At 43.0% G+C, this 60,948-nt stretch overlaps 1 protein-coding gene and 2 long non-coding RNA genes across 5 annotated transcripts; 1 reads left to right on the top strand and 2 right to left on the bottom strand.

Annotated features, from left to right (window-relative positions):
• Positions 1-6,283: 6,283 nt before the first annotated feature.
• LOC123770642 (DNA repair protein Rev1) lies at positions 6,284-31,277 on the bottom strand. Its single transcript, XM_069305767.1, is given in 19 exon segments — positions 6,284-9,889; positions 10,680-10,831; positions 12,620-12,889; positions 13,570-13,703; positions 14,151-14,280; positions 14,581-15,411; positions 16,588-16,654; positions 17,571-17,689; positions 18,633-18,782; positions 20,545-20,717; positions 22,031-22,184; positions 24,865-24,985; positions 26,083-26,595; positions 26,597-26,856; positions 26,858-26,873; positions 26,913-27,381; positions 28,560-28,686; positions 29,797-29,995; positions 30,861-31,277. Coding segments are annotated over 18 exon segments (3,987 nt in total). The 5' UTR covers positions 29,980-29,995; positions 30,861-31,277; the 3' UTR covers positions 6,284-9,771.
• Positions 31,278-31,862: 585 nt separating this feature from the next.
• LOC123770652 (uncharacterized) lies at positions 31,863-52,415 on the top strand. Its single transcript, XR_006774377.2, has 4 exons — positions 31,863-31,977; positions 45,591-45,699; positions 48,366-48,463; positions 50,722-52,415. It is a non-coding gene; the product is annotated as an uncharacterized lncRNA (long non-coding RNA).
• On the bottom strand, positions 45,438-60,569 carry LOC138353090 (uncharacterized). Of its 3 annotated transcripts, none has more exons than XR_011223032.1 (3): positions 60,362-60,569; positions 48,360-48,485; positions 45,438-48,058 (listed from the first exon to the last, which is right to left on the bottom strand). It is a non-coding gene; the product is annotated as an uncharacterized lncRNA (long non-coding RNA). The 3 variants fall into 3 exon arrangements; XR_011223034.1 differs by having other exon boundaries at positions 60,283-60,401; XR_011223033.1 differs by lacking the exon at positions 60,362-60,569 and adding an exon at positions 52,734-52,872.
• Between the last annotated feature and the right edge of the window lie 379 nt (positions 60,570-60,948).

Below are 60,948 nucleotides of genomic sequence, written 5' to 3' on the forward strand. Positions count from 1 at the left end.
GGGCGGCCTGACTCACGCTACCACACTATGTGGCCTGCCTGACCCACATACACTACAGCACTATGTGGGCGGCCTGACCCACATTACCGCACTATGTGGGCGGCCTGACTCACCCTACCGCACTATGTGGCCGGCCTGACTCACATACACTACCGCACTATGTGGGCGGCCTGACTCACCCTACCGCACTATGTGGCCGGCCTGACTCACATACACTACCGCACTATGTGGGCGGCCTGACTCACGCTACAACACTATGTGGCCTGCCTGACCCACATACACTACAGCACTATGTAGCCGGCCTGACCCACATACACTACCGCACTATGTGGGCGGCCTGACTCACGCTACCACACTATGTGGCCTGCCTGACCCACATACACTACAGCACTATGTGGGCGGCCTGACCCACATACACTATCACACTATGTGGGCGGCCTGACCCACACTACCGCACTATGTGGGCGGCCTGACTCACGCTACCACACTATGTGGCCGGCCTGACCCACATACACTACAGCACTATGTGGGCGGCCTGACCCACATACACTACCGCACTATGTGGGCGGCCTGACTCACGCTACCACACTATGTGGCCGGCCTGACCCACATACACTACAGCACTATGTGGGCGGCCTGACCCACATACACTATCACACTATGTGGGCGGCCTGACCCACACTACCGCACTATGTGGGCGGCCTGACTCACGCTACCACACTATGTGGCCGGCCTGACTCACGCTACCACACTATGTGGGCGGCCTGACCCACATACACTACCTACACTATGTGGCCGGCCTGACCCACATACACTACCACACTATGTGGCCGGCCTGACTCACGCTACCACACTATGTGGGCGGCCTGACCCACATACACTACCACACTATGTGGCCGGCCTGACCCACATACACTACCACACTATGTGGCCGGCCTGACCCACATACACTACCACACTATGTGGCCGGCCTGACCCACATACACTACCACACTATGTGGCCGGCCTGACCCACATACACTACCACACTGTCTTATGGGATAACAATTCTACCCACATATCATTGTCTATAAACCTAAGTATCCTATCCCAGGAACTAGCAATTCTTCACAGCATTTACCAGAAATTACCTGAGGCCATATTTCCCAAATTGCTTCGATGGGGACAGGAACTCGACGGCTTGTCAAGTGTCCCCAATTGTTCCCGAGGACTATACTATCTAGAAACTAAAAAGAAATGTCTAGGTATTTACAGCTTCAGATTTTGATAGCATTAGAGATTATAAAATTATGACCTTAAATATAAAATATTATATAACTGATGTATTACAGTCTTCCAAACCTCGTTAAGAGTTTAGAGACATAGCCTTGAACATGGTTAAGTGGACTATAAATTCAAATACCGACTTATGTAGTTTTTGTAATTAGTTCATCTTTGTGAACATCACAGCTCTTTGATTCGATGATAAGCTGGAGCAGAACATCTCTTATAGAAAACAACATAATATTTTCTTCCGCCCCTGATAAGCAAAATTAAAAACACTGATCAAAGATAATTACGTGACGTCAAGCGCTCATTGGTTATAATTACGTGACGTCAAGCGTTCATTGGTTATAATTACGTGACGTCAAGCGCTCATTAGTTATAATTACGTGACGTCAAGCGCTCATTGGTTATAATTACGTGACGTCAAGCGCTCATTAGTTATAATTACGTGACGTCAAGCGCTCATTGGTTATAATTACGTGACGTCAAGCGCTCATTGGTTATAATTACGTGACGTCAAGCGCTCATTGGTTATAATTACGTGACGTCAAGCGCTCATTGGTTATAATTACGTGACGTCAAGCGTTCATTGGTTATAATTACGTGACGTCAAGCGTTCATTGGACATAATTATAAGACGTTAGGTATTCTGATATAATTTTGTATTGCACATCTTCTTATTTGTTGATGTAGGTTCAGCCTAAAATGGTAAGATCATCATCAGTTTCTACGAACATTCTACAAAGAGCTTCATACGATAAGAATTTCAAAACATAGTAACTCACTCATCTCTATTATTAGAGAGCAAGACGCGTGTAGTATTAAGTCGATTCAATATCTCCAGAACATCTGTTATCAATGTTAAACATATCTGCATGGAGACGTGATAACGAGCCACTGATGACGGACGTGACGTCATAGGAGGCGCCTTGATGACTGGTGCCAAGAGGGACGATAGCGGGTACAACGCGATACATGGTTATCATACAACGTAGATGGACGAAAATTCATATTATTCAGAGGTTTTTTTCGAAAGTCTTATCTCTCTCTCATATCTTTTTGTGTAATCTTCTTCTCCGCCATTCACTAGCTTTTGTTATTGCCAAGTTCGTACTTGTTAGTTTCTCTCTCATTTCCTGTGTTTGGATGATTTTTGTTTATCTATTTCCTGTGTTTGGGTGTTTTAGTGTTTACGTGACCTCGTCTCTCACTCCATTTGTCCATTATTTTACAAAATACTAACATAAGAACATAAGAAAAACATAAGAACAAAGGCAACTGCAGAAGGCCTATTGGCCCAAACGAGGCAGCTCCTATCTATAACCACCCAATCCTACTCATATACATGTCCAACCCGCGCTTGAAACAATCGAGGGACCCCACCTCCACCACCACGTTACGCGGTAATTGGTTCCACAAATCAACAACCCTGTTACCGAACCAGTGTCTTGTTACTAACGCTTCGATTAATAAATCCCAGTGTCCTATTGAAATTGAAATTGAAATAAGTTTATTGAGGTAAAATACACACAAAGGGATGAGGTAGCTCAAGCTATTCTCACCCCGTTCAGTACATCGTGTTAATACATACATATACACGCATCACAAACAATAAACATATTACTAAACATTCTGAGAGATAAACATCTACATTTCCTAGTGTCCTATTTGCCTTATTACTCCCGTATAATCTCTTGGTGTTCGGTCCACTAATTAAGATATGATGACATGACTATACCACCTTGAAGCACACTCGAGGTATCTTTTATGTATGGTCACTACAGGTTTAATATGTATGTTAGTTTCCCCGTTAGAGACATGAATTATAATGACAATTAATAATACAAGTCACAGGAGGGAACGCAGCGAGTGAGCTTTCTACTATAGAGGTGTGGTACTTATTTTCCTCGTTAACAAGCTTAGGTACACAGCACTATGCTGCTACCCTTTTCTATATTAGGAATTACAGATCAAGAAACGCGATGCGTATTAGTGACTTTAAGCTAGTATATACTAGCTAGTATATACTAGCTCTGGGGAAGGGGGGGGGGGTTGAAATAGCCTAAGGTACTCTATCCCTTTGAGATGTATTTCTTTCTTGTTTCAATAAACATATTTGAACTTGAACTTGAACTAGCTTTATCTGCAAATCCAACATTCTGTTTGTAACTCATTTTGTATGTAATGTACTTTTACCTGAAGGGAACTATCGGGAGAAAGCGCCAAGCCATACTTTTACCTGAATAAACATTATTATTAATATTATTCTAAGAGTTATGAGTTCGTTTGATATACCCATCTTACAGGATGGTTAGTCATATATAGAATCAGAAGAATGCATGGGATGTGTGTGTCGATCGACTGTACCATCCTGCACTAGTAAACTTTGGATGGGGTATGAGAATATCTTCCAGTATTAACAAAAATACTAGTGAATAAAAATAGCTATTAAGCTCCAAAGTAACTCGGGCCGTTCCGTCCAGTCATTCACTAATGGTGTCAAGTATCCTAGCTATTGTTGGCACGTGCTGCTATGGCTGTATAGTATGTACACATGTCGTTCGTGAGTGTGTGTGTGTACTCACCTAGTTGTGCTTGCGGGGGTTGAGCTCTGGCTCTTTGGTCCCGCCTCTCAACCGTCAATCAACAGGTGTACAGGTTCCTGAGCCTATTGGGCTCTATCATATCTACACTTGAAACTTTGTATGGAGTCAGCCTCCACCACATTGCTTCCTAATGCATTCCATTAAGAGTTTGTGTACTCACCTAGTTGTGCCTGCGTGGGTTGAGGTTGAGTTGCGGGTCTTTGGTTCTGCCTCTCAACTGTCAATCGACTGGTATACAAGTTCCCAAGTTTCTTGAGCTCTATATTATCTATATTTGAAATTGTGCATAGTCAGCCTCCACTGGCCTGGTCGACGACCGGGCCGCGGGGACGCTAAGCCCCGGAAGCACCCCACCTCAAGGTAACCACATCACTTCTTGTGCATTCCATTTGTTAACTACTCTAACCCTGAAAAAGTTTTTTTCTAATGTCTGTGTGGCTCATTTGGGTACTCGGCTTCCACTTGTCCCCCTTGTGCGAGTACCACCTGTGTTAAATAATCCGTCCTTATCTACCGTCAATTTCCAGGAGAATTTTGTATGTGGTGACCATGTCGCCCCAAGCTCTTCTGTCTTCCAGCATCATGAGGTACAATTAACACAGCCCTTCCTAGTAACTCATGCCTCTTAGTTCTGGGACTAGTCTAGTGGCATAACGCTGAACTCTCTCCAGCTTCATCTTATGCTTCACAATGTATGAACATGCTGGGGCTGCATACTCCAGGATTGGTCTTACATGTGTGGTACTAAGGTTCTGAATGATTCCTTACACGGGTTTCTGAAGGATGTTCTGATGTTAGCCAGCCTTGCATACACTGCTGATGATATTCTTTTGATGTGGGCTTCTTGAGACAGGTTTTGCCAGATATCAACTCCTAGATCTTTCTCTGTCCGTTTCATGAACGACTTCATCCCCCCATTCGGTATCCTGTGTCTGGCCTCCTGTTCCCTATGCCTAGTTTCATTACTTTACATTTACTTGGGTTGAACTTTAGTAGCTATTTGTTGGATCATTTCTTCAGTTTGTCTAGGTAATCTTGTAGCTTCATACTATCTTCCTCGGTCTTAATCCTCCTCATAATTTTTGCATCAGCAGCAAACACTGAGAGGAACGAGTCTATTCCCTCTGGGAGATCATTTACATATATCAGAAACAGGACTGGTCCAAGGACTGAACCCTGTGGGACTCCACCAGTGATGCCTCACCACTCCGAGACCTCACCCCTCACAGTGACTTGCTGTCTTCTGTTGCTTAGGTCCTCCCTTATCCAGTGGAGTACCTTCCCTTTCACTCCTCCCTGCATCTCCAGGTTGTGCACTAGTCTCCTAAGGGGTACTGTGTCAATTTTCCTACAGAAATGTTGGCAATGAATGTAGAACACGAACGAACATAATTATACTTAGTTAGATGCTCATTTAATAACAAAATGCTACTTAAAACATACTAAACGTGTAGACTTACCCAAATCTACTGCTTCTGACATCCTCAAGCCCGGTGACAGAAATCATCCCTGATGGCTTCCTGAGAAAAGACAATGAAATCCTTAACCAGCCAACTATGCCTTCTTAGGGACACCAAACTTTGGTATATAATAATTCTATAATTCATTGCATCAGGGGACAGGCAGCCTGCAGTGTATTCATATACACTAGGCTTACATTGAGGGCCTCCCTTCCCCTAGAGGTCGAATTACTGACCCCACAACAAGCTGACTAACTCCCGAGTACCTACTTACTGCTAGGTGAACAGACCCATTAGGTGATAGGAAATGGGCCCTATCACTCCTGTACCGCCTGGGATTCAAATTCAGAATTCCCAATTGCAAGTTGAGAACGACCCCAACTGTACTACCGAGACCCTTGGGAGTACACATTGATGGCATCTTTAAAAGTGGTTAGGAGACTGTTAACTCAGCCATTACCAATTCATGCTCTTTCCACTCACAGGAGCATGTGAAACATGCACCCTTAATGTTTGCCTTCAAGTTAGCTTATACACTATATAAATATGTATGCCCTGGGAGGGGAACCGGTCGGCCGAGCGGACAGCACACTGGACTTGTGATCCTGTGGTCCCGGGTTCGATCCCAGGCGCCGGCGAGAAACAATGGGCTGAGTTTCTTTCACCCTATGCCCCTGTTACCTAGCAGTAAAATAGGTACCTGGGTGTTAGTCAGCTGTGACGGGCTGCTTCCTGGGGGTGGAGGCCTAGTCGAGGACCGGGCTGCGGGGACACTAAAGCCCCGAAATCATCTCAAGATAACCTATATAACCTATAACCTGGTGTTGGAGTAAAATTAAAGTGGCAAAATGTTTTATATTGCCTTATGGGTTGTACTGTATAAAATATGTGCTAGTGACTGATAATTATCTGATCAATTTATATTTTATGGGTGTAATTAAAACTAACTGGTCATAAAATATACAATATAAACTTTTAATCGTTTCTTATACCTGTTAATGGATGACAACTCATAAATGTGGGTTTTAAATCAATATCTAATAAAGTACAAATTTGAATTACCGTATATTTGAAATATATCACAGACTATAAATTTATTTAATTTTATTCCATCAACTAAAGACAAATAAAGACATTAAAGACAACTAAAGATCGTCAGCAGTATAAAATGCATGTTTGATTAACTTCCCTAAGAGAAGTGTTATAATTTCTGTCCATAACATAACATTTCACTTCATCCTTAACTATCACACCCTGAGTATACAAAATATTTTTTTAAATGGCTCACTGCTGTCTAATCATGGAGATACATACATACAGTACACAAAAACACAAACATACATATACATATTTACAAATTTATATACTCATATTTGCATGAAACCAAAAAACAAACATATGCAACAGATACTGCCTTAATTACTATTAAAATATTGATATATACATATGGAAATAACAACTACACACCATCATGACATACAATAAAATTAATTAATGCATCGGAATCTTGGAGGGCAAAGTGAGCAAGCATTTCAAAGGAGACTACAGTATAGGGAAATCTATAGTAATTCTAAAGGAAGTAACAAGTGTGGCCCACTCTGCAGTGCAGATAATATTCAAGCATGTGATGGTATCAAACTTACACATTCCTCAACTCCTCAGGTGTTCACACTACTGAATGAACCATGATGGACTTGAAAGTATCTCAACCAGATATACCATGTTCTTGTAATCTGAGAATGGGGGTTATTAGTCCAAGTATGAGGGCAGACCCTCCGCAAGACCGTTTATGATTACAGTTGGTACCTGCTCATCGGAAACGAATGGTTTCCGATGAGCCTTACAAAAAGACTCCTCCTATACACTTCTAATTTCACAGGGTAGGTAGAGAAATAGGATTATTACAATTTTAACACCGAAATGTACATTTCGTGTAGGAAACCATTATAAAACACACAAATAAGTTAACACATTTTTAATGATCATTGGAAGATCATTAATCATGATCACTATGATCACTGAAAGATCATGAAAGATCAGTAATTAAATCATGGTCACTGGAAACAGGAAAACTACCAGAAAGTCGGATGATAGTTAATGTAGTCTCTATATACAATAAAGGGGAGAGAGAGAGGTGGCACTGAACTACAGGCCAATGTTCCTAACTTGTACACCATGCAAGGTGATCAAGAAGATTATGTGAAAAACTTTTAGAACATCTGGAGAAGGAACGTTGTAAAATTACTAGCACGGGCTCAGGGATGATAAATCTTGCCTTACAAGTTTAATAGAATTCTACGACCAGACAACTAAAACTTAGACAAGATAGACATGGGCAGGGCAGATTGCATATTTTTTGAATGTCAGAAAGCCTTTGATACAGTACTCCATAGGTTGGAGAAGTAGATTGAAGTGACAGGGAAGGTACTCCAGTGGATAAGGGAGTATTTAAACAACATAAGATAGCAAGTTAATAAGAGATCTCAGAGTGGCGAGATATCGCTAACAGTCTCTTACAGGGTTCAGTTCTTGGAACTATCCTGTTTCCCATATGTAAATAATCATTCAGAGGGAAAAGACAGTCTTCTAATTGTTTACTGATGATGCAAACGTAATGAGGAGGATTAAAACAAAAGAAAATAGCAAGAAGTTACAAGATGACCTGGACAAACTGAAAGAATGGGCCAACGAATGGGCCAACAAATGGCTATTAAAGTTGAACTCAAGTAAATGTGAAATAATGAAACTAGGCGTCGGGAGTAGAAGGCCGGACCCAAGGTACCAAATGGGAGATGAAATTGTTCATGAAATGGAGTGAGAAGGACCTATGGGTTGATATCATCTCGTGCCTGTCACTCGAAGTCCACATCAAATAGATACAGTATCATTAGTGGCATATACGAGGTTGGCTAACATAAGAACTGCATAAGAAATCGGTTTATTGCTTAAGTCACACCAGTCCTGGAGTATGCAGTTCCAGCATAAAGTTCATATTTAGTCAAGCACAAGACAAAGATGGAGAAGGTTCAGAGGCCTGGGTTGTGAAGGTCATTGGTCTCCATGAAATTGGTGACCTGACTCCTAATCACTCTCTCAAATATTATTGTTATCATATCACTGTATTATTGTTATCACATTTACTGCAGATAGATACAGTATGATGGAGAGATAGTTAATAGCAGTGAGATGGTTATGAGTGAGCATTAAAACACACAGTTATGACATCACCGGAAAGACACGTGGTAGTACAGTTCTGTACATACTGAAAATCTTATAGTTTTCTAGTTGAATTATCATTGAAGAGTTTTTGTATTTTGGCTTTAATTAATAAAGTTTTTTAACATATTTGTAATAACTAGAATGATGTACAAAGCGAAACACGAAATGTTCACAGTACTCTACAAACAAATGATGGAAGCGGCCAGTAGCAAGTTTATTTAATGACACACTATACATATATATTGTAATTGTTTTGCTACTACAATATGTTATCATTAATTTGATTTAGAATAAAATATTAGAAATGACTAGGCTAACAGTTGATGTGAAACAAAAATAACAACTACTGGTCAGCAAGAGCAAGTGCATAATGCAACCTTTATTTTCCTTATCAAAATTTAAAGGCAATAGTAATTTTTTTTCCTTTTACATTAACTCGACAAGTCTTCCAATTTAATCATATATAAATATATTTAATGAAATAACCACAATTGGATTACAGTACAGTAATAAGTCAGAGGGAATGGATCAAGAATTGCAATTACCCGGTACTGGTACCTGTAGTTGTGTATTACAGTACGCGCATATTTCGACAGTGTTACAGTGTTCAAAATAATACTGTACTGCTTTTAGGCTGAAGGCTTCAGCATGCAAGTGTGACAAATACATATCACATGTTTCTACTGGCATATACTGTAGTGTGTCATTCATGACATGCAAGTTAAAACGGTTCATGCAACCTGTTCCCTAAATATGTCCATCAATATTGTACGGTCATCAGTAAATAAACCCAGTAACACTACATATTGATATTTTTAGGCGGAATTATACTGTCTTTCACGAGAATATTGGAAATAATTATATGAATATGCCACAATTACTGCAACGAAATATGTTTCTTATGATTTGTAACACAATGTACATTTAGGAAAGGGAATAACTTACCAAAATTAATTCTAAGGACTTATTTTATATCTCACATGAGTCTGACCAGAAGTGCAATTGGCTTCAGTAATGCTGTTCTACCGATACAACCTTACTATGTCAATACTGAGGCTCACTTTACTCTTGGATTAAATTAGTAACAGTGATTTGACTGGCAATACAAAATTTCTAATAGAATACAATTCCTAATACTGTATAAAAAGATATTTAAAATTACCTTATATATATATATCACTATAAAATTGTTAATCACATTGGAAATGCAGTGCAATGTGTCACAAATGAAGAACCTTGAGCTTGACATCGTGGTGTTCCAGCATGGCACCCTGAACTATTCCAACCACAGTTCTGTATGCCGACTCCCAAAATTCATTTTGTCGTCTAAGAACTTGCCTGAAATATGAATAATTACATGTCAATTCTTAATCTGAAAAATGCTCAATTTGTCAAAGATAATATAAAGCCTAAATGTATTCAGATTTACACCTGGCTATTTATAATAGAGGTAAGGTAGTTATCAGGAGAAAGTCCAAAGCCATTACAACTATATAGGACTTGATTGAGATGAGATGATAAGAATTTGGGATAGGATAGAAGAAAGGAATTGTGCCCAGCCACTTTAACGATTAGGGACTGAACGCCAACCTACCAAAAGCAAGACCGTTGCTCTACTGTACAGTTCAGGTGTACAGTAGAGCAGCAGTCGCCAACCTTTCGCAGCTCAAGGATCACGGCCCACCAAACAAAAAATGATGCTTATTAAAGTCAAACTATTTGATGTCATTAAATATAACAGTTAAAGAAAATACAGTTACATACAATATGTACACAAATAAAATTGTCTCGCAGAGCACCGGTTGGTAACCACTGCAGTAGAGTACCCTTGGACTGTAGCTGCTTAATTAAATGGCGTCACAAAGAACCAGTATACATCACATATTGTACAGTACTAGTCAAACATCCACACTAGAATTGCAGCCATTTTATAAGACTCATGAGATATTTTATAAGGTACTCCACATGAACTGTATAATAAAAATAATTATTCATTCCATCCAAACAAGCTGGTTTCACACATTCCTGATCACTGTTGCTCTTTGTACAGTGTTCACATACATGTAACATCCTCAACCATTTCTTCACTACAATAAAAGGTACCTACACTTCTACATGTCTTATTTACCTGTAAAGGTACTTCATAAGGACATCTAGCTTTTCAAGATCATGGTGACTGATGAGGCTAGTGTAGAAGCATGCCAATATTTCAGCATCCTCTTCCTCCGGATGTGAACATGATGATACCCACTCACGGATTAATGACTTCACTTCAGACATCTGCAATTATAGAAGCTGTGTAAGCAAGGAAATGGAAACCAATACAGGTACAGTATGTGTGTATCAATTACAAGTGGCAATGTTAGAAGACAAATTTACCAATATGTCAACAGCTCTTTCATAACACTTATCCCTTTTGTGTTTATTAAAAGCTAACAACACAGACAAACAAATAGAACCAGATCTAGTTTGCTCTGGTTTTCCTTGGGTAGAACCAGAGCAAACAAAGTTCTCAAGCATTGAAAATGAAGCACAGCTCAAGAACAATGAACAGACAGAACTCACTTCCTGCCACTCAAGCATCTGGGTTCAGCAGCAGCAGTGCCAAGCCCCAAAGGAAAGGAGAAGGTTGCCAGTAAGCCAAGATGAATCGGGGACTTTGCACCTAAGCCAAACAGCAGAAGCTGACCCAAGCTTCGAAAGAGGCTGAGCCCATAAGGGAAGCAGGGGTCCTGCTTCTGATCCTGAAGGAGGAACAGAAAGATTTCTGCCCGAGCCGAAGAAGGCAGGATGACAGAAACCTCTAGAAACAATACATTTCTGTGGAACCAAATGGCACAAGGCGAGTGATAGAAGGTTGGTAGATGGTAGACCCAGCAGGATCTGTCAGCACCAGACACTGAGGTTTGCTCTCACAACAGCATGTAACAGAGGACTCCAATGTTGACCTTAGATGTTTATGCAGTTGTTTTTACATTTATTAGTTCATTCACTATTGTATTTGTGTTGAATAACTAGATTTATATGGTTATATATATGTGTGTGTAAATCACGAAAATTAACACGTGATGAAAAATGTGACAATGTCGGACCACTGAGGAAGAATTGAAACAGGAATTTCCTTAAGTACTTTAGTATATTATTACATCTTCAGAAGGAAAGGTAGGTTATATATATATCTATATATATAGTAAGTAAAGATGTAACTTACAAAAGACAAGGATTGAGGGCATTACTAATTAAAAGGATAATGTATTAAGTCTACAATATGTATTTGTATCATGTTTCTTTGTTCCATGTTTCACATTTCAGGTTCCATGTTTTGTGTTTCGTGTTCCATGGTACATGTTTCATATATTAATTTTCACGATCCAAATTTCGTGATTCATGTTTCCATGTTCCATATTTCATGTTCCATGTATTGTATTTCATGTTTCCCATACCATATTTTAGGTTCCATGTTTTTTGTTCCATGTTCCATATTTCATGTTACAAATTTCATGTTCCATGTTTTGTTTACAAACTTTACAATGGACCTTCTGCAGTTGCCGCTGTTCCTATGTTGGGTGTAAATAGCTGCCTCGTATGGGCCAATAGGCCTTCTGTAGATCCTTTATTCTTATGGTATACCTCATTAGAACCATATATTATTGTGAAAACAATATAAACAATCAATAAACATATCACATTCCATATTATAATGGAATTTTATGCCATGACTATTACTGTATTGTAATAACATTTGCCATGATAAACACATTTGCACAGCAAGTAAATCCTGAAATACTAGGAATTTTTGTCACGGGTCAAAACAACTCCATTACATTTATTTAGATCAATTATATCCATATTAGCATCATTAGTATAAAAACCCAACAATAATAGTTAAAATATCAATATATTATACCTGTCTGCCAGTATGACGATAACCACACTTATAGGTTAAATCTCTACAAAATATATCATTAATAAAATAGTCAACTTTATTTTCCATGAAAAGTTAAGTAGAAAGTAAATATGAAAGCAGAACATTATGTTCATCACACTACCCATGTTGAATTTTCTTACCTCCTCAACTCCACAAAGGTTGGGAATATCCTTATCAGCATCAACCCTTGTTTCTTTTGAATTTCCTTCCCCTAACGTTGACAGCGTACTCGACGCAACAGACTCTTCGTTTACATTTGTGTTCTCTGGCGTTAGCTGGCTCCCTGATGTTCTCAGGAGAGGGTACCGTTTTCTTGGCGATGTGTTGACTCCTGGCATTTTGGCCTTGTTCAGTTTATTCCTCTTTTTACCAGGTGCCAAGGGAACTTTCCTTGTAGATGAATTTCCAGACTGAAAATAATTATGTATTAAATATTTATATGATCATTTAATGGATTATATATAATGATACAATGCAAAACCCCTAAACCTTAGCCAAAATTTTACTGTACTGTATATGATGTTCTGAACAGGGCTTCAGTCAACATATTATGCTTTAAAATGTAGCATTAGTGTTTGAATACTAAAGTGCCCATAGGCATAATGGCATTGCCTAGCATTCATGTGAGGCTGCTTGTGACTTTAGTATTGTACCACTAGTCACAAGTATATGGTCCTTCACTGTCCTGACTAATGATTACACCCTAACACAAGTGGACATGTAGTAATGATGAACATATATATGAAGTGAGCGATGGAATGAAGGTGAAGAATGTCGTACGAAAACATCATTAGAAATTGATCAACACCTTGTAGTGAACAATGACTGATCTCCACATTTCACCTAGCAAACAATAATGTACAAACTGTAAAGTTTGGCAAAAGTTGCTTAGTACTTGCTTAGCTTAGTACTTGCCTAGTACTGAACTAGCATAATAATACAGCTGCTTAGACCAAATAAGTATTAAAGCTGAAACAGAAACCATTCTGTTCAGACACCGTCATCAAAATATTACCAATCTATTTTTTAAATCCCTCTAAATGTCCAATACAAATAGTCTAACAAGCAGTCAAATATTCCAAATCTTTACATGACTGGCAGTGTGTGGATGAGCCGGCTGCTGTCGTGACCCGGGATGCATAAGGGTCATCAGTCCTCCTGCTCCTGCCTGGTGAGGATCTCTGCTCTCCCTCTTCCCAAGTGAACCTCCATCACCTGCTGGTCCTGCCAATAATATTATCTCATTAATGCATTGAATAAAATAACTAAGGAAACAATTACACTACTATTTATTATTATACAAGTCACCATGTTACTAGAGTGGGAGAATATAATCTGATATGATTTTTTTACTCTTACTTATTAAGAAGCAGAACAATGTTAGCATATTTATGAAATTCCATGTTATTTTTTGTTTTACACAAGTTGTTATATTAAGACTCGTCCATGACTGAACAACTTGTTCATGGGTGAAGACTTGCCTGAATTCATGTGTGTAACTCAGGGAATTTAAAAAAAATAAATCTTTAGTAGTCCTTGTATATTATTTTAACCACTATGTGTTTTAACAAATAATAATTGATTGGTTAATTGACTAAAATAATAAGTTTAGTCCTTAGCTTAAAATGATTACAACCGACTAATTACAGTTACAAAACAAGTAGAAAGTACCTGTCCTTTGAGGCCGCTGTTTATTTGGTGATAATGATGCCATTGCTCCAGCTTGCTTTTTGTGCTCAAAGTCCTGGCGGAGTTCTTCCCTCAGATCTTCAGGTATGGCTTCAAGGAAACTTGTATCCACCTACAGTACCCTCAATTTGGAATCATTAGTTTAATTCAAGGATTTTTTTTTTTAAACTACCTACAGCATTTATTAATGACCTCTAGGCTCTCTTTCTGTTTTAACACTTTTTATATCAAATTAGTATTTCACGAACGGTTTCAACCCATATTCACACGCCATGAAAGTGGGAATGAAGTACAGCCTGTAATGATATTGTATGGGTGAACGTGTTAACCAATAAAATACAGTATATTATGAATTTATAATACAGTACAAGGGTTTAGAGCCAAGTTCAGCTGTGCAGTATTATAGACCTACCTGAGAAAAGCTGGTAATTAATGCTTCATTTTGTGCATCTTCTGAAACTGTTGAAGAGTTACTTTTACCATCTGTATTCTCACCAGCTCTCTCTCTAGCAATTGTGTTATCACTGGAGACTGTGCCATTGAAGTTCTTGTTTCCTTGCTTTGTACTGCCTTCACTTTCCTTACTAATTTCAAAATCATTTCCTCCATTTAATTTACCAATATTTAATTTTGAAGTACCTTTCCCTTGATTCGTGGACATCTTTGCATAGCCGTGTGTGCTAGTTTCGGATTCTCGTTTCCCAGATTTTTTAACCGGAGCCACATAGCCCGATGTGCTTGGTTTAGGTTCACCATCCATTACCTCAGGTTTATGTTCAACACTATCACCGACTGACGGGATGATGTAGCCTTGCTGGCGATACTCGGCTATTACTTGCTCTCTCATGTCATCAGGGAGAGCCATGAGAACTTCTAGGTCTATGTTGTTTTTCTGTGCAGACACACTTTTGCTTGTTGACGATGCTGGTACAGGCTGATCCATACTTGGTCCTGGTTGTGCCGTACCATTTTTTGAGTAGCATTTTTCTTTCGTAAATTGAAACATGGAGCTCTGTGCAACTGAGCACACATTATTATTTGTGTTCATATTGATATGTGAAAGCCCATTTTCTTCTAAAGATGGTGATTGATTAGTTTCTAAAGAATTAAGTGGATTGGTATTGGGGTTAATGGCCTTTTTCTTGATACAGTTCTTGCCTGCTAACAAAAAGCTTTTAATAGAAGATCCACCACAAGATCCAGAGCCACCTGACTGTCCTTGGTGTCCCTCCAGACGTGACACCTATATGGCAAAAATAAAAACCCAATTTATTATTTCAGTTGTTTGAAGATTATTACCTAGCACAGTGCAAATATATTGATGCATTGCATATATTTTTTAAATAATTTTACAAATAGCTTAATATCCATTAATGGCATTAGCATTATATTAATATATAATGTATTGCTAATATAATTATATTAGCATTATATTAGCATTAGCACTATTACCAATGGCATTACAGTTAAGCAACATTTAGGAATAAAATTATTATTCAGCCATTCCATTATCATCATTTACCTGTTGCCAACTTTCATGTGGTGGGGAGGCAGCAGCCTGAAGAAAACAGGTGAATAATACAGTCATAAGTGATAGATATTATAAATAAAAATATTACTTGTCCATTTGCTATACGATTCACGCTTTAGTGTACAGCAACCGTGATACTATATATTTTGACATCGTTGACACTTGAGTACTGTATAAAGCATGACAGATAAATATAGCACCCATCATCCTATATGTTGACCCACATTATGAATGACTTAGTGAACGGACTAGGAATATGTTGAAATGTTTAATTATTTAATATCTATAAACTTTTATTGTGTTACTTGTATTTATCTCAAGTTGATGCCTCACCACACTTCACACGCATTCCAGCTAATAGGAACAACCTCACAGCATAGGGAAAGAGGGATAGTTAGGAAAAGTTCACAAGTTGCAGAAAGCTACACTTATCGAGGAACATTTCACTAATTCAAAAGTTTGATTTTGAGTGTGTTCTTCTGTCGCTCTCAAAAGGCCTATACAGGTATATGCATAAGATGGAAGCAATCCTGCATAAACATGACAGTGGAACTTACATGTGTTGCAGAGTCTAATTTACCAGAACACTGCTCCTAGAAGCAAGTTTAAAGAAATAAGGGTGTCTAAAAGGCTTAGTTAAGAACCATCTTCTTGCAGTTGTGCCCTACCACTTGGGCTGGACGGTAGAGCTCTTTGGAAATAATTTCCCAAATCTTACATTAAATAGAGTTTTAACCACAAATAATTTCATTATTAAAATAATAAATTAGATTCTTATGAGAATTTGTCCTCTGCTCTGAGTCTTACTTAAAGAATTTTGTGTGGTAGTTTGTAACCATCAGGTTACTAACTCTAAATGAAATACAAATATAAGAAGAAACTACATACCTGAATACCAACGCCCCTGAAGTCCTGTGGCGGAACTTTCACTTGGTGAAGTAAAGATAATGCCTCTCTGAAAAATTAAACTAATCAATCATACATCAAAGCAAAATCATTACAAAATACTGAATGCATGTGGAATGCTTTCTTTAGTAAATGCCCATTTCCACATAAACCAGTTAACATACTACAATTCTTTATATAATACCCTAACACCAAATACTGCTGTAACCTCCAGTCCTAACTGGACTGGAGGGATGCACGAGACCAGTGACACACTAAATGTCCTCGTCTTGGACACGAATCATTCAAGGGTAGAAACCTAGAATAAACAAGGAGTGTCCTACATGTGCATTAGGGTGACAATTATAACTACTGCCCACAATATTCATCCACATCCCAGAATTTTAGATAAAAAATACACAAATATTTGACTGTTAATATTAATGAAAAAGCCAAATCTCAAAGCCACTTCATATTTTCAAGCCTTGGAACTGCTCTCCACTTTTTGTAGAAAATAATCACAATTTTGTTTATGAAGTGTATAAAGTGTTGCTGTGTATTTTCCAAACTTAACCATCAGATATTTGTCAAAATAAAAACAAGATAACTGTATTCAGCTTTAATTTCTTCAATAAAACCTTTTGAATTTGTTATGACTATGAAAATGACAGATGAAACAATAATTTTAAGATTCATATCTTTGGCACCCAAGTTCTACTAAAGTTTAATGCAGTGAAACAAGCTAATTTTTGAGCTGACCAACTGTTGCAACATACACACACACAACTATACCATATTACTTAGGGGCTAGACAGCCAAGTTGTACCTCTAAACTAAATCTAATGGATCAACCTCAAAAATAAAAATGAATATCCCAAAAACTGATATCCAAAAACACACATTTATAAATTACATCAATATTCTTTGATATCTTGCTAATGCAGAACAATCAGCATTAAAGCAAAGGGTTAATAACAATTTCTCACCTTTCTATGACAGCCGCAGTAGAAGTTGCAGAGGCTACCGAGACAGACTTGGTAATGTTGTCACAAACACCATGTCCCATAAACTTTGCTGTTTCTACAGGGGCATCCTTTGCACGTATCTGACAATTGAAATAAAAAATGCATTGCTAATTATTTTGAAAATATTCTCTACATTTGTCAATACATCTGCATCAATATAATATGGAAATAGTTTAGCGTATGAATTCATCACTAATCATTTTAAATAAAGAAAGTGATTTAACTCTTAAATGTCAGGTTGCATAACATGATTTATTCATGGGCAATCTATGATAACTGAGGAGTGTCTGACATGTGCCTTGGTAACTGAGGTATTCGAGGAGTGTCCAACATGTGCCTCGGTAACCGCGGTACTCGAAGAGTGTCTGACATGTGCCTCGGTAATCGAGGTACTCGAGGAGTGTCCTGCACGTGCCTCAGTAACCGAGGTACTCGAGAAGTGCTCTACGTGTGCCTAAGTAACTGAGATACTCAAAGAGTACTCTACGTGTGCCAAAGTAACCGAGGTACTTGAAGAGTACTCTACGTGTGCCTCAGTTTGAGTACAAGAACACAAGGGCATTTGCAAACTTACTCCTTGTTGTGTTGGATATTGATACCTCTGGCATCATCTGAGAGAGAGCATTGTTGCTCTTGTGGTCGTAGGAATAATTAGAACCATAATGCACTAAGCAGGCCTCTATCTACCAATCTATTTTTCAAACTGCTTACCTCTGTTAATCTAAATATCTGTTAAATTATGTATCTTTATCTGTCTTTCAATTTGTTAGTCAACTAGTCTACTGTATCTATTTAATTGTATATCAACCTAATACTATTGTCAACTCCATAGGATGATCAGGAAAAGCAAGACTGAAATATATAATAAATTAATCATCACTTAATCATTACATCTTTTTGTCAATACAGAATTTGTATTCTTGAAGTCTTCAGCTTCTACACACCATCAGACACCCAACCACCCAGAGAGCAAATACTGGTAAGCATCCATCAAGCATGTCTAACTCTCCTACATTCACTAACCTTGAGCTTGAGTGTGATGCATTTGCCCTTCAGTTTAATAGCATTAAGTCTATTCTCCACTTCAGCAGCCAACTCTCTGATGAACTTGTCGGCATCACTCTGGCAGGTGAACCGGATTCCGTAATTCACTTCAGCAGAAACTGATTTTCTCTGTAGGTATAAGAACAGCATAAATATGTGGTTTACAAAGTTACTCCATGGTTGCACTGCCTTATTCTCCTTGTATGCAATCTACAAAGTTACTCCATGGTTGCACTGCCTCATTCTCCTTGTATGCAATCTACAAATTACATATACTGTATACACTTCCAGCTCCAAATTATCCTTTTGCATATGGCAGTGGTGTTAGGAAGCCGTTATTGCTCGAGAAGGTCATTATTACCAGCGTTAAGGTTAGGTTGATTACTTCATCTGAATATCTCCACCAAGAGATGATACTGTGAGTAGATTTGCCTAAGACACCTCATAGAGACATTTATCTAATTTCCATTTGTACATACATTTTTGTTTTGTGTTCTAATTTTAGTGAATAAATTTGTATGCTAAACACATGGTGTTTCAGGAAATCCTTTCTCCCTCATATTGCAAACGTTTGTCAACTCGATCACACAAACAGATCCTCCACCTAAACTAGCATCACTTCATATCAATTTTGATGTTACTAATCTCTGGTCTCCCTGCAAGACCAGGTAGAGATCAGACATGACCTATATCTGGTAAGTTCTCCTAAAGATCTTGTGCCATTGTTCTAGGCATTTTATGTCATTGATAACTACTGTGAGCAGCTTGCATGCCTGTCCTAGCCTAGCTGCAACCAGTAGTGGTCCAACATTAAAGTAATCTTGGACATAGTTCAACTTATTGGCCAAATGATGATGTAACTCCAAATATGTATACCAAGAATTAGTAACTTGGAAGGGCAACATAAGGGTCTGCACCAAGGTGAAGCACTGTGCTTTCCCCACTCGTCCCACATCCTACTTGGCCAATGGTAGTATCTTTGTTCATGAAAGATGTATCATTATCTTGCTTATTCAGAGTAATAGAGACTAGATACCCATATCGTCTGAATTGACTGACAAGCACAACAGGTTCTGCTGGTCAGACACAAGCACAAGTATTTATTCACAAACACTCATTCAGTTGCGTAGAGCCTGACTTATCTTGTGTCACACCTTGTGACACAGATAACATAAAATTGCATCACATAGAATTGGGATGCTACTGTACAGGAACAATGTGGGACCTTAGACAAGCCACCAGCTTCCTGTCTCAATTGAGGCCATTGGAGCTGGTGGCCCTTGGGTAAATACCCTGCATTGCTGAACAAAAAATTACAACTTCTGGAAAAATATATATTCCTATATTAACAAGATCCCTATTTCTGCTAACCAAATTAGGTAAATTAGCTCATGATTATTATTATACTTAAAGTCATAACTGTCTCAAAGGTATCAAAATGTACCCTATGGAAAGGAAACAAGAGAGGTATCAACTACTGCAATATGTACATGGGTGATACTAGGCCAGGTCCTAAATTTGAACAGTAATATAACAACATACTGGAGTGAAAGATAAGGAAGGAAATACAGAATAAAATCAGAGAGGAGTAGTGGTGCCACAGGCACAGAAGGCACTGTATGAATGTCAGAGGTCTAAAACTGTTTAATACTCTGGTATCAAGCACAAGAAATATTGCCAGAATAAAGGTTTTCAAGAAGCAATTAGGTAAGTTCCTGTAAGAAGTGACAGAGCAGCCAGGTAGTAGTGGATATGTGAACCTGTGGGCCACTCCAAGCAACAGCCTGTTGGACCAAGTTATCACAGGTCAAACCTTGCCCCAGGTCAAGTTTGGGGAGTACAAGTACTCCCAGAACCCTCTCCAGGTACACTCCAGGTAATAGGCACTTACCACATGCTCACTCTTTACTGGACGATCATCAATTCCTCGACAGTAGTTAAATAGGGACAGGCCTGTTCGTGCCCCAAAAGCAGCTTGCAAGTGACCAAGAGTTTTAGCCTGCAAGTCCCCACAAGTTTGTATTCCTTCACTTTGCAGACGGCTTTCAAGGGACCAGCCAACACCTGAACAAAGACTGTTCATAAATATAAACAACAGAATATGGTATTAAACAATGATGACAATTATAATCATCATACAGATTAAAAAATGACTAATGTTCATACTTCATTCATTAATTGAAAATACCTTGTCTGAATGTTCCACTACCCTTGATAACTTTCTGGGATATCTGCAATATAATTCAGTGTTGGGTTTAATTACTTTAGGTGCTGCAACTGCCTTAAATGAAATGAACATAAAAAGGGGAACCAAAGGAATTAGCATACCAGTATTTTAAGAATAAATGATAACGTAGCTGTGAGTGCATGCTCCCACCCTGCACACACACACACATACATGCTCAGATGTATCACATATACATGATGCATCACATGTATCACTCACGCTTGTTCAACCCCCTACTTAAACAGCTTATCTGTGAGCCACACCCAACCAAATCCAATAATAATTCATTAAAAATGAACCAGCCTAAAGTGAGGAAGTACTGAACTGTACTACATATACTGAATTTTTATTTTAATTAATTAAATGTGAGGCTAACCATTTGTTCATTTTTTGCTTTGGAAGTACTGTATGAGTTCAGTTATCTGAAGTCTGCTGAACTGAATATTTGGGTCATCTGGCCAAGATCACGTCTACCGTGTGCCTACCTTGTGGAGGTTCTGGGGATCAGCATCCCTGCGGCCCAGTCTCCGACCAGGCTTTCTGGTAAGTTGTCTGGTCAACCAGGCTGTTAGACGTGGCTGCTCGTGCCCTGATGAATGAGTCATAGCCCGGGTGATCAAGTAATTTTCTGGATAATTTCTGTCCAGATCATTTTCTGCCAAACTACTCCATATCCAGACAGAAATCCGGATAACTGGAGATTTGGCCAGACAACTCAGACTGGCAGAGTCTAAGTCAAGTCTGGATAATTTTCTTGAAAAACTTCGGCATATCCGGACTGGAATCCGGTTAACTAGTGATTATGTTACGTAAATTTTCAAGAACTACACATTTCAAGACCTACAGCATCAAACAAGAAGATGAACTACAACAAGGTAAGGAGAATTTTCTATTTTAAATTATATTTTTGACGAATAGTGTGTGTGAGGAAATTTGAATTATACAGTATTGTATAATACTGTATTATACATACAGCACTTGGTTGTGGTACAAAAAAAATTGCAAATACGGTCCTTTTTGAGCACTCCCTGTAAGAATTTTGCCAATTCAGATGTCTGGCTTAGCTAGTGAGGGGAGTCCTTCCCATATACACCAAATAAGTGAGCTTAGAGAGTACGTACTGTACTTTAATTACATGTTAGAAAGTTACCTGGTAGACCAGAGACCTTCTGATCCTTCATGTAGTAAGGCAAGTCATCAGGATCTGCCAGGTGCTGGCCATTGGGTTTAGCTAGTCGAGTAGCCATGCGGGCCACCAGCATGTTGGGTCCCATACCAGCTGAGCATGGACAACCTGTGTCTGCCTGTAGGATAATAATAAAATCTGTGCTACTGTTAAATTGCAAACAAAGTCACTGTTATAATGCAAGCCCTCTTCCCCCATGACCCTGATGCAATGCAAATTTATTAACACTGACCTAGGTCACTAGAGCACCACCTTCCTTTACTGAAACAAAAACATTTCAGTGGGCCATTATGAAGGAAGTGACAACAAGTGAAACAGGTTAATGTTTCCAAAAAGTTTTAAATACAATTTTTTTACTGACCTGAAAGAAAATCACGACAAGAGTACCCTCGCCTTTGTGACTAACCTACCAAGCATTACTACTTTGAAAGCAAATACCTACTTAAACACCTACGTTAAAGATCTTGTACCTTTCAGTTTTAAGAATAACCGTTTCTTTACATTTATGTTCACCAGTATACAATGCATTTTGTTACTTATGTAAATTTGAATTAACCTAATTATTACCAGCCTATGGAACTTACTTCATTTCAAACTGAGAGTTGTGCTGTGTTAGCCATACATTGTATAGTATGTACAGTAAATATTTGACTGATATTGCATTTAATGATTTTGCATACCACATGTAAACCTCAGCTCCATGTGTTCCTTTAAATTGCTGCAGTGATTAGGAAGCAGTATTCAGTAATTGGGTAGTCATCCATGTGTCAAGTTAGGATCTGCCTTCGGGAGCCATGTATCATTCAGTTGGACTAACACTTGTCCCTCAGTTCTGATTAGAGTAGCATGACTTCAAGTTAGAATAAAGAAACTCTCAATGTATTAGTGTTAAGTTTACTGAATAAATTTGAAAACCATTCGACACTTCTGAGTGAAGACTTCTCCTTTTAAGAAATATGGCAACTCCCTATTGCCCATCCATAAATTATTCTAGCACTAATCATATAAACTAAAAATATTTGATGAGGATACCATTGTTTTCCCTGCTTAAGAACTGAGAGCGAGAATACACCACCCAGTAAGATCACTAACTTTGGAATACTTGTTTTGATGGAGTCTAAAATTAGTACAATCCTACACACATCATCAAAAAGACATTTGGTGTCAGAACTGTCAATAGACAATATACCCTAAGCAGTGAAGACAGAGGCAGACTCTATACACAGTTTCAAATGTAGATATAACAATTCCATTTGCATGGGCGACTATACACCAGTCAAATGAAGGTGAAAAGGAGAGACCAAAGAGCAGAAGCTCAACCTCCATCAAGCACGATTAAGAAAGTACAATTAGGCAGGTATTTAAAGAAGCCCAGATGCAAAACAAAGAATAGAGCACCACAGAATCTGGAAAATCACCATGGTATCAGCATGCCAGTGATACCAATTTCCATATGCCTAAGAATTCAGTGAAAATATATAGAAAAGCATCCTTAAGGCTTATACTAGCCTCCTAGACAGTCACACAGGTCAACCTACAATCCAGAAGAATGAGTATAATACCATATAGTATTATGTTCTCTCTATGAGGAATGGTTAACTTGGGGAAGAATTGTGGAAGTACAAGGTGCCAATTTGTTAAGGCTACCTGGCTTTGAGTGAATCTGGGAATGGAATACAGAGGGGTCCCAGAACAACCAAAAGCATGGACCCCAGCTAGGAAGCCACTGATCAGGACAAGTGATAGTATGAATACACAAAAATAGCTATATCCCACAAGCAACCTATATCTTACAGCCCAGAACCTAACAACTTAAGTTTTCAATGGGTAGGGGGGGCCCAGGACACAGGGTAACTGCAAAGTTTGATCCACTAGAGGAGACAGCACCTTGAGGATGAGGAAGGCACTCCCTAAGCAGGTCCACAAAAATAATGCAAAAACAAAAACAGTCCAAGAGATACTGTGGGCCCCAGAGGGAAGGGCTCACAAAAGTGGGAAGGTCAGTTGGGAGGAGCCTCAAACAGCATGGGAAGTGCAAAGCCCAGAGCCCCACACACACTTGGGAAGTAAGGGATACACAGGATAAAAGCCTTCAGTGACAGCCCTCAAGGAATCTGCCATTGAACAACCAGGAGTCTGACCAACTACTCAAGGAATAACCCACAGAAGTTAAGTCTAGTAGCAAGAGGAATATACCCACACACCAACCCATCACATCATGGACTGAGAAAAGGGAAGCCACACTTATTCTACAACTTTAAGCTAAATCTGTTGGACAGAGCCATCTCAGACTCATTCAATGGAGACAATGTTGACGACACATTGAAATTGAAATGTGTATCAAAGTTCAGGAAAAATAACTGGAAAAGTTTGCCATGCATATAGAGACACATGGGCCCATGACCAAATCCTGAGGCACTGTCAGGAAGTGATATAACTCAACAGGAGACTGAACCACACCAGTTAGAGGCACACACTAATCAACTTCAAGAGGGGGGGAGTTGATGATAACCCTGAAAGCCGATGGCCTCTGACAATCAATACCAGGGAAATCAACCCTGAAACTAGGCTAAAGCAGATAACAATGGTTCCAGGCACACACACAGGATTGGGTCATCATGTCATACAACATGACATCCTGCAGGGATGCCAGGTACTTGTGAGATTGGTACCTAAGAAATCTCCTGACTTATCAATGATTCAATGACAGCAGAGTCAAATTACATATTATTGCAGGAATTGCAGGAATTGCAGAGTGTAAGTTCTTAAAAAGAACAATGACCCCACAAAAATAATACCTGTACTTTATCCCGAAGATAAGTTGCAAAGTCTTCAGGTGTGACCTGGCAGGTTTGAAGCAGTTCCGTTAAATCAACATACATTTCATCACAGCTAACCGCTTCTATATCATGCGTAAAACTGGAATGAAGAATTATTCTTTAAATAATTTTAAGTATAAGAGCCTCAGTTTACAACATTTCCTTTCAAATTCCTGACTCTGCTTTGTAATGAATATAACTTAATTTTTACAGAGAAGGAATCTCCATACAGCACGCACTTGCTATTAATTGGGAATAAGTGGGGGTGGTGGCCACAGTTGTCTTTTATAACGTGTAATTCCTGCTGTCAAACTTGGGAACCTGGGTCATACCTTGAGTGGGTTCTTGGAGTTTTTTTTACTCCAAGCTAGGTCTGGGGCCAGGCTTTACTTACGAGAACTTGGTCCAACAGACTTTTGTTTTGAGCAGCCTGCATGCCTACATATCCACTACAACCCTGTTGGTCTGGTACTTCTGGCAGAAAACTGTCTAGTTTTCTTGAAGACTTCCAGTTTTGTTCCACCAATATTTCTTATATTTCCTGGGATCTCTGAAGTTTATAATGTTCTCTGATTATGCCTATGGCACCTCTACTCTTTACATGCTGCATTTCCTACCATATCAGTACGTAACCCCACAAACCATTAACAGTTATCTGATAGGTAAACAGAGGCATCATGTAAAGGAAATGGGCCAAACTATTTCTGTCCTGCACTGGGAATCCTGTTAAGTAATGAATAAAATGCATGAATAAAATGCTAGAAAATATTGTCCCATGAAAACCATGAAAAAGTGAAATGTGGTTTTGTTAAGAGAAAATGGCCAAAACTATGAACAAATAAATCCCAAATAAGAAAGTTCTCCTTTTAAGCATACTACATTTTTTATTCATTAAATGAAATCTCTACATAAGGGTTGCAGTTTCAAAAGTTAAAAGCTGATGCAATGAAACATTAGAAAAGAAGTCTTCACATAGAAAGAAGTAATAATAATGGAATCAGGAATTTTCCAGCTTGGAGGGATTATTAACCACATTCTGTATGTGAATAATGTTACATGAAAAAATATAGTACATCTCTTCAAAGACTTGCATATCATGTGATAAACTAAAGAATTGACTAATTAAATAAATTTAATTAGAAAAACAGAAAAAAACTACCTGAGAAAAACAAAATTGTATATGTTAACTAAACTTACCTGGCAACAATGTCATAGAGTTTGAATGAAACTTCTTTGTATCCATCAAAATCATAGGGTATTGTCTGAAGGTCAGGACACAGCTTCAGTGCTGGCCCAAGAAACATGCCATTTTTCACACCAGCTTTACGCGCTTCATAGCTACATGATGCAATTTCTGACAACGAGCTTGTATCATCAATTGAAGTCACTGTTGAGAACTTTGTATTAGACACAGGAACCACTACACTGCCCGTACTCGGGTTCACCTCATTATTTTCGTCATCAAAATATTCAAATTCTCCATCAAATTTTCCCGATTTGGCAGCAGCCATTGGCTGCATTTTTCTTTGTAGTCGTTTTTTAGCTCGGTCCTTATAGTAGTTAAACTCATACTGCCTATCCATTCCTTCTCGTCCGTGAGATCTCTGGTTACCCCGTGCATGTGTCACAGCTAGAGGTTTGCCACGTAACTCTGGATGCTTACGGAGACCCACAGACACAAAGAAACAGTCCATGTCAATATGCATAATAGGTTCTTTTTCTTTTCTTTATAACAGACACAGAATTTTTTCCTGTTGTAAAATCTTCAGCAGAATATACACTAGATAAATTATTTTCTCCACTTTTATTTTTTATCCACTCGATTAAATTTCTTCGTCCAGGAAAACCTTCCTCTTTACTCTGTAGCTCATTTATATATTGCTTAAACATGGCTCCCATTGTTGAGATATGGTGAAGCCTTGAATTGTTATAGAATTCAGAGAGAAATCCTGGGTTTGCAGTGCTCATAGAAGTGATCTTTTGTTGGGCTAGAAATATGTAATGCAGTCATACTAGAATGTTTATGCCTTTCATCACTACTCATATTTTGAGTAGTTAAACACGAGTTTGTTTTGCTACTGCTTAATACCGTGTCTAAGTGCACTGGCTCAACCAATGATGTCTCTTTGCTGATTTCTCGACAGACTGCGCCATTACCTGCAAGTGTGTTTTCTACTGAGCTACGTACTGTGACTAAATTTCCAATACTTGAATCATCCTTGCCTTTTGTTAAGGATGATGGTTTAAAAGACAGTTTGGGTTGACTTGTGGATTGATGAGTGTAGAGAATATACTTAGTGTAGTCCAGCAGATGTCCAGCTTCCAGTGACTCTGTAATCCACTTTGGACTTACAATCTTACTTGTGTTCAAGTTCTTTATTTTAGTATCTGGAAGGTTACTGGCGATGATGTGGGTGGTGTTACTGCGAGAATAGTAGTGGTGATAAGTGCCGCCATTAGTCATCATTATGCGTTTCAACTCTTCTGCTGTTGGTTCTACAAAATGTTTCTTATTAGAAAGCAACATATGTACATAAATCAATGGTTCAATCACTTAGCAAAGTGTTTAAAGTATAATATCAAATTATATACACAGAGGAATCACATTATCGTGATATATCAACGACAAAATCCAGATTCCCAGATGCATGCTCAAGACGATTACGTCACGACATGGTCAAAAGAAAATAAAAAAAAATTATTTTGATCATGTCGTGGCGAAGTCGTCTAGCACGTGCATCTGGGATTGATGACCCAGTGCATAGGTTCGAATCCTCATCATGGCTTTTGTGGATTTTCTCACTAAACTATATACTCTAATTTCATTATATATTAGACATTTATAGTCATACATAATACTTTATGTCAAGCAAATGATATTATTGCATTTGGGATAAAAATGTTGAGGGATCAAACAAAGATGTGGAAGAAAATGCAGAATCAAAAGATAAATGGCAATAGTTTAAGGTGTAGAATACTAAATATATGAACTAGGAATGTTAACATTTCATTTAAGTACATAACAATTAATATGAAAAAGATATTTTAAACTGAATTGTGGCTTGCAGGAAATCAATAGTTAAAATATACAGCATTGTATATCAATGATAGTGCACATAGCACATTGTACATCAATGATTGTGCAGACCCATAGGGGTCTAGTAACCGAGTGGACAGTGAGTGGGACTCGTAATCCTGTGGCCCGGGTTCGATTCCCAGGTGCCAGCAGAGACAAATGGGCAGTTTCTTTCACCCTGATGCCCTGTTACCTAGCAGTAAATAGGTACCTGGGAGTTAGACAGCTGTTACGGGCTGCTTCCTGGGGGGTGGGGAGGGGGGGGAGGAAAAAAAAAGTTAGTAGTAAGTAACAGTTGATTGATTGACAGTTGAGAGGCGGGCTGAAGGAGCAGAGCTCAACCCCCGCAAGCACAACTAGACGAATACTAGGTGAATACATGTCAACCCACACTAACTACACGTGTCCCACAAAAATATGTGAATTTGAGAATACTGTATTGAACTACAGGTTATATAGGTAAAAATAGAGAAATGGATCATAAACCCAGTTCTTGCATTAATTGAAATTTTGTATTAAATACCTACCTTGTGAATAGTAACTGCACTTAAATTCTAACCTATTACATATGCATAACAACAAAGTGTTGATCACAAACCTGTATACCCATTCACAAAGATTGCAACACCTTTAAATACTCCTTGATTGTCTTCACCAACAGTTGTTGTGACAGAGGTCTTGTACTGATTCTGTAGCTTAGCAATTTTAACTGCCATGTAACCCCCCTGCAAATTGTAAACAAAACAATTAATTATGGCATAAGTATTTGGAAACATTTAAACATGTTCCTCTCTAGCTATCAGCTCATTACATTTTGATCCATATTTGTAGATATAACGAGGATGAAAAAGAGCTTAAACTATGACATACGCTTTCATAATTTTTAATGCTTACCTTTTACTATGTGTCTAAATTTAAGGAATCAAAATAATGATGTAAACTAAGTTTCAAATACAATTGCAAGACATGTCTATAAATAATGTCCGAGTGTACACACAAACATCAGAATTGCTGGTGTATGATGTCAAGTGTCGGCACATGTCTGCTGCTATTGCATGTTTTACTGACCACCATATTTGGAACACCTGAACAATGTTTCTCAAGTTCTGTATATTGACTGAATGCATGTACAGTACCTAAAAATAATTTAATTTGCTAAACAAAAACTTTTTTTTATCTTATTCACTAGTAAGTAATACAGAACAATACTGACTAAACCACACGTCAGAAGATGAGGAGATGACAACGTTTCAGTCTGTCCTGGACCATTATCAAGTTGATCATTATCACAATCGACTTGATAATGATCCAAGATGGACCGAAACGTTGTCTCCTCCTCATCTTTTGGTGTGTGGTTTAGTCTTCACATCTTCAGCCACATTATTGTGACTGATTGTCTGCACATAATACTGTATACCCATAAGAACACAGAGAACATAATTATATATTCAATGAATTACAATGAATTATAATAGAACACATAAGAACAGCAAAATCATATGTAAGTCAAACAATTGTTGAGAAAACTCAAAAGACATAATTATGTTTTAATATATGGCATTGCATGCAAATCATATCATTTATAGTGAATATGTTCATACTTGTATTGATTATGACCATAGTTATTACAGCACCAAATGGTATTGTGGTGGACTGAAAGGTCAGAGCATAGCAACACCAGTGTTAGATACCAAGGTACAGTACTTATTTGTGGCATTGACTATCATGCTTCCATAAAAATCACTATATTCTGTATTTATAAACTGAAAGTAACAAGTGCCTCAAGTAGCAAGTCACATTATCTTTATGAAAAGTTAGAACATATAAGAACTTACAGCTTCCTCAAACCCAGTGGAGCCATAGCCTCTCCTACGCCCCCGTCTGCCCCTGTCACCACGTCCCATTATGGCTTCTACAGCCCAGACATGTTCATAGTTTCTTGCCACATGTACTTGGTGGCACTTGGCGAGAACTCCTTCACTATGAAAGGTCTGGTAAGCTTCAAGGTTCTCTCTCATCCGGATGATCCTTCATCTATAGATAAGACTTTGATGTAAAGAAATAATAAGCTGTATAATCATAAAGTTTCCTAATACAAAATCTAAGGAAATTTTAACATTTCATGGTAAATTAAAAAAATTGCTCAATTACTTTAACAAACATGTTTGTTAGCAATGATGCACCCTGTACCAAAGATATTCTAAGTGTTCTAATTATGGGTCTTGTATGTCAATTGATGTTTGAAATTATCTAAGGGTTAGAAAAGTTTTCAAACCCAAAACCATAAATTTTGGTAAAATACTAATGCCTTGTAACCAATTATCTATGACATAAAATCAAACGGGATAATTAAAAAGTTATCAAATCTTAAAAAGAGTAGTATCAAAGACCTGAGAAAAGTTTGACCTGTCTACATCATTGCTACTCTTTAAACAACCCTAACCTAACACAGCCAAACCTAACTGAACCTAACGAAAATAAGATAAAAAAAAATTATTTTAAATATAGTGCGTGCTTGTGTGACATATGCTTTCATAATTTTTAATGCTGTTCAGGTTTTAGATGTAGGCACTTCCTGAACTTATTGTGTAAATCTTAACTTTATCTCGTCGCTGAAGGATAGGTGTACGGTTAAAAAATAAACCAATTAAAATAAGTACAACAAAAAATAACTACGATGAGATCAAAGGCGATAAATGTTCCAGACACGGCTCCTCAAGGGCGGACCACAGCCAAAACCTGTAATTCTTCACGTTGAGCCTTATGGAATTTAATTTACGACTGCTGAGGGTCTATGAAACGACCGTTGCTGTTGTGGCTGAGTAAAGGGAAGGGTTGTATGATTGTAGTCCACTATATACAACCAGCGTCAGTGTCAAGACCACCACGAGCAACACACCTGCGTTTGTTTACATCCCGGCGCGGTGTTGCCAGCCCCCGGCGCGGTGGTGCCAGCTCCCGGCCAGCGCAAGTTGCTATATTTTAAACTTTATTTCACCTGATTTACCACGGGAGACATCTCCCGTCACGCAGGGTGCAGTCGCACCTCCACAGATCTCCAGTATCATCTATTGATACTGGTAATGACTCAAAAGGGCCACCACTTACGGGCTATTCATGCCCATGCCACCTCTTGGGTGGCTTAATCTTTATCAGTCAATCAACCTGTACATTGTACTACCTAAGCTTTTAATCAAAACAAAATGCATAAATTCATTCAAAATGATCTGCTACCAGAAATTTTAGCCAAATATCCCCAGTTTGCTAACTGTAGGTAGTAACTAAGTGATTGTAACCTATCCACCGCTGCCCACTGGATGGGGGGCGGTGTGCAGGACAAACATATAACTTGTGACACTATCTCTCCACATATGTCAGTTGCTTAATTTAGAACCTGTACTTGAGGTCGATCTCGAATCCATTGTTGATGTGATGACTTATATTGAATTTTGTAACTTGCTTAGCTAAATGAATTGTGGGGTTCAGTCCCTGAGCCCATTATGTGCCTCTGTAACCCTTTCCACTACCGCCCACAAGATGGGTATGGGGTGCATAATAAATGAACTAAACTAAAAATTCACTACACAATTGAGGTTCTTATTTGCGTCTTATTTCATTGTAAAAGGAGTTCATTTCCAAACAGGGTTGTATAAATAAATCTTATCTTATCTTTGCATTCAATTTTGTACGGTAATTTTTCAAACTTAAAATGTAAATAGCTATATATATATACCCCCTCTAAATGAAAAATGGCCTAATTTAACATATGTGCTAAAAATATTAACATAAATAATTCGTTTGTTAGATAACAAGATATTCATAGCAATAAGGTTTCTTGGAATGGCCTATAATGCACGCAAATACTAGTTTACGCACTTTTCGGGTAGTACGCCTGGAATTTCAAAATGGCGTTCAAACAGCGGTTGGTCGTTGAAGGCTCAGCTGGTCAGTACTGTCGCTGCCGCCAATGCGACAACATGTACTGCTGATTTCCGACATCAGCAACATTGCTCCAGGTAAGAGTGATAATTCTTTTTGACATATTTATATCTTATATATACACAGTATATAGAATTATATAATATAATGGGGTTTCGCGTATGGAGTTTCCTTCGAACAATGCCTATCAATGTTTTTTTTTTTTTTTATTTTATTTTTCTTTTTTTTTTTTTTTTATTTTATTTTATTTTTATTTTTTTTTTTTATTTTTTATTTATTTTTTTTTTGAGATATATACAAGAGTTGTTACATTCTTGTACAGCCACTAGTACGCGTAGCGTTTTGGGCAAGTCCTTAATCCTATGATCCCTGGAATACGATCCCCTGCCGCGAAGAATCGTTTTTTCATCCAAGTACACATTTTACTGTTGCGTTAAACAGAGGCTACAGTTAAGGATTTGCGCCCAGTAAATCCTCCCCGGCCAGGATACGAACCCATGACATAGCGCTCGCGGAACGCCAGGCGAGTGTCTTACCACTACACCACGGAGACTGCGGAGAGATGTTAGTTTAGTTCGTTTATTATGCACCCCATACCCATCTTGTGGGCTACCTTGAGGTGCTTCCTTGCTTAGTGTCCCCGCGACCTGGTCGTCGACCAGGCCTCCTGGTTGCTGGACTGATCAACCAGGCTGTTGGACGCGGCTGCTCGCAGCCTGACGTATGCGTCACAGCCTGGTTGATCAGGTATCCTTTGGAGGTGCTTATCCAGTTCTCTCTTGAACACTGTGAGGGGTCGGCCAGTTATGCCCCTTATGTGTAGTGGAAGCGTGTTGAACAGTCTCGGGCCTCTGATGTTGATAGTTCTCTCTGAGTACCTGTTGTACCTCTGCTGGGCGGTAGTGGAAAGGGTTACAGAGGCACATAATGGGCTCAGGGACTGAACCCCACAATTCATTTAGCTAAGCAAGTTACAATCTTGATGTTACAAAATTCAATACAAGTCGTCACATCAACAATGGGTTCGAGATCGACCTCAAGTACAGGTTCTAAATTAAGCACCTGACATATGTGGAGAGCTAGTGTCACAATTTATGTTTGTCCTGCACACCGCCCCCCATCCAGTGGGCAGCGGTGGATAGGTTACAATCACTCGGTTACTACCTACAGTTAGCAGACTGGGGATATTTGGCTAAAATTTCTGGTAGCAGATCAGGTCCCCCATTTGTTCCGATTTTTTTTCAAATTGGATTTTACAATTCAAGTGTTATGTTATTTACTGCTTTAGCAGATAGGCGGTTCCATGGGTTTATAACCCTGTGGGTGAAAATATAGCTTATGTTTTCAGTCCTACACTGCGGCTTGTTGGACTTGAAACCGTTGTTCCTTGTTTGTGTTCCATCTGACCTTTTGAAGTTGTTCTCTAGATCCATATCTTCGAAACTGTTCAATATTTTAATAGGCAGGCGATGAGTCACAATAACGTGGCTGAAGTATGTTGACCAGACCACACACAAGAAGTTGAAGGGACGACGAGTTTCGGTCCGTCCTGGACCATTCTCAAGTCGATTCAAGTCGATATTTTAATAGTTTCGGTGAGATCCATCCTGGCATGCCTAGTTTGCAGTGTTGTTAGCCCTGTGACCCTCAACCGTTCATGGTATGAAACTAGACCTCATTCTGCAATTATTTTTGTCGCCTGGTGTTCAATTTTCTCCATGAAAGGTTGGGCGCGGGGTGGGTTCTCTGTCGGCCTCCAAGTGGGTTCTCTGTCGGGCTCCAAGTGGGTTCTCTGTCGGGCTCCAAGTGGGTTCTCTGTCGGGCTCCAAGTGGGTTCTCTGTCGGGCTCCAAGTGGGTTCTCTGTCGGGCTCCAAGTGGGTTCTCTGTCGGGCTCCAAGTGGGTTCTCTGTCGGGCTCCAAGTGGGTTCTCTGTCGGGCTCCAAGTGGGTTCTCTGTCGGGCCCCAAGTGGGTTCTCTGTCGGGCCCCAAGTGGGTTCTCTGTCGGGCCCCAAGTGGGTTCTCTGTCGGGCCCCAAGTGGGTTCTCTGTCGGGCCCCAAGTGGGTTCTCTGTCGGGCCCCAAGTGGGTTCTCTGTCGGGCCCCAAGTGGGTTCTCTGTCGGGCCCCAAGTGGGTTCTCTGTCGGGCCCCAAGTGGGTTCTCTGTCGGGCCCCAAGTGGGTTCTCTGTCGGGCCCCAAGTGGGTTCTCTGTCGGGGCTCCGGGGTGGGTTGTCGGTCGGGGCTCCGGGGTGGGTTGTCGGTCGGGGCTCCGGGGTGGGTTGTCGGTCGGGGCTCCGGGGTGGGTTGTCGGTCGGGGCTCCGGGGTGGGTTGTCGGTCGGGGCTCCGGGGTGGGTTGTCGGTCGGGGCTCGGGGGTGGGTTGTCGGTCGGGGCTCCGGGGTGGGTTGTCGGTCGGGGCTCCGGGGTGGGTTGTCGGTCGGGGCTCCGGGGTGGGTTGTCGGTCGGGGCTCCGGGGTGGGTTGTCGGTCGGGGCTCCGGGGTGGGTTGTCGGTCGGGGCTCCGGGGTGGGTTGTCGGTCGGGGCTCCGGGGTGGGTTGTCGGTCGGGGCTCCGGGGTGGGTTGTCGGTCGGGGCTCCGGGGTGGGTTGTCGGTCGGGGCTCCGGGGTGGGTTGTCGGTCGGGGCTCCGGGGTGGGTTGTCGGTCGGGGCTCCGGGGTGGGTTGTCGGTCGGGGCTCCGGGGTGGGTTGTCGGTCGGGGCTCCGGGGTGGGTTGTCGGTCGGGGCTCCGGGGTGGGTTGTCGGTCGGGGCTCCGGGGTGGGTTGTCGGTCGGGGCTCCGGGGTGGGTTGTCGGTCGGGGCTCCGGGGTGGGTTGTCGGTCGGGGCTCCGGGGTGGGTTGTCGGTCGGGGCTCCGGGGTGGGTTGTCGGTCGGGGCTCCGGGGTGGGTTGTCGGTCGGGGCTCCGGGGTGGGTTGTCGGTCGGGGCTCGGGTGGGTTGTCAGTCGGGGCTCAGGGGTGGGTTGTCGGTCGGGGCTCCGGGCAGGCTTTAGGTACTCAACTGGCGGGCTCTGGGTGGGTGACTGTTCGGGCTCCAGGTGGGTGTCTGTCCGGCTCCAGGTGGGTGTCTGTCCGGCTTCGGGTGGGTTCTTGGTAGGGCTTGGGGGGGGTGTGGGTACTTGCTAGGGCTTGGGGGGGGTGTGGGTACTTGCTAGGGCTTGGGGGGGTGTGGGTTCTTGGTAGGGCTTGGGGGGGGGGGTTGTGGGTTCTTGGTAGGACTTGGGGGGGGGGGGTTCTTGGTAGGGCTTGGGGGGGGTGTGGGTATTTGGTAGGGCTTGGGGGGGTGTGGGTTCTTGGTAGGGCTTGGGGGGGTGTGGGTTCTTGGTAGGGCTCGGGGGGTGTGGGTTCTTGGTAGGGCTCGGGGGGGTGTGGGTTCTTGGTAGGGCTCGGGGGGTGTGGGTTCTTGGTAGGGCTCGGGGGGGTGTGGGTTCTTGGTAGGGCTCGGGGGGGGGGGGTGTGGGTTCTTGGTAGGGCTCAGGGAGGTGTGGGTTCTTGGTAGGTCTCGGGGGGGTGTGGGTTCTTGGTAGGGCTCGGGGGGTGTGGGTTCTTGGTAGGGCTCGGGGGGGTGTGGGTTCTTGGTAGGGCTCGGGGGGGTGTGGGTTCTTGGTAGGGCTCGGGGGGGTGTGGGTTCTTGGTAGGGCTCGGGGTGGGTTCTCGGTAGGGCTCGGGGTGGGTTCTCGGTAGGGCTCGGGGCGGGCTCCAGGTACTCAACTGACGGGTTCCAGTTCACTCAACTGGCGGGCTCCGGTTCACTCAACTGGCGGGCTCCGGTTTATTAAACTGGCGGGCTCCGGGTGTTTGACTGGTCGGGCTCCGGGTGGGTGACTGTTCGGGCTCCAGGTGGGTGTCTGTCCGGCTTCGGGTATGTTCTTGGTAGGGCTTCGGGGTGGGTTCTTGGTAGGACTTAGGGTTGGCTCCTGGTCAGGCTCAGGGTGGGCTCTTTCGGGTTCGGGATGGGCTCTCAGGCTTGGGGTACCTCTGTAGGGCTCGGGGTAGGTTCTTGGTCGGGCCCAGGGTGGGTTCTCTGTAGGGCTCAGGGTGTTTTCATGGTAGGACTAGGGGTGGGTTCTCTGTAGGGATCAGGGTGGGTTCTCGGTAGGGCTCTGGGTGGGTTCTCGGTCGGGCTCGGGGCAGGCTCCAGGTACTCAACTGACGGGTTCCAGTTCACACAACTGGCGGGCTCCGGTTCACTCAACTGGCGGGCTCCGGTTTACTAAACTGGCGGGCTCCGGGTGTTTGACTGGTCGGGCTCCGGGTGGGTGACTGTTCGGGCTCCAGGTGGGTGTCTGTCCGGCTTCGGGTGGGTTCTCGGTAGGGCTTGGGGGTGGGTTCTCGGTAGGGCTTGGGGTGGGTTCTCGGTAGGGCTTGGGGGTGGGTTCTCGGTAGGGCTTGGGGCTGAGTTCTCGGTAGGGCTTGGGGCTGAGTTCTCGGTAGGGCTTGGGGCTGGGTTCTCGGTAGGGCTTGGGGCTGGGTTCTCGGTAGGGCTTGGGGCTGGGTTCTCGGTAGGGCTTGGGGCTGGGTTCTCGGTAGGGCTTGGGGGGTGGGTTCTCGGTAGGGCTTGGGGGGTGGGTTCTTGGTAGGGCTTGGGGGGTGGGTTCTCGGTAGGGGTCGGGGTGGGCTGTTTCGGGATCGGGATAGGCTCTCGGGCTAGGGGAACCTCTGTAGGGCTCGGGGTAGGTTCTTGGTCGGGCTCAGGGTGGGTTCTCGGTAGGGCTCGGGGCGGGCTCCAGGTACTCAACTGACGGGTTCCAGTTCACTCAACTGGCGGGCTCCGGTTCACTCAACTGGCGGGCTCCGGTGTACTAAACTGGCGGGCTCCGGGTGTTTGACTGGTCGGGCTCCGGGTGGGTGACTGTTCGGGCTCCAGGTGGGTGTCTGTCCAGCTTCGGGTGGGTTCTTGGTAGGGCTTGGGGTGGGTTCTTGGTAGGTATTAGGGCAGGGTTCTTGGTAGGGCTTGGGGGTGGGATCTTGGTAGGGCTTGGGGGTGGGTTCTTGGTAGGGCTTGGGGGTGGGTTCTTGGTAGGGTTTGGGGTTGGCTCCCGGTCAGGCTCGGGGTGGGCTCTTTCGGGATCGGGATAGGCTCTCGGGCTTTGGGGAACCTCTGTAGGGCTCGGGGTAGGTTCTTGGTCGGGCTCAGGGTGGGTTCTCGGTAGGGCTCGGGGCAGGCTCCAGGTACTCAACTGACGGGTTCCAGTTCACTCAACTGGCGGGCTCCGGTTCACTCAACTGGCGGGCTCCGGTTTACTAAACTGGCGGGCTCCGGGTGTTTGACTGGTCGGGCTCCGGGTGGGTGACTGTTCGGGCTCCAGGTGGGTGTCTGTCCGGCTTCGGGTGGGTCCTTGGTAGGGCTTGGGGTGGGTTCTTGGTAGGTATTGGGGCTGGGTTCTCGGTAGGGCTTTGGGCTGGGTTCTCGGTAGGGCTTTGGGCTGGGTTCTCGGTAGGGCTTGGGGGGTGGGTTCTCGGTAGGGTTTGGGGGGGTGGGTTCTCGGTAGGGCTTGGGGGGGTGGGTTCTCGGTAGGGCTTGGGGGAGTGGGTTCTCGGTAGGGCTTGGGGGAGTGGGTTCTCGGTAGGGCTTGGGGGAGTGGGTTCTCGGTAGGGCTTGGGGGGTGGGTTCTCGGTAGGGCTTGGGGGGGGGGTTCTCGGTAGGTCTTTGGGGGGGGGGGTTCTCGGTAGGGCTTGGGGGAGGTGGGTTCCCGGTAGGGCTTGGGGGGGTGGGTTCTCGGTAGGGCTTGGGGGGGTGGGTTCTCGGTAGGGCTTGGGGGGGGGGGTTCTCGGTAGGGCTTGGGGGGTGGGTTCTCGGTAGGGGTCGGGGTGGGCTCTTTCGGGATCGGGATAGGCTCTCGGGCTTGGGGAACCTCTGTAGGGCTCGGGGTAGGTTCTTGGTCGGGCTCAGGGTGGGTTCTCGGTAGGGCTCGGGGCGGGCTCCAGGTACTCAACTGACGGGTTCCAGTTCATTCAACTGGCGGGCTCCGGTTCACTCAACTGGCGGGCTCCGGTTTACTAAACTGGCGGGCTCCGGGTGTTTGACTGGTCGGGCTCCGGGTGGGTGACTGTTCGGGCTCCAGGTGGGTGTCTGTCCAGCTTCGGGTGGGTTCTTGGTAGGGCTTGGGGTGGGTTCTTGGTAGGTATTAGGGCTGGGTTCTTGGTAGGGCTTGGGGGTGGGTTTTGGTAGGGCTTGAGGGGTGGGTTCTCGGTAGGGCTTGGGGGGGTTGGGGTTCTCGGTAGGGCTCGGGGTGGGCTCTTTCGGGATCGGGATAGGCTCTCGGGCTTGGGGAACCTCTGTAGGGCTCGGGGTAGGTTCTTGGTCGGGCTCAGGGTGGGTTCTCGGTAGGGCTCGAGGCAGGCTCCAGGTACTCAACTGACGGGTTCCAGTTCACTCAACTGGCGGGCTCCGGTTCATTCAACTGGCGGGCTCCGGTTTACTAAACTGGCGGGCTCCGGGTGTTTGACTGGTCGGGCTCCGGGTGGGTGACTGTTCGGGCTCCAGGTGGGTGTCTGTCCGGCTTCGGGTGGGTCCTTGGTAGGGCTTGGGGTGGGTTCTTGGTAGGTATTGGGGCTGGGTTCTTGGTAGGGCTTTGGGCTGGGTTCTCGGTAGGGCTTTGGGCTGGGTTCTCGGTAGGGCTTGCGGGGTGGGTTCTCGGTAGGGCTTGGGGGGTGGGTTCTCGGTAGGGCTTGGGGGGTGGGTTCTCGGTAGGGCTTGGGGGGGGTTCTCGGTAGGGCTTGGGGGAGTGGGTTCTCAGTAGGGCTTAGGGGGGTGGGTTCTCGGTAGGGCTTGGGGGGGGGGGTTCTCGGTAGGGCTTGGGGGGGAGTTCTCGGTAGGGCTTGGGGGGGGGGGGTTCTCGGTAGGGCTTGGGGGGTGGGTTCTCGGTAGGGGTCGGGGTGGGCTCTTTTGGGATCGGGATAGGCTCTCGGGCTTGGGGAACCTCTGTAGGGCTCGGGGTAGGTTCTTGGTCGGGCTCAGGGTGGGTTCTCGGTAGGGCTCGGGGCGGGCTCCAGGTACTCAACTGACGGGTTCCAGTTCACTCAACTGGCGGGCTCCGGTTCACTCAACTGGCGGGCTCCGGTTTACTAAACTGGCGGGCTCCGGGTGTTTGACTGGTCGGGCTCCGGGTGGGTGACTGTTCGGGCTCCAGGTGGGTGTCTGTCCAGCTTCGGGTGGGTTCTTGGTAGGGCTTGAGGTGGGTTCTTGGTAGGTATTAGGGCAGGGTTCTTGGTAGGGCTTGAGGGTGGGTTTTGGTAGGGCTTGAGGGTGGGTTCGCGGTAGGGCTTGGGGGGTGGGTTCTCGGTAGGGCTTGGGGGGTGGGTTCTCGGTAGGGCTCGGGGTGGGCTCTTTCGGGATCGGGATAGGCTCTCGGGCTTGGGGAACCTCTGTAGGGCTCGGGGTAGCTAGGTTCTTGGTCGGGCTCAGGGTGGGTTCTCGGTAGGGCTCGGGGCGGGCTCCAGGTACTCAACTGACGGGTTCCAGTTCACTCAACTGGCGGGCTCCGGTTCACTCAACTGGCGGGCTCCGGTTTACTAAACTGGCGGGCTCCGGGTGTTTGACTGGTCGGGCTCCGGGTGGGTGACTGTTCGGGCTCCAGGTGGGTGTCTGTCCAGCTTCGGGAGGGTTCTTGGTAGGGCTTGGGGTGGGTTCTTGGTAGGTATTAGGGCTGGGTTCTTGGTAGGGCTTGGGGGTGGGTTCTTGGTAGGGCTTGGGGGTGGGTTCTTGGTAGGGTTTGGGGTTGGCTCCCGGTCAGGCTCGGGGTGGGCTCTTTCGGGATCGGGATAGGCTCTCGGGCTTGGGGAACCTCTGTAGGGCTCGGGGTAGGTTCTTGGTCGGGCTCAGGGTGGGTTCTCGGTAGGGCTCGGGGCAGGCTCCAGGTACTCAACTGACGGGTTCCAGTTCACTCAACTGGCGGGCTCCGGTTCATTCAACTGGCGGGCTCCGGTTTACTAAACTGGCGGGCTCCGGGTGTTTGACTGGTCGGGCTCCGGGTGGGTGACTGTTCGGGCTCCAGGTGGGTGTCTGTCCGGCTTCGGGTGGGTCCTTGGTAGGTATTGGGGCTGGGTTCTCGGTAGGGATTTGGGCTGGGTTCTCGGTAGGGCTTTGGGCTGGGTTCTCGGTAGGGCTTGCGGGGTGGGTTCTCGGTAGGGCTTGGGGGGTGGGTTCTCAGTAGGGCTTGGGGGGTGGGTTCTCGGTAGGGCTTGGGGGGGGGGGTTCTCGGTAGGGCTTGGGGGAGTGGGTTCTCAGTAGGGCTTGGGGGGGGGGTTCTCGGTAGGGCTTGGGGGGGTGGGTTCTCGGTAGGGCTGGGGGGGGGGGTTTCTCGGTAGGGCTTGGGGGGGTGGGTTCTCGGTAGGGGTCGGGGTGGGCTGTTTCGGGATCGGGATAGGCTCTCGGGCTTGGGGAACCTCTGTAGGGCTCGGGGTAGGTTCTTGGTCGGGCTCAGGGTGGGTTCTCGGTAGGGCTCGGGGCGGGCTCCAGGTACTCAACTGACGGGTTCCAGTTCACTCAACTGGCGGGCTCCGGTTCACTCAACTGGCGGGCTCCGGTTTACTAAACTGGCGGGCTCCGGGTGTTTGACTGGTCGGGCTCCGGGTGGGTGACTGTTCGGGCTCCAGGTGGGTGTCTGTCCGGCTTCGGGTGGGTCCTTGGTAGGGCTTGGGGTGGGTTCTTGGTAGGTATTGGGGCTGGGTTCTTGGTAGGTATTGGGGCTGGGTTCTCGGTAGGGCTTTGGGCTGGGTTCTCGGTAGGGCTTTGGGCTGGGTTCTCGGTAGGGCTTTGGGCTGGGTTCTCGGTAGGGCTTGGGGGGTGGGTTCTCGGTAGGGCTTGGGGGGGGTGGGTTCTCGGTAGGGCTTGGGGGAGTGGGTTCTCGGTAGGGCTTGGGGGAGTGGGTTCTCGGTAGGGCTTGGGGGGTGGGTTCTCGGTAGGGCTTGGGGGGGGGTGGGTTCTCGGTAGGTCTTTGGGGGGGGTTCTCGGTAGGGCTTGGGGGGGTGGGTTCTCGGTAGGGCTTGGGGGGGTGGGTTCTCGGTAGGGCTTGGGGGGGTGGGTTCTCGGTAGGGCTTGGGGGGGTGGGTTCTCGGTAGGGCTTGGGGGGTGGGTTCTCGGTAGGGGTCAGGGGTGGGCTCTTTCGGGATCGGGATAGGCTCTCGGGCTTGGGGAACCTCTGTAGGGCTCGGGGTAGGTTCTTGGTCGGGCTCAGGGTGGGTTCTCGGTAGGGCTCGGGGCGGGCTCCAGGTACTCAACTGACGGGTTCCAGTTCACTCAACTGGCGGGCTCCGGTTCACTCAACTGGCGGGCTCCGGTTTACTAAACTGGCGGGCTCCGGGTGTTTGACTGGTCGGGCTCCGGGTGGGTGACTGTTCGGGCTCCAGGTGGGTGTCTGTCCAGCTTCGGGTGGGTTCTTGGTAGGGCTTGGGGTGGGTTCTTGGTAGGAATTAGGGCTGGGTTCTTGGTAGGGCTTGGGGGTGGGTTTTGGTAGGGCTTGGGGGGTGGGTTCTCGGTAGGGCTTGGGGGGTGGGTTCTCGGTAGGGCTCGGGGTGGGCTCTTTCGGGATCGGGATAGGCTCTCGGGCTTGGGGAACCTGTGTAGGGCTCGGGGTAGCTAGGTTCTTGGTCGGGCTCAGGGTGGGTTCTCGGTAGGGCTCGGGGCGGGCTCCAGGTACTCAACTGACGGGTTCCAGTTCACTCAACTGGCGGGCTCCGGTTCACTCAACTGGCGGGCTCCGGTTTACTAAACTGGCGGGCTCCGGGTGTTTGACTGGTCGGGCTCCGGGTGGGTGACTGTTCGGGCTCCAGGTGGGTGTCTGTCCAGCTTCGGGTGGGTTCTTGGTAGGGCTTGGGGTGGGTTCTTGGTAGGTATTAGGGCTGGGTTCTTGGTAGGGTTTGGGGGTGGGTTCTTGGTAGGGCTTGGGGGTGGGTTCTTGGTAGGGTTTGGGGTTGGCTCCCGGTCAGGCTCAGGGTGGGCTCTTTCGGGATCAGGATAGGCACTCGGGCTTGGGGAACCTCTGTAGGGCTCGGGGTAGGTTCTTGGTCAGGCTCAGGGTGGGTTCTCGGTAGGGCTCGGGGCAGGCTCCAGGTACTCAACTGACGGGTTCCAGTTCACTCAACTGGCGGGCTCCGGTTCATTCAACTGGCGGGCTCCGGTTTACTAAACTGGCGGGCTCCGGGTGTTTGACTGGTCGGGCTCCGGGTGGGTGACTGTTCGGGCTCCAGGTGGGTGTCTGTCCGGCTTCGGGTGTGTCCTTGGTAGGGCTTGGGGTGGGTTCTTGGTAGGTATTGGGGCTGGGTTCTCGGTAGGGCTTTGGGCCGGGTTCTCGGTAGGGCTTTGGGCTGGGTTCTCGGTAGGGCTTGCTGGGGTGGGTTCTCGGTAGGGCTTGGGGGGTGGGTTCTTGGTAGGGCTTGGGGGGTGGGTTCTCGGTAGGGCTTGGGGGGGGTTCTCGGTAGGGCTTGGGGGAGTGGGTTCTCGGTAGGGCTTGGGGGGGTGGGTTCTCGGTAGGGCTTGGGGGGGGTTCTCGGTAGGGCTTGGGGGGGGGGTTCTCGGTAGGGCTTAGGGGGGGTTGGTTCTCGGTAGGGCTTGGGGGGTGGGTTCTCGGTAGGGGTCGGGGTGGGCTCTTTCGGGATGGGGATAGGCTCTCGGGCTTGGGGAACCTCTGTAGGGCTCGGGGTAGGTTCTTGGTCGGGCTCAGGGTGGGTTCTCGGTAGGGCTCGGGGCGGGCTCCAGGTACTCAACTGACGGGTTCCAGTTCACTCAACTGGCGGGCTCCGGTTCACTCAACTGGCGGGCTCCGGTTTACTTAAACTGGCGGGCTCCGGGTGTTTGACTGGTCGGGCTCCGGGTGGGTGACTGTTCGGGCTCCAGGTGGGTGTCTGTCCAGCTTCGGGTGGGTTCTTGGTAGGGCTTGGGGTGGGTTCTTGGTAGGTATTAGGGCTGGGTTCTTGGTAGGGCTTGGGGGTGGGTTCTTGGTAGGGCTTGGGAGTGGGTTCTTGGTAAGGTTTGGGGTTGGCTCCAGGTCAGGCTCGGGGTGGGCTCTTTCGGGATAGGCTCTCGGGCTTGGGGAACCTCTGTAGGGCTCGGGGTAGGTTCTTGGTCGGGCTCAGGGTGGGTTCTCGGTAGGGCTCGGGGCAGGCTCCAGGTACTCAACTGACGGGTTCCAGTTCACTCAACTGGCGGGCTCCGGTTCATTCAACTGGCGGGCTCCGGTTTACTAAACTGGCGGGCTCCGGGTGTTTGACTGGTCGGGCTCCGGGTGGGTGACTGTTCGGGCTCCAGGTGGGTGTCTGTCCGGCTTCGGGTGGGTTCTTGGTAGGGCTTGGGGTGGGTTCTTGGTAGGGCTTGGGGCTGGGTTCTCGGTAGGGCTATTGGGCTGGGTTCTCGGTAGGGCTTGGGGCTGGGTTCTCGGTAAGGGCTTGGGGCTGGGTTCTCAGTAGGGCTTGGGGGCTGGGTTCTCAGGTAGGGCTTGGGGGGTGGGTTCTCGGTAGGGCTTGGGGGGTGGGTTCTCGGTAGGGCTTGGGGGGGTGGGTTCTCGGTAGTGCTTGGGGGGGTGGGTTCTCGGTAGGGCTTGGGGGGGTGGGTTCTCGGTAGGGCTTGGGGGGGTGGGTTCTCGGTAGGGCTTGGGGGGGTGGGTTCTCGGTAGGGCTTGGGGGGGTGGGTTCTCGGTAGGGCTTGGGGGGGTGGGTTCTCGGTAGGGCTTGGGGGGGTGGGTTCTCGGTAGGGCTTGGGGGGGGTGGGTTCTCGGTAGGGCTTGGGGGGTGGGTTCTCGGTAGGGGTCGGGGTGGGCTCTTTCGGGATCGGGATAGGCTCTCGGGCTTAAGGAACCTCTGTAGGGCTCGGGGTAGGTTCTTGGTCGGGCTCAGGGTGGGTTCTCGGTAGGGCTCGGGGCGGGCTCCAGGTACTCAACTGACGGGTTCCAGTTCACTCAACTGGCGGGCTCCGGTTCACTCAACTGGCGGGCTCCGGGTGGGTGACTGTTCGGGCTCCAGGTGGGTGTCTGTCCGGCTTCGGGTGGGTTCTTGGTAGGGCATAGGGTTGGCAAGTACAAGGGGAATGTTGGCTACGCTTATGTCCACCGTGCTCTAAGCCACAGCTCAGGATGGAAGCAAGTCGATGAAGAACTCTGTAGGGTAAGGCAGGTCCTAGTCAACAACGGCTTCTCCAATGGTTTCGTTGAAGACATCATAAAAAGGAAGGTGAAACACCATGCAACCTCTGAAGAGTCAACTAACACAACACCTGTACCCCCTATTAGACTATTTTACAGGAACTTCTTTTCCACAGCTCATAAAACGGAGGAAAGGGTCCTGAAAGATATTGTTAATAGGAACGTTTTCCCTACAGACAAAAATCAGAAGATACAATTGACAATTTACTATAAAACCAAAAAAACAGCCAACCTACTCATGAAAAACTCTCCTGACACAAAGCAGAACGCCTTAAAGGAGACTAACGTCGTCTATACCTTCGAATGCCCACTTGGGGACTGTAAGCCTCAAAGAACTCAGTATATAGGCAAGACAACAACATCTCTTTCCAGGCGATTAACAATGCATAAGCAACAGGGCTCCATTAAGAAACATATCTCTTCCCACAACCAGGCCATCACCAGAGAAGTCTTAACAAACAACACAGAAATCATCGATAGATACAGCGATAGCAAGCAGCTTGACATCTGTGAGGCACTACACATCAAGAAGTCAACACCAGCAATCAACAGCCAATTGATGCACAACTATATTCTACCCACTTCAAGACTCCGTACCAATATAGAAGCATCAAGAGGAAGTATGGGTCAATGGGCCCTTTGCAGTTACTTCCATTCTTCCCTCTCATTTATCCAATTTATACCCATTGTTCCGTGTTCTGCGTTGGTCAAAAGTTTGTTCACCTCTTCCAAAACTGTTGCAACACATCACCTCACCCAAATGCGAGTATATAAGACAAGCTGTTTAATGTTAGCATAAGTAAAACTCTGTTTAGTGTTCTCAGGTTACAGTTGTGTGTGTATAAACTAAAGTCTCTGAAACCCGAAATCGTCTCAAGATAACCTCAAAATACTGTAGTGTAGTGGTCAACACAGTCGGCTCGCAATTGAAACGTTCGGGATTGATTTCTGCCGCAGGACAGGGACGTTTGCTTTTGCCCGATGCCTGTGTTCACCTAGCGGTAAATTAGTACCTAGGAGTTGGGCAACTATTGTTGGTTGCATCTTGGGAAAGACTAGTAGTTGGCCTAGAGGGGACCTTGATAAACCTAACTGGCTTTGTCCCAATGGGAAATCATACTTAAGTACGATACAAGTAAAAAACTTTTCAAAATCTTTTCTGTGGAGAGCCTTGTAGGCTCCAGGGAGCCTCTGGGCTCACCCAGAAAATGGTGTTTCATTACATTCAGTGCTGTATTTTTTTTTTCAAATAATGTTACTTTTGTGAGGGTTTGTGTACAGTAATTATTGAGCTTCATTGTTGTTCGTATTTGTAATATGTTCTCTCATCTTCCCTCCTGATTTTCCATAACTAATCACTTCTTGCAAAGAGAATTATAAAACCTGTGTTTATTGAATTCATTTTATTTGCCTTCTCACTCATGCTTTAATGTTACTTATTTGATCAATAACACCTTACTGATACAGTAATAATAATAATACATTAATATTACATTTTTATACATACCAACTGCAATATAATGTAATTTGACCATTGACAGGTACAAACCATCAGCACAAGGGACTCCAGGGGCCCCTGGTGAAGATCCAACTACTGACTACATGAATGTACTAGGCATGATCTTCAGCATGTGTGGTCTAATGATGAGAGTAAGTTTTGGGTTTCTGGCATTATAGGGTCTGTCTGAAGCCCACGGTATCATCCCTATTGTCTACCACTATCATCCCTATTCATCCTGGCACTAGCTTGCTCAGTTTTTTTTGTTTTCAACTCATATTTTATGAACTACTGTATATTGTATGTAAGTGATGTTGGCATTCATGGGAACATTTTCTGTGGGAGCCATGCTTTTTGTATTGTTATATTCATGCTTCACTTGTCAGTTTAAGGCACCCATCTTGTGTGCCCTTAGCTGTTCATTCATTCTGATTTAGTTTCTCAACTCTCTGCCTTGTAGCTAGTTTGTATTACCCATTCCCACCAGTAATATTTTTCAAGATTCTGGGTGTTGTCCTAGTCAGGGCTTCAACCTTTTGAGTTGCCATTACATCAGTACTGCTTGGGACTCGGTCCACGTGGCCAGGCCTGTTGCTGGGTATTTTAGTGTGTGTTATGTCTGATTCTGACTCGTGTGCCATGTTGGTGCCTTGCATCATCTTCTGTGTGTACAGTTGGAGTCACACTAATAATACTTCAATACCTGTCACATAGGTCTGATCTTTCTAGTTTTTTAATTGATAGGAGGTTGGAGAACCGTCGACTCAACCCTTGTGACTAACATGGATGTCCATTATTCGGTAATTATTGTGCCGAAGATTGTAATTAAGTCAAAATACATTTTCACTTTACTGAAAAATTTATGGCATGAGCGTGAAGTGAGCCAAAAGTGTGACAAAGCAACAGCAGTCGGCTGAATGCTGGGCATGGGGGAAGAGGGAGGGAGGGTGTGAGACTATCCCTTCCTCATTTCCTCTCTCAAGCTTGGTGAAAAAGTTCTCTCCTTTTGAATGTTTGGTTTCAATAAAGTTGTGTGTGTGTACATCTATAATTTTAATACCAAATTATCCGTGATCAGTATCATATGCCATAATCAAGACGCATCATAAAAGAATTTTTTGCGAATAATTTATTAATAATAATAATTCATTGTGTTGGAGGACTGGCAGCCAGGTTATACATACAGTACATGTTAGGTTTGTATCCAGGTTCCCCCCCCCCCCCTTTCCCCCCTATCCCTAGGGTCTAATTACTGACCCTCCCCAGTATACAACCCCACAATAAGCTGACTGACTTTTGGGTACCTATTTCCTGCTAGGTGAACAGGTACATTAGGTGATAGGATACACACCCGCCATTTCTATCTTGCCTGGGATTTGAACCCAGAATTCTAGATTGCGAGTCAAGAACGAACTCGACTATACTACCGGTACCCTCAATTTACTGGGATTTATGTCAAGAATGGTTGAGTTTGTGTAAATCCTGGTCATTATGTTATGTTGGGACCACCAATAATTGTCATATACTGTAATTATGATTTTTAAATGGAATTGTTTGCCAATGATTGCTCTATCATATGCCATTGTCAAAATGATAAGTACATACTGTAATAGATCATGTTGGACCACAAATTTTAGATCCATTTGGCATAGGGTCTCCATTTTTGTGCAACTCTGGAGCTCTTCTCAGTGTTACCTTGAGGTGCTTCCGGGGCTTAGCGTCCCCGCTGCCCGGTCGTCGACCAGGCCTCCTGGTTGCCGGACTGATCAACCAGGCTGTTGGATGCGGCTGCTCGCAGCCTGACGTATGAGTCACAGCCTAGTTGATCAGGTGTAATTATGTTTAGAGCAGGGTTCTTCCCAGCTGGTTTCACCATTTGTGTTGTCTTCAAAGATTGCCTTGATAGCATTGCTCTAGTTGTTTGAGCTGCTGCTGTGGGATGTGGTTGCATATTTACACTATATGCGGCCTGTCGTGCTTTCCAGCGTGCAGTTCTAGATCATCAGGAATCTTCTTAGTTGTATTCCTTGTGGTTTGCCTCTCTTTTTACACCCTTTCTACTTTCTGGAGGGAAAGGGAAGGGAAGGGAATTATTAGGAGAAATCACTAAATCATTATAACTATAGCATTTGGAAGGGATCAATATAAGGATTTTTGATGGGACATGGGGACGAAATTGTGCCCAACCACTTGGACAGTCGGGGATTGAAAACCGGCTTGCAAAAAAATGGGCCTTCACTCTACTGTCTAGCCCAAGTGGTTGGGCGGGAAGGGAAGGTAGATCAATCTTTGATAGCTGGCAGTGCAGTATTTTAGCCTCAGTCTGCTTCAGTTGAGTTCTTCGGATCCAGCTTTGGGCCATGTGTAGATCCATATCTCCTGGTTCCTGGCTGGGGTAGGGGTTCTAGTGCATCGTTCACTCTGGACAGTGCTCCTGTTCACCCTTCGTTTTTGAAGTGTTGACCTTTTAGGCAAGTTGATTGAAACCTCAGGTAACCTCAGGGCTGTCATCTGGTGGAAGATGGGTAAATCAAGGGCCTACCAGAAAAAGATGTTTAATTATACAGTATTCAATGCTTAATTTTCACATATATAGTACAGTACATGTTTTAAGTAAATAATATCAGACTTTATCTTGGATCATTTTCTTATTTAGGGTTTTAATCTTATAATACTTATATTGAGGAATGTGATTTCTACTCACTTTATGAATTTTAATCCTCCAAATACTGTATTATTAAAACTATGATTATAGAAATTTTAGACATTGTTGTTATAAATGATACTCTATAGTGAACTCATTATTTCTTACTTGCAGTTGAAGTGGTGTGCTTGGGTTGCGCTATACAGCTCCTGCATCAGCTTTGCCAACTCGAGAGTCAATGACGATACGAAACAAATGCTCAGCAGCTTCATGTAAGGTTTATCTTGTTTTCTTCTGAAATTTGTATATTACTAAACCCATAAAGGTACAACCTGTCCTCATAGCATGTCACATTTTAACATATACTTTACTTTACACAAGGCCAAAACCTGGTGTACTAAGGCAAATAAACATTGCGACGGGGTAAATACCCTAACTGTGCAACCTGTCCTCTTACAAATTACGTCTGAATTTGGTCGTTTGCCCATATGGCCGAAAATGGACGTAATTTAAAAATAAAAAAATTAAAATAAATTTTGGATTTTGTTTCAAAACAGTAAGTTAAGGGTCCTCTCGTAGGTTAGGAGGGCAGGAAATTGTCCTCAAGTTTCAAAAGCTATGAAAAACGTTAAATGAAAGTTTCCTCTCCTAACCTTTCCAAGTAAGCCAGAGGACTTAGAGAAAACGCGACAGTATGTCACTTTCGTGAGCCAATTTCATTTCAAATTACGTTCATTTTTGGATATAGCATGCATTCGAACGAAAAGCGACGTTATTTTCAAGAAGACAGGTTGAACCATGATGTGCCTGACCACCATCATATGGTGGGTCAGGTCACCTAAAGTCCCAGCTAGCCTGCCATCCCCGCTCGTTGAGCCAAATGGAACCCCCAAATATTCTATAAGGAAGAGAACAGGACTGGGAGGTGAGCGATTGACTACATGCCTGAAAAGGGCATTTCATTACCTGGATCTGGATTTGTACCTGGATAAGGGGGTTCTGGGATTTCTTTTCTCCAAGCCTGGCCTGGGCCAGGCATGACGTGCAAGATCTTGGTCCAGTAGACTGTTGCTTGGAGTGGCCTGCAGGGCCATATTCCCACTTACAATCTAGTTAGTCCAGCACTTCTTGCAGGAAACTCTAATTTTTTCTTGAAGAAATACTTTTGTTCCAGCCATACTTATTTTATTTGCTGTGAGGATATTAAGGAGCCGTGGTCCTTTGATATTCATACAGTGTTCTATGATTGTTCCTGTGGCACCTTTATTCTTCACTTGCGCTATTCTGCATTTCCTACCATATTGTTCGCTCCACTACCTTACCTTACCTTGAGGTTACCTTGAGGTGCTTCCGGGGCTTAGCGTCCCCGCGGCCCGGTCGTCGACCAGGCCTCTTGGTTGCTGAACTGATCAACCAGGCTGTTGGACGCAGCTGCTCACAGCCTGACGTATGAGTCACAGCCTGGTTGATCAGGTATCCTTTGGAGGTGCTTATCCAGTTCTCTCTTGAACACTGTGAGGGGTCGGCCAGTTATGCCCCTTATGTGTAGCGGAAGCGTGTTGAACAGTCTCGGGCCTCTGATGTTGATAGAGTTCTCTCTCGGAGTACTTGTTGCACCTCCGCTTTTCAACGGGGGTATTCTGCACATCCTTCCATGTCTTCTGGTCTCATGTGATGTTATTTCTATGTGCAGGTTTGGGACCAGCCCCTCTAATATTTTCCATGTGTAAATTATTATGTATCTCTCCCGCCTGCGCTCAAGGGAGTACAGATTTAGGCTCTTTAGTCGGTCCCAATAGTTTAGATGTTTTACTGAGTGGATTCTAGCAGTAAAGGATCTCTGCACACTCTCCAGGTCAGCAATTTCTCCAGCTTTGAAAGGGGCTGTCATTGTGCAGCAGTACTCCACTCTAGAGAGCACAAGCGTTTTGAAAAGTATCATCATCGGTATAGCATCTGTTATAATATTGTGCAAATTTTGGACCTGGATATTCATACAGTGTTCTATGACTGTTTCTGTGGCACATTTTTTCTTCACTTGCGCTATTCTGCATTTCCTACCATATTGTTCGCTCCACTATGTTATAATACTGTGCAAATTTTGGACCTGGAGTTCAGTCCATGTATACAGTACATGATACCTCTCTTGTCTCCTTTCCAGAGTACATTTTGGGAGCTTCAAATGGTCCCAATAATTTATGTACTTTATTGTGTTTGTGTGCTGATTATGTCCTCTGTATTCCCTGTGTTTCAACAATCTCTCTTGCTCTGATTTGTTATTTTTGGGAGAGCCCTGTCAGTAGTTTTCTGAGCTTACTTGTCAGTCACTAATGCATTGACTTCATGATTTTCCTAAGGGTGACAACACTTGCATAATTGTCTTTTGTTATTGAATGTAATTTAAATTACATTAATCCAACCCATTGTTACTGGCTAATAGTTCTGATTTTCAAAGTAAATTATCATAATTAAACAAATATACTTTTATTTGTTTGACACAAATAATTTACTAATTATATTAACATTTCAGGTTGTCCATTTCTGCAGTTGTGATGTCCTACCTTCAAAACCCACAGCCAATGACACCTCCATGGTCCAATATATAAACAGTTCTATATTATCGATTGTTTTTGGTTGAATGGAAATGTATAATTGCCTCACCATACTTGTATTAAAATTGTACTGCTGAATGACAGTGACAATTTTAGTTTTAATAAACTAGCTAATGGTGCCAGGTTTGTATTATGATGTGCAATATGGAACAGTGCCAACATTTGATGATGTGCATGAGTTACAAAATGGCTTGGTTTGTTAATCTTTTAATTTGTGTAGCCTGCACTATATAATTCTTGTGTTATACTTCCCATCCAAAAGTTTCTTGCAAGCAGCTTGTCTTTTTTTTTCTTTAACAAATGGACAAATTTGTATTGTCCCATAACATTATCATGTCATTCATGCCAGTGTAAAAGGCAATAGCATGAAAGTCAAAGCTTGAAATATCCTGGAATATGAAGTACCATACGAGTTGATCCTCGAGTGACAACCACATTAGTATAGTAGATAGCCTCCATATTAGACATAAAAGGAAGACTTGATCACCACGTTAGAAATAGAAGAGTGAAAGGGAATTGGGAGTGGAATGGTAGGCAGTCAGTATGGGGGAAGGGAGACTTTTGGAGTACAGTACAGTACTGTCCATTCAGTAGAGTCAGGCTGTCACCTGATCGGATGACAGGCAAAGTTATTAGTCACTAGCACTGATTTTATAGTTTTCTTCGAGGTGACATCAACTGCATAATATCTTTTTGATCATGAAATTACATTAACTCCAACCAGTTATTGCTGGCTAATAATTCTTAGACATAAAGGAAAGAGGACAAATCAGAAGAGCTTGTTAAGATAGGGCTACCTGAATAGGTTTCAGTTGTGGTTACTCCATCAGAGGGGCGTTCATGGGGATAAAGACAGATTCTACAGTAAATTGTTAATTCCTCTTTTAGGACTGCCTCCTCTTCCATTTTGCTTAGTTATGCACAGTTGTTGTTTTATGGTTACAAAGGAAACATATCATTCCTTAATTTCTTATTTTGACTGTATCAGAATTTAGAATTTCTAAAATATAGTTACAGGTTGTAAGTACAGTATGTATAACAGTTTATACAGTACTATACTTAGTGTATAAAATATATATTAATGCAGGCCATATGTATTATTGTTAAATATGTACTTTTGTATTTCATAGTAAACCTTTTACCATAATATATAATTATCTTCTCCTTTCAATAGTGCATTTGTCATGTTGAATTACAGTATATGGTATATCAGGATTTTATCGGTACTACCTTGTTGACTGCGTGTTCCTCCCGTTACTATACTGTATACAGTATCTCTCCTTCCCATTACAGTATTACGCTGAGATGTATCAGTAAGGTGGTTGGGCTCACTGGCTCAAGCAAAGAATATTCACTATACAATACTATATTGAATATAAATTCAGTGGATTTTGTACTACATGGGAACCTGGTCCAAGATAGGGATTTTAATCTAGCCAGTGACCTGTACAATGAATTTGGCATCTAGATAATGCAGAATTCCTCCAAGACTGATAATTTTAAATTAATATTACTAAAAAATTCAAACAGTGCTTTTTCCATGGGATTTCTGCATCAAATTATGCACAAATGTATGTCCTATCATGTGCACAAATAAAGGGTGAATGCTGTGGATCTTGTTGTCCATTAAAATCTGTACAATAAAGCTTTCAGTCACATGCCATTCCTAAGGTGTGGCGTTGTTTACAATTTCCCATTTAGAATCCTTTCATTAGAAAGTATTTACACCACAGTATTGTATGTCGAACATAAACAATATTAAATGTATAAAGATATTGTACACAATGTGATAAATCAATGATATAATCTTTAGAGCAGGACAGCACGATCGAACCAATGTTGTGGATAACCACAGATGTGCACCTTAACCCATGGACTAGGATGTGCAAAAAGTTACACGACCTGGGGCCGGATTCAGGAAGGTACTTACGAAGGTTTTTCCTCTTAGCTAAGAGCGTTTTCCGTCTTAGCGCCTTCGTGGCGGCTACGTCCATATTCAATTAACTACCCTAAGTGGAAAAATCTTCGTAAGTTCATTCCGGGATTTAAGTGTGGTTTCGACCACTCGTAGCTTTACGTAAACTGGATATAAGTCATTTTTTCTCTACTACATAACACTGGGATCGATTTATGATATTGGAACATGACCAAAATATTATAGCTGGTGAATCTAGTGAAGAGGAATCCTTCGTGTTAGTTATATATGCATTCTCTGCTTGAAACTTGAAGTAAATATGTGTTTGATGATAGTAGAATTAGTTTTATAATAGCAAGATATTATACCAGTAGTTATTAAGTAAATAAACACTGGTGAACATGAAATATGAGAGAAGGTGATGAGCCCTGCCTGATGGGATCATTTACTATCACCAAATGCGCCTGTTCACCTAGTAGTAAGGGTGTACCTTAGCTATACATACCCATTTCTAATTTATTTAGTTTGGTTTTATTTTGAAATTAAATCTGGGTGAGACATAAAATAAAAATATGCTGCACAAATGATGTTAGGTAAGGAAAAGGATAAAAATGTCAAAAACTTTATTCATTGAATACTTAAAGCTATAATTATGACTATATAGATTATTAAAAAAGAGAGAGGGAAGTAGGGGTCCAAGACCTCATCCTGTTATACAATTTGGGTGTGGAACAAGTAATTATCAAAAGAAGGCACCATGCCGGGAAGGCTATGTAGCAGTGAGGTGAGGCAGCTACTTATTTGAGAAATGCTTATTTTATTTACCTTATAAGCTGAGGCAAGTTATTTTATTTGAGGAATACTCGGCTGATTCCTCTACATTTAGCATGGAACAAATTTGTGTCCAAGACCTCTTCCTGTTACTCAATTTGGCTGTGTGTAATCAAACTAGAAGTGCTCTACAAATCAAGGGACCCAGAATGTGGAATGACCTCCCGAATCATGTCAAAGGCTGTACCCCTCTCAACCAGTTTAAGAGTTAAACCAAGTACTGCCAAATTAACTCCATGTAACCTAACTTACCTCCTAAATGTCAACCCATGTCTTGCTATTTTTTTAAACAACGCTGTTCACCAACATGTGCAATTGCTGATTTATGCTATGTTAACCCCCTTTTTGTATTTTTAATTCCTTCTTTCAACACAATTTATACCTAATCCCGATTACTATTAAGTTTTAGTCTGTGTTTTTTTCCCCCACACCTTGCCCAAAGTGCTATGAGTATTAGTGGCTTTAGGTATTGTATGTACTAGCTCTGCCTATAAATCCATCATTGTTTGTAAATCAACTGTGTGTACTTTTCCTGAATAAAATGTATTTATTATTTATTTTTTAATCAGTAAGTATTAAAAGAAGGCACCAAGCTGGGAAGGCTATGTAGCACCATTGTGTGTAACAATAAACCAATTTTTTTTTTTAACAAACAATGCACCTGTATGGGAAAACAAATCCTGTCAGCTGTAAAAATATTGATGCAGTTATTTAAATGAAAAATATAATGAAAGAAATATTACTGGTTTATTTTTATCCTATCTTTTTGTACTGTACAGTATATCCAAGGAAGTGAAAAATTGAGACATAATGCACAATTTAATGAATGATTAGCAGTTCAAAAGAAATATGACTTGTATTACATATCAACATGAGATCTTAATGATCCATGGTCAACATGATTTAATAAGGATAATACAGTACTGTATTTGTAATACAAACTATAATTTAAAATCTTTATTACTGATTTTTTTTATTAAGAAGATTAGGTATACACAGCAATGTGCTGCTACCCTAGTCTATATGGAATATTACACAGTGTAGATAAAAAACTAGCTATAAATTTATCTAATACTCCCATCTCACAGGATGGTTAGACATACTGTACATGGAATCAATTTAGAAAATACCAGCCTCAATACAAAAAACAAATCAACTCTGACTAAACAACTCTAAGCAATTTTCACAAGAGGTAAGCACTGAATCATGGAAACATTATATTATAATTACTCTTACCAGTTTCTACAAAACTCCTCTCAAACAATGTATTTTTAAACATGTTTAGGTATACACAGCAATGTGCTGCTTCCCTATTCTGTATAAAGGACCACACAGTGTAGATCAAAAACCAGCTACAAGCTCACCCAACATCCTCACCTCACAGGATGGCCAGTCATACATGGAATTAGAAGAGAACAAAATACTTAATGCTGATCTATTAGCCTCCACTGGCAAAATCTGGGTGCAGCACAAGAATATCTTCCAATATTCCTGAGTGTATGAAGTAATTACAGAGCTCAAAATACCTCATACCATTTGGTATGAAGTCACTGATAACAGGACAATCACAGATATAGTGTTAGGAGAGTATGTTCTCTCAAGTAGGACTGAAAACAGATGTTTTTTTTCCACCAAGAGGACTATAAACCCATGGAACCGCCTACCCGCTGAAGCCGTAAATGCCAAATTCCAGCTAAAAAATATCATTAAGACAATTGGCGGGCCCTTTAACAAGCCGCCGGCTTTCTGTCCTCTTCGAGGTCACTAGATAGTTAGTGGCCCTTGGGTAAATTCAGTAAATATATACAATAATTGTCAGCGCATCTTCCGAGCAACAAGGACAGCTACACAGTATCTCTTAGAATTACGTAGGTAAACAACAAATGTAACATATTTGTTTACTACAATGTCGGTGCTGGCTGTAGAAGTTGAAAAAACATTGTTTTACTTCGAAATATACTAATTTTATAAGAAAATTCGACGTAAATAGGAGGCAGTAGAGCTCCGATAAGCCAGTGCTAAATCATTAATATGAAGAATGTTGCTGCTCTCTGATTGGCCAAACGAAACACAGTAGTGACCTCTATCGGCACGCAGGTGAACCAACAATTTTCTTCCCAAGTATACCTTATTGAATCGCACCTAAGCATCTTCTTAGGGCGCACTTAGGAACCTTCGTAGCAAACCCACTTACGAAGAAATACACAGAGCTTCCTGAATCTAGGTGAAGGAGTGTAAATTATGTAGTATGCCGTACGCCCACACCTTAGAACATTATGTATTAGAGTGTCACCTTATTGAAAAATATAGAAATAATGAAATAAATAGTGTACCACATCAAATTGTTTGGATGTGTGATAATGGTATAATAGACAGTATACTTAGGAGCTACAAGAATTTTGCCCCAAGAATGTAACAATTATATGCTGTACTTGCTGTATGCAATGTTAAATGGGATTCTTGTACTATTATATGTCTATTTGTACTCACTGAATTTGTGCGCCCCTTGAGGGACTTGAAGTAGAGGGGGGTAGAAATAGCCTAAGCTACTCTATCCCTTTGAGATGTATTTATTGCTTATCTCAATAAACATACTTGAACTTGAACTTAAACTTGTCGCTTGGACCGTCGACTTCCTATGGCGTCACCTCTCACATATTTACGTCTCATTTCGTTATGAAATTAGATTATTTCAGAGTAAAAATAGGTTTGATCATGTTCTACGTGTAGCACCAACATTATAGTAAGTAAATATACCATATTTCTTCATTACTTACGTAATGCTAAGACGATTTGTGTAGTTTTGGGCTGATTTGGGTAATTCTATGGACCGATTGTGACACCAGGACCTAGATTCAGGAAGCTCTGTGTATTTCTTCGTAAGTAGGGTTTGCTACGAAGGTTCCTAAGTGCGCCCTAAGAAGATGCTTAGGTGCAATTCAATAAGGTATACTTAGGAAGAAAATTGTTGGTTCACCTGCGTGCCGATAGAGGTCACTACTGTGTTTCGTTTGGCCAATCAGAGAGCAGCAACATTCTTCATATTGAAGATTTAGCGCTGGCTTATCGGAGCTTTACTGCCTCCTATTTACGTCGAATTTTCTTATAAAATTAGTATATTTCGAAGTAAAACAATGTTTTTTCAACTTCTACATTCAGCACCGACATTGTAGTAAACAAATATGTTACATTTGTTGTTTACCTACGTAATTCTAAGAGACACTGTGTAGCTGTCCTTGTTGCTCGGAAGATGCGCTGACAATTATTGTATATATTTACTGAATTTACCCAAGGGCCACTAACTATCTAGTGGCCTCGACGAGGACAGAAAGCCGGCGGCTTGTTAAAGGGCCCGCCAATTGTCTTAATGATATTTTTTAGCTGGAATTTGGCATTTACGGCTTCAGCAGGGTAGGCGGTTCCATGGGTTTATAGCCCTCTTGGTGGAAAAAAAACATGTTTTCAGTCCTACTTGAGAGAACATACTCTCCAACACTATATCTGTGATTGTCCTGTTATCAGTGACTTCATACCAAATGGTATGAGGTATTTTGAGCTCTGTAATTACTTCATACACTCAGGAATATTGGAAGATATTCTTGTGCTGCACCCAGATTTTGCCAGTGGAGGCTAATAGATCAGCATTAAGTATTTTGTTCTCTCCTAATTCCATGTATGACTGGCCATCCTGTGAGGTGAGGATGTTGGGTGAGCTTGTAGCTGGTTTTTGATCTATACTGTGTGGTCCTTTATACAGAATAGGGAAGCAGCACATTGCTGTGTATACCTAAACATGTTTAAAAATACATTGTTTGAGAGGAGTTTTGTAGAAACTGGTAATAGTAATTATAATATAATGTTTCCATGATTCAGTGCTTACCTCTTGTGAAAATTGCTTAGAGTTGTTTAGTCAGAGTTGATTTGTTTTTTGTATTGAGGCTGGTATTTTCTAAATTGATTCCATGTACAGTATGTCTAACCATCCTTTGAGATGGGAGTATTAGATAAACTTATAGCTAGTTTTTTATCTACACTGTGTAATATTCCATATAGACTAGGGTAGCAGCACATTGCTGTGTATACCTAATCTTCTTAACAAAAAAAATCAGTAATAAAGATTTTAAGAACATAAGAACATAAGAACAAAGGCAACTGCAGAAGGCCTGTTGGCCCATACGAGGCAGCTCCTATTTATAACCACCCAATCCCACTCATATACATGTCCAACCCATGCTTGAAACAATCGAGGGACCCCACCTCCACAATGTTACGCGGCAATTGGTTCCACAAATCAACAACCCTGTTACTGAACCAGTATGTACCCAAGTCTTTCCTAAAACTAAACTTATCCAATTTATACCCATTGTTTCGTGTTTTAAATTATAGTTTGTATTATTACAAATACAGTACTGTATTATCCTTATTAAATCATGTTGACCATGGATCATTAAGATCTCATGTTGATATGTAATACAAGTCATATTTCTTTTGAACTGCTAATCCATGCTAATCATTCATTAAATTGTGCATTATGTCTCAACTTTTCACTTCCTTGGATATACTGTACAGTACAAAAAGATAGGATAAAAATAAACCAGTAATATTTCTTTCATTATATTTTTCATTTCAATAACTGCATCAATATTTTTACAGCTGACAGGATTTGTTTTCCCATACAGGTGCATTATTTGTTAAAAAAAATTTGGTTTATTGTTACACACAATGGTGCTACATAGCCTTCCCAGCTTGGTGCCTTCTTTTAATACTTACTGATTAAAAAATAAATAATAAATACATTTTATTCAGGAAAAGTACATACAGTTGATTTACAAACATAATGTTGGATTTATAGACAGAGCTAGTACATACAATACCTAAAGCCACTAATACTCATAGCATTTCGGGCAAGGTGTGGGGGAAAAAACACAGACTAAAACTTAATAGTAATCAGGATTAGGTATAAATTGTGTTGAAAGAAGGAATAAAAAATACAAAAAGGGGGTTAACATAGCATAAATCAGCAATTGCACATGTTGGTGAACAGCGTTGTTTAAAAAATAGCAAGTCATGGGTTGACATTTAGGAGGTAAGTTAGGTTACATGGAGTTAATTAGGCAGTACTTGGTTTAACTCTTAAACTGGTTGAGAGAGGTACAGCCTTTGACATGATTCGGGAGGTCATTCCACATTCTGGGTCCCTTGATTTGTAGAGCACTTCTAGTTTGGTTACACACAGCCAAATTGATTAACAGGAAGAGGTCTTGGACACAAATTTGTTCCATGCTAAATGTAGAGGAATCAGCTGAGTATTCCTCAAATAAAATAAGTTGCCTCAGCTTATAAGGTAAATAAAATAAGCATTTCTCAAATAAGTAGCTGCCTCACCTCACTGCCTTACTGCTACATAGCCTTCCCAGCATGGTGCCTTCTTTTGATAATTACTTGTTCCACACCCAAATTGTATAACAGGAAGAGGTCTTGGACCCCTACTTCCCTCTCTCTTTTTTAATAATCTATATAGTCATAATTACAGCTTTAAGTATTCAATGAATAAAGTTTTTGACATTTTTACCCTTTTCCTTACCTAACATCATTTGTGCAGCATATTTTTATTTTATGTCTCACCCAGATCTAATTTCAAAACCAAACCAAACTAAATAAATTAGAAATGGGTATGTATAGCTAAGGTACACCCTTACTACTAGGTGAACAATGGCATTTGGTGATAGTAAATGATCCCATCAGGCAGGGCTCATCACCTTCTCATATTTCATGTTCACCAGTGTTTATTTACTTAATAACTACTGGTATAATATTATACCAGTAGTTATTATATTACTAATTCTATTATACTATTACTATTATAAAACTAATTCTACTATCATCAAACACATATTTACTTCAAGTTTCAAGCAGAGAATGCATATATAACTAACACGAAGGACTCTTCTTCACTAGATTCACCAGCTATAATATTTTGGTCATGTTCCAATATCATAAATCGATCCCAGTGTTATGTAGTAGAGAAAAAATGACTTATATCCAGTTTACGTAAAGCTACGAGTGGTCGAAACCACACTTAAATCCCGGAATGAACTTACGAAGATTTTTCCACTTAGGGTAGTTAATTGAATACGGACGTAGCCGCCACGAAGGCGCTAAGACGGAAAACGCTCTTAGCTAAGAGGAAAAACCTTCGTAAGTACCTTCCTGAATCCGGCCCCTGATTTACTTGAGGGTCACTAACCCTAGACAGGAAGCCGGCGACTCGTCTAATTTCCCCACAATTTACCTTGATATTTTTACATGTATATTATAAAACTTAACACATTTGCATTTGTCCTTATGGCGCAGTGGTAAGACACTTGCCGGGCGCTTCGCGAGCACTTTGGCCTGGGTTCGTATCCTGGCCAGAGAAAATTGACTGGGCGCCAGTCCTTAACTGTAGCCTCTATTCACCGAGCAGTGAATGGGTATCTGGATAAACGATTTGGCTGGTCGTATTCCGGGGAAAATTAGGATTAAGAAACTGTCAGAAACGCTAGGCGTGCTTGTGGCTGTACAAGAATGTAAGAACTCTTGTATATATAAATAAATGAATAAATTACGGCTTCGGCGGGTAGGCGGTTCCATGGGTTTATAACCCTACGGGTTAAGGAGCATCTCCTCTTCTCAGTCCTACACTGTGGCTTATTGAGTTTCAACTTTTGCTCCTTGTTTGTGTAAATCTGACCTTTTGAAGAAGAAGTCCGGATTGACATCCTCCAAGTTGTTTAGTATTTAAAAGGTTTCTATGAGATCCGCCACCATACCTAGTTCGTTGTTGGCGTCGGGGCCGTGATAACGGGGACTGGTCAAGTCGTATACTGCAATTTCGGATACCGGGCTAGAAACAACTTCGTTCACTGAGAAGTTTGTACATACAAACCATTCCGTTCGTATATGCGCTGGTTTGTGTTCGCTGTTGTTATCATCTGAATAAATACATGGCATTTGTTCATATAATTAGCGCTTCCATTATTAGAATTATTTATCCATTATTAGAAAAACAAGGTGCAAACCATACCCCCTTACAGTTGAAATCTATTTATATACAAGAAGGTACATTGGGTTGCGAGAGTACATAACATATATTAAGAGGTACATTGTAGCAAGATTTGAGATTAAAGGATTTAAGACTAACACGTTTAGAAACAAGGCGCCCCCGAAGGAGGCTATTATTTGTTATGCACCCCATTCTCAACCAGTAACCAGTAAGTGATAACAGAGTATGGCCCCCCGGCCTACCCGTCAAGGGTAAATCGCTAAGCCGAATGGCGAAATGAACGTCGTTTCCGTCCTGTCGGCGGAAACAAATGCGCCATGTGGCGAGTAAACATATTTTATTTTATTTTATTTT

This window comes from Procambarus clarkii, chromosome 56 (assembly GCF_040958095.1).
Source record: "Procambarus clarkii isolate CNS0578487 chromosome 56, FALCON_Pclarkii_2.0, whole genome shotgun sequence".
Lineage (NCBI taxonomy): Eukaryota > Metazoa > Arthropoda > Malacostraca > Decapoda > Cambaridae > Procambarus > Procambarus clarkii.